Source organism: Drosophila bipectinata, chromosome XR (genome assembly GCF_030179905.1).
Source record: "Drosophila bipectinata strain 14024-0381.07 chromosome XR, DbipHiC1v2, whole genome shotgun sequence".
Classification (NCBI taxonomy): domain Eukaryota; kingdom Metazoa; phylum Arthropoda; class Insecta; order Diptera; family Drosophilidae; genus Drosophila; species Drosophila bipectinata.
In genome coordinates, this window is record NC_091735.1 from 20,621,997 (window position 1) to 20,694,085 (window position 72,089).

The 72,089-nt window shown below is 35.0% G+C and overlaps 3 protein-coding genes, 1 long non-coding RNA gene and 2 other non-coding genes across 6 annotated transcripts; 2 read left to right on the forward strand and 4 right to left on the reverse strand.

The window, feature by feature from the left end:
* Window positions 1-19,584: 19,584 nt before the first annotated feature.
* LOC108132470 (proteasome subunit beta type-6-like) lies at window positions 19,585-21,014 on the reverse strand. Its single transcript, XM_017251904.3, has 2 exons — window positions 20,348-21,014; window positions 19,585-19,875 (listed from the first exon to the last, which is right to left on the reverse strand). The coding sequence occupies exons 1-2, from the start codon at window positions 20,868-20,870 to the stop codon at window positions 19,703-19,705; spliced, it is 696 nt and encodes a 231-aa protein (XP_017107393.1). The 5' UTR covers window positions 20,871-21,014; the 3' UTR covers window positions 19,585-19,702.
* A 750-nt stretch (window positions 21,015-21,764) lies between these two features.
* LOC138925662 (uncharacterized) lies at window positions 21,765-26,985 on the reverse strand. Its single transcript, XR_011441847.1, has 5 exons — window positions 26,840-26,985; window positions 25,936-26,779; window positions 22,684-22,913; window positions 22,177-22,624; window positions 21,765-22,125 (listed from the first exon to the last, which is right to left on the reverse strand). It is a non-coding gene; the product is annotated as an uncharacterized lncRNA (long non-coding RNA).
* Window positions 26,986-30,679: 3,694 nt separating this feature from the next.
* Window positions 30,680-32,972, forward strand: LOC108132495 (angiopoietin-related protein 3-like). The gene is made up of 4 exons (XM_070276563.1): window positions 30,680-31,448; window positions 31,506-32,097; window positions 32,149-32,632; window positions 32,732-32,972. Exons 1-4 carry the CDS (start codon window positions 31,380-31,382, stop codon window positions 32,778-32,780), a joined length of 1,194 nt encoding a protein of 397 aa, XP_070132664.1. The 5' UTR covers window positions 30,680-31,379; the 3' UTR covers window positions 32,781-32,972.
* A 7,116-nt stretch (window positions 32,973-40,088) lies between these two features.
* Window positions 40,089-40,170, forward strand: TRNAS-AGA (transfer RNA serine (anticodon AGA)). The gene has a single exon. It is a non-coding gene; the product is annotated as a tRNA-Ser (tRNA).
* Window positions 40,171-53,151: 12,981 nt separating this feature from the next.
* Window positions 53,152-53,233, reverse strand: TRNAS-AGA (transfer RNA serine (anticodon AGA)). Its single transcript has one exon. It is a non-coding gene; the product is annotated as a tRNA-Ser (tRNA).
* Window positions 53,234-53,740: 507 nt separating this feature from the next.
* On the reverse strand, window positions 53,741-54,983 carry LOC122321891 (fibrinogen alpha chain-like). Its single transcript, XM_043212938.1, has 3 exons — window positions 54,892-54,983; window positions 53,897-54,834; window positions 53,741-53,801 (listed from the first exon to the last, which is right to left on the reverse strand). The coding sequence occupies exons 1-3, from the start codon at window positions 54,955-54,957 to the stop codon at window positions 53,741-53,743; spliced, it is 1,065 nt and encodes a 354-aa protein (XP_043068873.1). The 5' UTR covers window positions 54,958-54,983.
* Between the last annotated feature and the right edge of the window lie 17,106 nt (window positions 54,984-72,089).

Sequence of the window (72,089 nt, forward strand, 5' to 3'; positions counted from 1 at the left end):
CAATGGGGTTGCACCTTGCACCACCCACTCAGCAAGCAACCACCCATCCAATAGCCACCCACCCGTTGCACTCCAATCAGAATTCAGTGCGAATCCTTACTGGGCCTATCCAGTATCGAAGTGCCTCAGTATCTCTTGAATTTCACCAACTTAACTTTTCCCCCGATTTCCACAATTAAAGCCCTCACAGCCGCCACCCACCTGCACACCCACTAGGCCACTTGATTACCAGACGGTAGCCCCAGACATCAGACATGCAGAATTCAAAATACAAAAACAGATATCCCAGCCTCCAGAACCCACAAAAAGCGCCACACGTAGGCACACGTTCATTGCCGGAATTTAATTTTGATAAAGGTACAAAATATTGACGATACATCAGAGGCGCCGCCAGTATGGTTTGGGTGGAAGGTCCTGGGCTACCTCGACTAGCCAGCGGCAACTGTCTGAGCCTGAGTGGCAAAAATCAGGGGGTTTTTTTTTTTTTGGTAAAGGATCAACGACATTCTGAATACACTTGCGTTTTAAATTCAAAGAAAATTATAGAAAATGTGTGACAGTTGGATTCTATTAGGAATCAACTTAGAGTCTTTGAATAAACCTATAGCTAATATATATAGATATTCAATTAAAGCCTTCTGATACTGTATTTTTGGAGCAACTATATCTCTATTTTCTTCCAAAACTAAAACCATACCTACGGCTCTTAGAGATAAACCAAAAGCTACCATATTTTGATGTTAGACCCTCTACAGTAACTTTTCTGTTTCACCTTCGCTCCCGCCTACAAAAATGTCCCATTTTTTTTCTTGTCCGCCAAAGAGGAACAAAGAGACTTTTTTACGTTAACAAAATTTTCCAAAGTTTTCTCTCTTCTTTCTTTTTTTTTTTTTTTTTTTTTTTATCCTGTGTTATCCTCTATATTTTTGAGGAGGAGCCGCATATAACATTAAAAAAAAGAAGAAAAACGCAAATACGGGAATACATAAAACGTGGCTGAAAATCCGCGAAGGAGGAGGTGGAGGAGGAGAAAAGTCCGCATTCACGCCAATATTACAGGACCTCCCCGCATCACAAAAAAATAAAAATCGGATCGTTCCCTATGTGAGTAATCGGCTGTCCATGTACATATATCCGTAAATGTCAGACGACATCACGCTCCACTGGACACACAGTGACTGCCACTGCCACTGCCCCTGCCAGTGCCAGTGGCAGTGGCGACTGATGGAGGCGCCACCAGGACTCTCAAACTCCTCGAGGCTGACCAGGCAGGCCCAGGCATCAGAGTGCCAGGAGGACGCCAGAACCTCTGCCCACCTGCCAGCTGCCACCTGCCCGCAAAATATTGGCGCAAACATTGAGAGGCGGTGGGGCAGGTAGCTACTAAGCCAATTCTACACTGAGCGCAATGAAGGGATTTATTTTAATTAAAACTCTGAAAACTAATTACATTTTCCAACACTTGTTGATTTAGTATTTTCCTAGTATTTAACCGAACAAGTTTAGACTTCTTCAAGACTCGTGGGATTTTTGAAAAGTGCCTCCTCCTCTACAGCTTGAATTATTTGAAACAATAAAAAAATTGCAACTTAAAAAAAAATTGCAATACAATTTCAAACGCTGATGACAAAAAATCAGAACAGCTTCAGCGGCTGTAAAGGGAACAGGAACAGGACATGGTCCAGGGCCTGGACCCGGCAGCGGAGCTCTCCTGGCCCAGACAGGTGTTTGTCAGATGTCCTGGACTGGGCAGAGCGCGTCTGTCGCTCTTATCAGGCTCCGCCAAAAAAAAAATAAAAACCAAAAATAAAAGCACAACAAAAAAATAAAAATATATATAAGAATGGCTGAAGAAAAAGTGGCCCATGGGTTGACATGGTGGCATGTGTGTTGTAATAACAAAAGCAATAACCAAACAAAGGCTTTTGGCCAAGTCAACGACCCAGAATGTTTAAAGAGAGGCTGTTCCATAAAGGAAATCCTGACAGCAAGATAGCTTAAACTACTATACTTTGCCTTCTTTTAGGTCCTCCTTGGAATCGTTTTTATCTTGACCGGACATGTGTGTTCTTGTCTTGAAAAATTTCATGAAAATCAAGTATCTTTTAGGAAATAATTGTCGATTCGAAGGATAACTAAGATTATGTTATAATCTGTGTTATAAAATAAGTAGAAATTTGTAGAATTTAATCACTTTAATCACGATTCTAATCACATTTATAATATAAGTTGAAATGGCCTACGTTTAGGTCCTTCTTGAAATCGTTTATTACTTGACCGGGAATGTGTATTCTTGTCTTGAAAAATTGTATAAAAATTAAGCATCTTTTAGTCAATTGTTGCCCTTTTGAAGGATAAATAAGAATAAATTTTAATAATCTTTTTTAAATTATAGGTTGACATATTTTTCGTGAAGGCCTCACTAGGACTCGCTTATATCTTGACCGTACTGGCCCGTTCTTGTTTTAATTTTAATCGCAATCTGCTCACTGATTTTAATGAAAAACTAGCATTTTTTAACAATAATTGTCCATATATATAATAACTATATCTATATTATAATAAAATTTAAAACTGCGTACTATATTGTTTATATGCGTTTATATATTGACCAGATATGCCTGTTCTTGTCTTTAAAAAGTTTATAAAAATAGAGCAATATTTTGTCTTTAAGTATCCATCTTTAGTATAATTAAAATCTTGATGTATTATAATCTTGATATATAAGTTAAGTATATTATAAGCAATTGTTGAAATATACATACGAATATTTTAAACTTTTAGGTCTTGCTGGGACTCGTTTATTCGTTTACTCACTTATTTTTATAAAAAACCAAGCATTTTTAAGCCAATAAAATTCTTTTTATATATTAGAGCCACTTCGAAGGATAACTATACACAATTCCCATAAAGCCTTGATATCCTATCAATGAAAATAGTTGCCGGGCGAAAATGTGTTGCAACCGCAGGACTGGGGCGCCTTGTCTTTACCATTTTTCCTTTATTTTTTGGTAGCTTGGCTGGTTCTTGGCTGCCCGACTGCCGACTGCCTGGCCAATTCTAATGGGCCATCATTTGTCTTGGCCAACGCCAGCAGCTGTGCAATCTGTGTTTAGACGGTTGACAAACGATAAAGAGCCGGCCCGAACGCAGAGGGCCGAGGCGAGCGTCTTGGGTCCACAAAAAGTTTTCGGGCAATGCCATGAAATGGCTCAATCAATTAGGCGCCTGTCATAATACCCCATGGCCCTTCTTCTTCTACTTGCTAAACTCTAGCTCTAAGCTGCTCTGCATGTTGCAGCCACATCAATAAGTGCAGGGGGGGGTGAGTGGATGCGGTAGTCCAAGATGCGTGCCCCCTTGCAAGAGCCGGCAACTGCAGAACTGTAAGTTGCAACTCGTATCTTGTGTGATGAAATTTATGCTTAATTAAAAGCGACACAAGGCGTCACAAGGCACAACGCACAACGCATTTGGCCAAGATAAAGCTTCAGGGAATCGCCTGGCCAACAGAGGGTTAACCATGAGATGGAGGGCAGCATGGAGGCAACAGGAATGAGAATCGCGTTGGCTCACAATTAATGCGATTTTGAAACGCACAGATCGCTGTGAAGAGCGATCCACTGAGAGAAAGCATTCAAGAGTCTCCCTTCTAGGTTTTGTATTTAATTCCCCTTATTTTTCGCAGTGCCTCATGCCACAGAATGGCTTGAAACGTGGATTGGCTGACTGGTCCCACTAATTCAATTAAAGACGCTGCACCACTCGACATCCGAATCGGGGGCCCAGGCACCACACAACGCACGCATGTTGAGTGGCACGATGGATGAACGTCCAAGTCCGAGGACACCGCAACAGTCAGCCGCAGAAGTGAGGCACCACCGGGCACTGTGAGACACTCCAAATCAGCAGCACTTGGCTGCTCAGCCAAATGAGAGGCGTCTCTACCCCAGGGCGGGGGTGTCTTAATTCTAAAAGGGGTTGGGTTTTTTTAAGAAAGAATATTCTTAAAGATTTTTAATATTAATTTTTTATTCATTTTTAAAATATAGATTGAGAAAGGCTTAGAAAAATAAACTGAGCATTTCTGAAGAGGATAGAAGCCTTGTTAACAAAAAAATACATTTATTATTTGATGATCAGAAAACTTAATAAGAAATTATATGCAAAATCATGTTTTATTGAACAAAAATTATACAATATTTTTGAATTATTATTATTATTGTTATTATTATTATTAATAATTTGTTATAATATCTAACAACTACAAAGCTCACTTTAAACTTAATATCCCTATTCTTAAAAATTTATTTTAAAAACCCATCCAAAAACTAAATCCCCTTTGGCCCACACCACTGCCCCAGTTGACTGAGAGAAAGGCCTCACGTTGCAGGATTTGTTTCTGTTTTTACCGGCCATTCTACCACTTTTTCAGTTTTGCACTCATTAGTCTCCCACAACGTGAATTAAGATAATCTGCCAGTTGGATTTGGTTGGGGTTTTTGGGATACTGCGATACTGGGATAGTGGATACTGTGCACTGGAGTTCTACAGTTCTGGGTTCCTCGGTTACTGGGGTCCTCCTTATTCCATATATATACACATATACGGTCCAATGCCAATGCCAGTGCCAACGCCAATGGCAATGGAAATGAAACCTTAAAGCCAAAAGCAACGGGCGCTTGTTGTGCAAATGAATTGTTGCTGATTTCGTTTGAACGATTAGCGCCAGTTTCCCAGTTGGCCGTTTCGATCTGTCTTGGCCAGATTTGGCCGGGGAATGCAAATGGAAATGGCCGGGCATGCTTAGCAATTAGACTAATTGCATGGCCCCATCCAAGCCATCCATGTCCGCCTCCTCCTCTATTCCACAAAGCTCCAAAGAATTGAGAAAGAAAGCTAGAATTCCACACACACTTTAACACCGAAAAAAATAGCTTTATACATTTGATATTTTTTATTTGAAAATAGAGAACTAGACTTATTTCCTGGCCACTAACTTCTGAAAATAAAAGAAAAAGCCGCCTAAGCTTTCGCCTTCGAACGAACCTCTCATGGTCTCCATTTTCAGCTCAGAACAACTCACTTTAAAAATAAAATTTTTCATTAATTTTTTATCTCACAAACTGATTTATGAAATCCATTAAATATTTTCAACAACAATACACCTAATATGCCTTTTATAAAGAAACAGAATTAAAACGTCGCACAGAGAAAGATTTTTCAAATTTAGCGGGCCTTAATTGAAAAAAATTTATATGTTATACTAAAGATATCAACATGAAATTCGGAATCAATATATTGGACTCTATATATTAAGGAAGAAGGGAATGTGCAAAATTCCCTGAGGCTATGAGGCTATAGCTCTCTATTTTCTTCTCCACGAAGAGAAGGACTTAACGAGTACAGGGTATACAACTTGGTAATACATCGTAATACAACATTAAAAAAAAAACTGAATTAAAAAAAGGAAAAAATTGAATGGATTGATGGGTTGGATAAAAAACTAGCTGATAAGACATTTGAATTTTTTACAATTTTTTTTACTGAATCACCGAAGTAAACAAGTATCTTTTTGGCATACTTCTGCTAATAATAAATATTTAAGTATAAATAATATATATTGTATATATTCACGTCCCAATTATACAAGTCAGTAAATTAATTTTAGGCGCTAATCGAGTGTTTCCGGACCTTTGACATCACATCCGAATGCATTCGGGCATTGGGAATATTTTTACTTATTATTACTTTATTATTATTATTATTATTATTATTTAGATGTGCCCCAATTCCGAAGAAAGCACTCGTATTCTTATCAAAAACCGGCAAGCTCAATTTCAATCTCGAGGATGATTTAAAAAGCCAGAGCCATGAGTCTCGGAGCATCAGTTTAAATTCTTCAAGTGAATCTTCCACAAAAAAGTCAAGCAAAAAATTAGAAAATGATCCTACCAGTGTCCTCATCTCTGCTACATGTTTCATTTCCGCCTCCCTCGGATCGGAAGAAGTAATAGCTGTTGAAGTGAATGAAGTGTTTTTGTTTCTCAAAATTAATTTAAATTCTACTTCCACAGTCTTATTATCTTACAGAGGAGCAGGAGGACGAGTGTGTCTCTGTTTGTTACCCAATTGTTAAACCATTGTAGAGATAATTTGAAAAATGCCAGAGAAAGGAAGCCCAGCTGCAAAAAGATTACTCTGAGTTGGAGAAAAGGGATCAGGAGAAATATGCCCAAACACTACGCTGCCAGATGGATCACTCGGCAGTGCTGCGTCAACTTAATGAAGTTAGTGAAGTTAGTGTTAATATGAAAGGTTGCAATCAAAGCATCTAGAGGTTAATCATCTTGAAGCTCAAATTCATCAAGAAAATGAGAAAGTTGAGCTTTTTAGTTCTTAAAAAATCAAGTAGACTTAAAATGTTGACAAATAAATGAAGCGAAGACATTGGAAGAATTAGAGAAATAATTCAAACTTGAGAAAAGTTAACAAAGCAACTGATTAATATTAATAATCAAACGAAGTCGGTAACCGAAGTCGGCGATTAATCATAAAAATTATGATTAAAAAAAGTTTAATCTAACGTATGAGGAATATGCAACTGGATTCGGAAATGCCGAACTGGATTCTAGGAATGAGTTCTTTGTAGGACTCGATACATTGCCACATCTGACAAATGACAAGCCTGATGAGATGGTTTTAAAGCGTGGAAATATACTTTGTGACAACTTTGTTGTTGGTAATCGAAATGAATGATATATGTTGAAGGATATTGAAGGATACTCTAATGAAGAGTTTATTAGTAACCTCTAGTAACCTCTAATTAATATTTTAATTAAATGAACAAAAGAATAAAGATATTTTAAGAAAATAAAAAAGTAAAGAAACCTGAATCTTTATCGGGGGCATTGCGCATACGCACTGTGTGTGCACCCAGCAGCCTGAATCCTGAACCCTTAACCCTGCACCCTGCCTCCATCCACTTGCACCCTTGCAACATGCGCCTATTGCAATATATGCCTGCAGATTGGTCAGTTAAAACACTGGTACATCCGCTGCCCCCCACATGATTTCCACAGAGCATGGCTCTGTGCATGCGTCGTCCGAGCCGGAGTTAGAAGTCGCCAGAAAGGGGCGTTTAGAACAGGTTGCTGGACGGAGCAGCGAAATTGGTGTATTGGAGGGCTCAGGCCCTGCCACCCAGTTATAATAAAGGCTGTGGAAGCTATAAAGTCCACTGTAAAGGTTACTCACAAAAATAAATAAAACATTAAAACAGAATAAATAATTAAAAATTAATTATATAATTAGGAGGTCGAATATTGGTTAGGAGGTCAACTATTTTGGGTGAAAATAATCCATAAGATTAGGGGTTTCTGCTCGGCTGAAGTCGATATTAATTTAATTCAAATAAGTTTATAGGGCCTTTAAAGCTTCTAGAAATGAGTATTGAATAGGAAAAGTATTCTTTGTACTTATTTCATAATTTCTTGCCAAAAAAGATGTTAAAGTTAACATTTTTAAAGAAAATAAGTAGAAAAAATACTAAATACTAATTCCTAAAAATATTTTTAAGCCTAAAAATAAGAAGAAAGGGTATTCTGTGGAAATCCTGGCCACTACTGGCAGCATCTGCCACTGATTGCTGTCCACATTCCTACACCCAGGTCCCAAAAGTGTTTTCTTTTTTTTTTTTTTGGGCTTGTTGAGAATCGAAAGGGGGGTTACCAAGTGGGTGGCTGGCCAGATGGGTGGACTGGCTGGGTGGGTGGTTTATAGTCAGTCATCAACAGCACTCGTTCAGCTGCAATGGGTTGCATGGCATGTGTATCTCTCTCCCGCCCTCTAGCTCTTTCTACGCGCTCTTGTGTGTGTGTGTGTGAAAGCTTTGGTCCTTTCCATTTAGTTTGCCTCGTCCTTAGCTTTTTTCCCGTTGTTTTGTTTCGTGTTGCTGTTCTTGTTGTTGTTGTCTGGCTGGCAGAGGACCTGCCAGGATGCCAGAACGCGAGGATGCCTTTTGGCCGCTGCGTCTGTTTCTGTTTCTTTTTCAGTTTCTGTTTCTGCTTCTGCCTTTTGGCCTGATGATTAATCGAATTAGTTTCTTTCTTTTTGTTTCGTGTGTCTCCACCTCCGCCTTCCATCCTTGCAACACACGCTCTTTTCATTTACATTTTCTTTTGCACTTTCCCAGCTACTCTAGGGCTCTAAAAGCACTGAGAGAAGTTAGAGGGTCTTTTATTATCTATTATTTATCTATTATCTATTATCTATTATCTATTATCTATTATCTATTATCTATTATCTATTATCTATTATCTATTATCTATTATCTATTATCTATTATCTATTATCTATTATCTATTATCTATTATCTATTATCTATTATCTATTATCTATTATCCATTATCTACTATCGATCATCTATTCTCTATTATCTATTATCTATTATCTATTATCTATTATCTATTATCTATTATCTATTATCTATTATCTATTATCTATTATCTATTATCTATTATCTATTATCTATTATCTATTATCTATTATCTATTATCTATTATCTATTATCTATTATCTATTATCTATTATCTATTATCTATTATCTATTATCTATTATCTATTATTTATCTATTATCTATTATCTATTATTTATCTATTATCTATTATCTATTATCTATTATCTATTATCTATTATCTATTATCTATTATCTATTATCTATTATCTATTATCTATTATCTATTATCTATTATCTATTATCTATTATCTATTATCTATTATCTATTATCTATTATCTATTATCTATTATCTATTATCTATTATCTATTATCTATTATCTATTATCTATTATCTATTATCTATTATCTATTATCTATTATCTATTATCTATTATCTATTATCTATTATCTATTATCTATTATCTATTATCTATTATCTATTATCTATTATCTATTATCTATTATCTATTATCTATTATCTATTATCTATTATCTATTATCTATTATCTATTATCTATTATCTATTATCTATTATCTATTATCTATTATCTATTATCTATTATCTATTATCTATTATCTATTATCTATTATCTATTATCTATTATCTATTATCTATTATCTATTATCTATTATCTATTATCTATTATCTATTATCTATTATCTATTATCTATTATCTATTATCTATTATCTATTATCTATTATCTATTATCTATTATCTATTATCTATTATCTATTATCTATTATCTATTATCTATTATCTATTATCTATTATACATACATCGTAGCAAATTATTCACCGATTTCTTATTGCCAAAAGAAATGATTAATCGAATAATTCTTTTTTCTTTTCCCAATTTTTTCTCCCAGTGCACTGTTGCATACATTTGTGCTGAGGGCCTTGCCTGGGAGTTAGCTGACCAACTGCGTCCGGTTCGAAATTTTTTGGCAATGCTGGTTGGGTGAAACACACCAAAAAAAAACAGGAAACAAAAAAAAACAAATTCACATTTTCATCCTGACGAAATGAAAGCCTCTGCCAGAAAAAAAACGGGGGGAATGGGGGCGGCACTCGATAGCCGGTGATGGGGAGCTGGGGGGTTCTTGCTGCGATGCTTTGGGGCAATAACTGCAAATTGCATGGGCGGCACTCAATTTCTTTTCCTCTATCTTTTTGTGAGCCCCCGCCCTTGCCGGCCCTGCCAGCCGTTGTCTGTGCTTTGGTGTTTCATTTGATTTGCGTTCACTGTGTGGGTGTTACACTCTCTATATGTATGTATATGTGTGTGTGTGTGTAACGCAATAAGAGCATCAAAGTGCACACACAGAAAGCATCCACTTGCAACTCGGTAGGTTTTCATTTTCATGCCATTTCCAGCGACTTTTTTCTTCAAATTTTATACTCTTTCAAAAGGTCTTGAAGGTTTTCATGGAAATAATGTTACTATCCGAGAATTAAGGCAATAGACGCCTTATATACTCCTGATTAGGGTCTACATATTGCCAAGTCGGATGTCCAGCCTATTATTTCATACTTATGTCTTATAACTCACTTAAACCACCAGAAAAACCAGTTTACAAGAAGGAAAAATTTGGTTAAAACCTATAAATACCATGGATGGTATGGTAAGGTGTAGTATACAAAATATTAGAAATATAATTGTATGGAACAGATAGAATAGTATAGTATAGTATAGATGGCATAACATAGTATAGAATAGTAAAGATGTTGAAGAAAGTGCAGTATACTAAATATCGATATGTAGCTTATAAGAAGGAAAGTTAATACCAGTATAAATAGTATAATACATTATAGTATAGAATAGCATAGTATAGTATAGTACAGTAGATTATAGTACAGTAAAGTATAGTATAGAATAGTACTATCATATAGTATTATCGTATAGTATGGTATACTATCGTAGTCTTGTGCATATAGTATAATTGAGCATAATGTAGAGTATTAATAGATAGTATACCCAGCCTATAAATATATCTACTTCAATTATAAATCTCGGAAAGAGTATACAACCATCATCTACCCTCTAATTTTAATATTCCTTTCTTGTTTCTTTTTTCTCCAATTTTTCGCCTCTTTGCAATTTTTATTATTTTTTTTCCTCTGCCCAGTTCTTGCCTTGTCCTTTTATTTTACACTTTTTTGCTGTTTTTTGCCCTTTTGCGCTCTGATGTTTTTGTTCATTTCCCTCTGGCCTGCCATTTTCAGCAGCGAATGACTGTTGCATAAACGTCGTCTTTGTGTTGTCCTTGTTGCATGTCCTGCGCCTGTATGGGTGTTTATTTCGCAGTTGGTGCAGCCTCTCATCGATTGCCATTGGCGTCCCGGTTGCACGTGTGGTATGAGTGATTTTTCCTCAACAACCAGTATGGCTTAAAAAGCAAACGAACTAGAAAAGTAAAAAAAAACGCCCAGCACTCATAATGGAACTAATTGCTTATGGAGGGAGGGTATTTGGAACTCCAACCTATACAATACCAATGTCAATACCATTAGCCCTTGAATTCTTCAAGTCAAAGGCAGAGTAAATCCAACATGAAAGTGTTATAAGATCTATGATAAATTGGGACTTTTTGGGTTCAGTACCTAGTATGATTATATTATACTACTATTATAATTTTTTTAATAAATAGAACAACAAGTTTTCAGCTGTCTATCATCGTTTCTAAAACAAATAGAACCCTAAGATATTTAAGATCTGCATAAAAATACTAGTCTTGACTTTAAGTTCAGTATTTGTTGGCTAGCGCTTATCTTCAACGTCTCATAATTAGTCATTTACGGCTCTTGAATTAGGTCTTTTTATTATTTGTAAATCAGCGGTATCTCTCTGAAAAAAATCGGAAAAATAAGAGGAAAGACATCGAAACATCCTAAAAAATAAGGAAACATGCGAATAGAAATTCAGAGATGGCAGTAACCGGGTCATAACCACAGAAAATCGCAGGCCTATAGAGACGCTTCCAACTCTCACGACTCTTCGGCCAAAACATTAAAAAAAACGGTATGTCAAAGTAAGCCAATCAGGAGTTTCAGGTCATTAAGCAAGCTGACCATTTAAAGAGGCAGAATCAAAAGAAAAAACCACCGCAGACAGATCCGCCTAAGTTTTGCAAGCATGTAGGTAGATTAATTTTTTCATGATTTACGCAAAGATAAACACCATTTGGATCGATGACATGACTGTGTAATGTGAGAGATGTCATGGGGGGAAACTCCATTTCCATCCCTACAAAATGTGTTTGGAAGTCAAAAGATTCAAAGCAAAAAAGTAAAGTTCTGTATAGCCTTTCAGTTAAAACAGGATATATGTATATCGCAAACATCAAATATAGTTGGCTGATCCTTATGAGAATTCTTATGATTTTTAAGCTTCTATCTTAAAAAATACCAAAGCTAGTATTTTTACAAAATTCCAAAGAACATTTTCGATCGTTCAGTTATATAGCAGCTAGAAGATGTAGTCGGCCGATCGTTATAAAATACGATTGGTCGGATCAACTGACCCAAATTAGAATCAGTACGAAGTTCAAACTTTCTTTTCAAACTTTAAAATATTTTTGAAAATTTTTAACAGTAAATCTTAAAATATTTTTTTTTAAAAAAAACGTTATTAAATATCATCCTCTGCGGAAAAACTTGACAAAAAACCAAGGCCCTGCCATTTGATTTTTGAAAACAGTCAGAACATCAAAGCCACGGCGAAGATTCCTGTAGCGTCTTAGAACCCCAACGAAAAGGATACCCCGTCGCTGCAGCCCCCTGCCACGCCCTCGGAGAAGTGACACGAATGGGAGCCAAGGATGGAAAGTGTGGAAACGTGCTAAGCACATTTCATGCAGCTAAGTAAGGATATTAATATGCGTCCTTGCACTGCACACGCACCAAAGGACACACGGGGGGGCGTGCGAAGGGGCGGCGGGATAAGGACAATAACTGCAAAGGGTCCTGGCCACTTTGCGTTGCGTTTCGTGCGGCAAGCAAATGAAATTGCAATGAAAATGAAAATCTAACGACGACGACGACGAAAAAGTGGGGTAAAAAATGAAACGATATCCTTGAAACATAAAGCCAGAAGGGGAAGTCTCAAGGAATGCAGGCCGCTGACACCAACACCAACAACAACAACAACAGCAGCAGCAAGGACCCCCCCTCTCAGAAAGAAGGGGAACTTTTTATTTACATTTTTTTTTTTTTTGGGAAAGTTGGAGGAATCCCCCGGAACATCATTCATTTTGCCCCTCGTGTCGGGGATTAAGGTTATTTCAAGGATGCCGCTACAGCTCTGGCAGCTCCGTTGCAACTTCCCCCTCCGCCTCTCTTGAAGGGAAGGAGAGGAGGGGGGGCGTGGCCTCGGTCCAGAAGACCTACAAATGCAGCTGAAGAAAAATTCTCCTTTTGCGCGTAAACATCATCAGAATTCATCAATCTCTGCCAAAAACTTGGGGGGAAAAGTTTCCAAAAAAAACCGAGAAACGAGAAAATTATAGAAACGGAAACCCAGCTGGTCGGATAACGAAATATTCCCAACTTATCGAAGGGCTTTTTTTTTACCTTTTTAATATATTTTTGAAAAAATATTTGGAAAATGTCCTAAATCCCATAAAATATCCTATATCCTACATTCCATAGAAGTAGGATAGATAGTATAGATGCTAAAGATAGTATAGATAGTATAGATAGTATAGATAGTATAGATAGTATAGATAGTATAGATAGTATAGATAGTATAGATAGTATAGATAGTATAGATAGTATAGATAGTATAGATAGTATAGATAGTATAGATAGTATAGATAGTATAGATAGTATAGATAGTATAGATAGTATAGATAGTATAGATAGTATAGATAGTATAGATAGTATAGATAGTATAGATAGTATAGATAGTATAGATAGTATAGATAGTATAGATAGTATAGATAGTATAGATAGTATAGATAGTATAGATAGTATAGATAGTATAGATAGTATAGATAGTATAGATAGTATAGATATTATAGATAGTATAGATAGTATAGATAGTATAGATAGTATAGATAGTATAGATAGTATAGATAGTATAGATAGTATAGATAGTATAGATAGTATAGATAGTATAGATAGTATAGATAGTATAGATAGTATAGATAGTATAGATAGTATAGATAGTATAGATATTATAGATAGTATAGATAGTATAGATAGTATAGATAGTATAGATAGTATAGATAGTATAGATAGTATAGATAGTATAGATAGTATAGATAGTATAGATAGTATAGATAGTATAGATAGTATAGATAGTATAGATAGTATAGATAGTATAGATAGTATAGATAGTATAGATAGTATAGATAGTATAGATAGTATAGATAGTATAGATAGTATAGATAGTATAGATAGTATAGATAGTATAGATAGTATAGATAGTATAGATAGTATAGATAGTATAGATAGTATAGATAGTATAGATAGTATAGATAGTATAGATAGTATAGATAGTATAGATAGTATAGATAGTATAGATAGTATAGATAGTATAGATAGTATAGATAGTATAGATAGTATAGATAGTATAGATAGTATAGATAGTATAGATAGTATAGATAGTATAGATAGTATAGATAGTATAGATAGTATAGATAGTATAGATAGTATAGATAGTATAGATAGTATAGATAGTATAGATAGTATAGATAGTATAGATAGTATAGATAGTATAGATAGTATAGTACAAGTCTTATATCCTTCATCCCCAGAGATACCTTCTCGAAATGTGCCTCTTCTAGTGGGAGGAGAGGATGTAAGAGGAGCTAGATACTCAAGGGGGAGGAGCAAGGCCCTTCAGATGGGGCCGGGTGGGCTGACGAAATAATATATAGAGTATATATAAAAGAATATATAGAAGCAGGACTGCATTTTGGCATTTAAGTGCAACGACGCGTGCAGCACGCAGGACCTTCGTACAGGATGTCTTGGCGGGACAGGGAAGGGGCACGGACTGGGCTGGGAAGCCTGCCTCCGTCCGTCGTGCTGTCCTGATGAGCCTGATGAAGGACATGCCGACCCACGCGCCTTGCTATTTTTTGCAGCCCACTCAGCCTCCGTTACTGGCGCTGTTCCACTGAGAAAAATAGCTATTCGGATCTCAACCAAGCACTTGCTGTAGACACCATACATTGAAGGACATTTTTTGGGTAGATTAGTTTTTGTTGGCTTTCTTGTGGCAGTGCACTTCCTTTTCTCGTTCTCGGCGTTGTCGTTTCTCAGCGATAACCTCAATTTTTGGCACCCTGGCCAACAAAACATCCTGGGCCCCTTCCTCTCCCCACTGGAGGGATTTTATGCCAGCTCCTTGCACTTTTTCCTTGGCATTTCCCTTCCTGCTCCTCTTCTTTTATTTTCGCTGATAAAACTCTTTCATTTTGTTGTTCGTCCTGCATCCAGCATCCTCCGTCCTATGTCCTTTGCCTTAACGCTTTTAACAGTAATGACGAAAAAGTGTCAGCGTCCTCGACTCTCGGAGGATAATAACAAGTATGGACAGGCCTCCTCCTCCTGCCGTTCCTTATCTGGTTTTCTTGGCTTGTTTTTCCAGTCTTTGTTCTGGCTCGGTGCAGCAGTTCCTTCGACGAGTTGATGTTCTTAATTGATGAAGAAATTTCGGCTGAGATACGAAACAAAAAAAAATGGAAACTAGAAAACTATCGAGAGACGGACAAAAAACATCAAGGAAATAAAAAGGGAATACCAGGACAAAGTGAACAAGAAAGCTAGCAAGGACCAAATATGCACCAAAGATTGCGAAAAAAGGAGGCACAGGACCTGAAATGAGAATGCCATGGAGCCTGAGTAGTTGCCCCAAAAAATGGCACCAAAAAAATGGCACGAGCGTGTTTCCATCTTAAAATGAACGAACGGATGTCTCATAAGTCATAGGTCTAAGAATGTATAAAGATTAGATTGATTTTTTTGGTTTTTATCGTCAAGTACCGGGTATCTTGTAGTTGCACTTGTATATGAAGCATTAAGAGCCTGTTAGGGTTCTTATCTTTGTATTTGTAAATATTTATACGGATATTTATATTTTAAAATAAGTCAGATAATAACAGTGTTCTACTAGTATTGTCAACCATACTAGAATGCATTTGATTTTACTTTTTGATTAAAACATTATATCAATAATTTTAATTATTTTCTGCTCCAGTACCGGGTATCTTGTAGTTATACTCCTAAAAGTTTAAACATCACTAAGAATATTTGTATCATATTTAAAAAATAATTAATATTTAAGTTTAACTAAATACTTTACTTCATTCTAATACTAAAATTAATACTAAGGAATACAAGATTAAATGTTTAGTTAACATTAATATTAAATTTTAGACTAATTTTCATTCTCGGTTTTTTACTCAAATGGAAATTAACACCAAATGTGGTAAGTGTTTTGGAATTCTACTATTAATATTTACTAAAACTAATACTGCATTTCTTACTTATTAATACAATATTAATAATTAAAATAAAATAGCTAACAAATTTTTATACTAATAATAAATAAATAGTAATATCTTAATTTATGCTAACTACACTTCTAGACTACACTAACTACACTCTAGAATCAATACTAAAATTGAAAAATTAATACTTGAACTATAACTTAAGAAACAATTTTTGTTTTTAAGAATATTTAAATTCTTTACATTAATAGAAAATTGTTATACAAGGCTACAAATTCTTCCAGAAAGTTTTTGTTTTCCTTCTCATGTAGATACTTCTTATCTTCAAATATTCTCATTTCTAACAATGAAATTTATATGTTTTAGTATTTATATTATTTTGTAAAGTGCCGAGCACCGATTAATAATAAAATGAATATTTTTTCTAAGCCCCAACACCTTGCTCAAGTTTCCCAATCAATCACTTTGTTACCTGGAACTCTGTACCTCAGTACCTGTGCCAGTCATTTTCGCACTTTGCACGCTTTTTATTTATTTATTTCCATTTGTTTCTTACTTTTATTTTCCTTTCCTTTTTTTCATTCGCTCAGTTTCAATTTCACACAAATTCTGCCTAATCTATGTAAATGCGATTAAACGCTTCCCGAAAGTCCAGGAACCAGTCCTCGTCCTCGACTTAATGGGCAAAGCGTTAATGAACACGAAGTGGAACGCGACGACGACGATGACGACTCAGTGAGCAGAGCAGCCAGCAAGGTGGCCCAGGGAGGAAGTCCTCCACACACTCCTTCCCCCTACCTCGAAGCTCTCCATAGGCCTTATATGTATATTACACTGGGAAAAATCTATGGTTGCACAGGACTACGAAATAATGCAAAGGGAAGAAGGTCTATTAATGTATATTTTCAATAGGTCCCAAAAAATTTAAATCAATCAATTTCAATCAATTTCAATTTCAATCCCAAAAAAAAACACTAGATATATTTTTAAATAATTGTGTTTACTATTTTACGAGTAAGGGCTGTTTTTTTTTTTTGTAAAATAATTATTTTTAAAAATAAGATGATTCTATTTTGGAAAAATGTTTGAATTTTAACTTTGAATCAATGGATTGAGCAATTAATTGATATCAAGGTTATTTATCTGTAAATGAATTAAAGAATTTAGGCGGGATTACGAATAATTTATATACTTAATGCATCTTTTAAGTAATTTTTCGATAATTATACTATAATGTGTAAAATTTGGATGAAAAAAGATGAAAAATTATGGAAATTTGAATTACTCTGAACCGTCTAAAAATAAGGATGGACTATTTGCATTAATATGTAAAAAAAAATCTAAAAGTCAAGGCAAGTTCGTGAATATTCTTCATTTTTGGAAAAAATGTACCGTAGAAAGGTCTATTTCTGTGGTAAAAAAAAACTGTATGGTATATTTTTAAAGAAATCGTTACAGGACTTAGTTTTGAAGCTCAAATTGAAGTTAAGGAGATTCGAAATCAACACTATATAAGGCTTAAAATTTCAAAAAGCTAAATTGACAAAAAGTAAAAAAGAACTTTTAAGCCCTATTTCCCCTTTAAAATCGAAATTTGTGCAAAAAATTATTAAAAGTAATACAAAATGTTTAGAAAGCAGATGAATAAAGAAGTCGTTTCACTTTTGGGTGAACCACATGGCTTTTTTGGGTGATTTCCAAAACACCAACAATCTGGGAAGTGTTTTTGCTAAAATCAGTAATGAAATTTAACTTTTACGTTAAAAGTTTGATTGATCCGTTAGGAGTGTTGAATTTTTAATAAAACTGCTTTCAAAATATAAAAAAAAGCCCGTGGACTCAATTGGTCAAAAGTAGATTTTAATAATACACTAGTTAAATCACTTGCCTTTTATGCAGTAGGACAACTGCTTTCAAAATATAAAAAAAAGCCCGTGGACTCAATTGGTCAAAAGTAGATTTTAATAATACACTAGTTAAATCACTTGCCTTTTATGCAGTAGGACAAATAACTTCAGAGTTCTCCAATTCGGAGTAAAGTTAAAAATAAAAATATTAAAAAAATATATAATTTTTTAAAAATAAATAGAAATCTAAATCGCGAACATTCTTTGTACAATATAAAATATATAAATTCAATATTTATATATATATTTGTATATAAATACAAAATACAATTAAATCAAATCAAATTAAATTATAAAATAAATTTGATTAAAATCTGAGGTGAAAAATTAAAATAAAAATGTACAAGAACTATCCCTGTAGTTGACTCTTTTTCAAAAAAGGTTCAGTGTATGTGGCAGGACTTGCGTGGCAGCGTTGCAGATGCAGAGCGGACAATGCGCATGCGCAACGCATGTGCCTTGTTTGATTTGAAGATTTCACGGAAACTGTGTCCAAAACCAGGCTCTCTTCTCAACAGACCTGACTGGCACAAAAATAAAAAAAAGAAAAAAACAGCATCTTGCAGTTTGCATTTGGAAGCTTTCAACTTTTCAGCTCTGAAGTCGGATCTGGTGCATTCAATTTATGAACTGGCACACAACTTAATTACACATTCATCCAATTAAAGTGTGCAAAATGCAATTCATCATCATCGCCAAAATGGGGGAGGGGTCTTGCACCGCAGAGGGGGATGCGGCGGCAGTCACTCCGTTATGGAGCTGGCCAAGTTCTAACAGCAATTAAATGCATTGCAGGTGCAGCAGCTGTAGGTCCCAGAGAAAACATCCAGAACAACTTGTTCGTTTCACATGCAAGCGGCGCGTTAAACGCTCATCTACATACAGAAATTCATAAAAAAAAAATTATACATATAAATACATATATATGTATGTATGTCAATGGATATGTAAGTATGTAGATATTTTCGTATTTAGCTTGCTATTAAAAGACCATTTCTTTGCCGTGGCTTTCTCTGGAACGTAGCAACTCAATCAGTCGAAAAAAAAAATAAATAAAAGAAGAAAAACTGAAAAGAGGGACCGTGTTGCATGCTGACAGCAGCTGCCTGTTGCAAATTAATTGGTAATTATTTTTAGCCCTTTTGCTTTTTGGCAAAAACAGTGAAATTAAATCCTATAATTTATGGTTTTCATTAGGCCTTAATAGTTGGCCAGCTTAAGCATTTTTATCCACTTGTTTCTGTTGTGCATCATAACTCTACATGTTTTTTTTTATTGTTCAACATACATTCCTTTTTTTTTTAATATTCACCTAAGTTTCTTTCAAGCTTATTTTTATTTTTAGCCAAAAGGTGAAAAGGTTAAAAAACTCAAATAATTTTGTAATCATTTTTGGAATATTTTTTAACTCTGGAGACTAGACTTAGCCCATATACACTAACAGCACTACAATATTCCCCCAAAATTGCATAGTCCCTTTTAGCTAGAAGGTCCACACACCTCCATTGTTCCTAAAAAACTTATGCGCGTTTTTTTTTGCAAAACTGACCCTGATCCGATTTAAGACAGCCCTTTGAGTTACAATACTATAAAAAAAAATCTCATTAAAACTATCCTAAAAAAAAAAAAAAAAAAACAAACAAAAAGTCCACTGAATTAGGGACAACATGTCTTTTCCATACAAACCTCTACCTCACAAACATTTTCACACTTTTAGCATTTTTAGTTTATATTTCTTAAGATTCACTTGCACACAAAAATAAATTTATCCTATCACATAAAATTTTGTTCAATGCGAAAAAAATGCAAAAATTAAAAATTGAAAAAAGACCATTTCTCAATCGTCGTCATCGTCAGAGGTTTCGAGATCGGTGAGCTTTTTGTGTCTAGTTATGGGCTCTCCGTTGTCCGTGTTGAAGAATAAACGTCTTTCGACTCCATCCTTTGTAATAATTGCAATACGGGTCACTCCGCCGGAACTGCCATCGTGGTGAATGGCCAGCCGAATGCCTAAAAGTTAAAAATATTAAAACAAAAGGTAAAATATAAAAATGTAAAGCTTGAAGTGGAAAAGGGAATACATGAATTGGCTTAACATTTGGACCTAAAACTTTAGGCATATTTTTCAAAAACTCTGTCAAGACAAATATCTTTTAAAAATATATATATTGCTTACAAAAATATATAAATATATGTATATTGCGAAAAGAATATTCAAGAAGATCTTGTTGCCGAAAATAATTATGACTGAATAATTTTTTCAATTCTGGCATTAAATTTCTTTTTCATTCTCTACAATAATTAAAAGAATTACGCTTATTGGTCGTTTAATTAAATTTAGTTTTAAAAAATGAAACATTAAATGTTTACGGTTTCAAAATAATAGAAATCAGAACAACAAACACTTGCAAGACCACCATCCCTTTTTGACAAGATATGTATATTTTTGAAAATCAATTTCTTAAAACCCCTCTAGACTTACACTTTCGGATAAACTGAACGCACTGCTCCCTTGAAAAACCAGGACGCCACTGATCGTGTACATAGCCAAAAATATAGGACGAGCCAGAACCGCCGACGGCACAGGGATCCCGAACAAGCATCCCGCCCAGGGGAATACTGTACACCTGGCCGCCCTTTTCATCATCGTATCCCGCCACTATAATGCTGGCTAGGAGGGCGTCCCGAAAGTTATAGCAGAGGTACCGGAACTCACAGGCGGCCTCCCATACGGTGGGCGGTTTGCCGCAGTGGTTCTCACCATAGTAGAGGTTATTGGTCACCAAATCGGCCACCGCCTGGGTATCCGCTGCCGATCCGCTGCGACAGCAGTATATCTTGTCCGCCACCTTGGTCAGCTTATCCGTGATTTTGTTGGCCACGAAGATGCCGGCACTGGTGCGGGAATCGGCTCCGAGCACCACTCCATCAGCGTACTCCATGGCCATAATGGTGGTGCCAGTGCTCACGGGTACATCATGGTATTCCCTGCAAAAGTACGACATATTCCCCACAACTCTTGTGGCTTTTATACGAAGGTCCAATGGGTCCAATGGGGTTTGCGAAAAGTTTTTAGATATTTTGTTTAAAATTTTTACGTTTGAGTCCTAGTCTCGTTCTGGGTTTTGTGATTCTAAGTTGGAAGTCACAAATGTCTGATGGATTTCCAAAGGCTACTAGTTCTTTCTGATTTAGAATAATATGTAACTAGGTACGGTTGGGATTGGTCGTCTACATCCTACAGATTATTTTAAGGATCGGGCTATATCCAATATGATTTCACTGTAAGCTCCACATACCTATCCATAAAATACACTATTGTTAATTTTAGAAAGTGCATTTTTGGGGCTGAAACTGAAATTCCTGAAATTAAAATTTTTCTTTATGTCAACATTTTTAAAGTTTAGAAACTTTAATCATTAAAAAACATATATTTTAATTTTTATTATTTTTAATCTTTATTTATAATCTTTATAAAAGTATTGGAATTACAGATCCTATCCTAATAATAAAATAACTACATTTAAATTCATGTTAATTAATATTATATCTATATTATATCATTATCCAAAGGCCATGTCGAATCGCTGCTCGTTTCCTTCAGTTTTTTTTTCGTATCAGCATGTTTATAGAATAGAACGATTTGTAGGAACCAATTCTACCAAATGACAAAAGATTTTACAAAATTATTATTTCGTAGCAGTTATTTTAAAAATATACTTTTAGGGGTTTAGTGATTGGTAAAATTAAATAAGAATACTCACGGAAACTCAGAGTGGAACCACCAGCCAATGCCAAGTTCCCTTGCCAAATTGAGATTAAGAAACCCATCCTCATCTCGATCAAAGGTTGTAAATTTGGTGCCCCTCTTAGGGATGAATGATAACTCTCCAGTACACTCGCCAAGATCTTTCAACATATATCCTTCCTGTCGATTACCAATAACAAAGTTGTCACATTTTATTTTTCCACGCTTTACAAACATCTCATAAGGTTTTTCATTCGTCAGATGGTGCAATGTATCGAGTCCTATAAAGAACTCATCTCTAGAATCCGCTCCGACATTTCCGAATCCCGTTGCATATTCCTCATACGTGCGATTGAAATTAATAAATGTACGTTTTTTATAAACCATCATCCAACCAGATCCAATATTCTTATCCGATACACAAACCACTTTCATCGGATGTGATCCGGGTATTTGGATTTCTTGGAGGACCATCATTTCCTTTTGGCTTCGTGGACAAGTATCTGGAAGAACTAAGAAATTCCATATTTTATTTTGAAAACTACAGGGCTCTGCCAGCATACCTTGGGTTACGGACTTCGTTTGATTATTAAAATTAGTCAGTTGTTTTGTTAACTTTTCTCAAGTTTCAATTATTTCACCAAATTTTTTAAGGTCTTTGCTAAATTTATTTGTTAACATTTCAAGTTCACTTGATTTTTTTAGATCACTAATTTGATTTTTTAAAAGATTAATTTCCTCATTTTTTTGATTTATTAAAGCTTCAAGATGGTCAACTTCCAGATGCTTTGATTGCAACCTTTCATATTTAACCCTAACATCATTTAAATCTATCTGGCAGCGTAGTATTTGGGCAGATTTCTTCCGATCCATTTTCTCCAACTCAGAGTAATCTTTTTGCAGCTGGGCTTCCTTGCTCTGACATTTTTCAAAGTATCTCAACAACGGCTTAACGATTGGGTAACAAACAGAGGCACACTCGTCCTCCTGCTCCTCTGTAAGATAACAAGACTGTGGAAGTGGAATTTTAAATTAATTTTCGAAACAAAAGCACTCCAAACGACTATTACTTCTTCCGATCCGAAGGAGGTAGAAATAAAAAATGTAGCAGAAATGAGGACCACTGGTAGGATCATTTTCTAATTTTTTGTTTGACTTTTTTGTGGAAGTTTCACTTGAAGAATTTAAACTGATGCTCCGCGACTCACGGCTCCGGCTTTTTAAATAATCCTCGAGCTTGAGATTGAGCTTTCCGATTTTTGATAAGAATGCGAGTGCTTTCTTCGGAATTGGGACACATCTAGAAAAAATATAAAAAGTAATAAAAAGTCAAAATATTCCCAATGCCCGAATGCATACGGATGTGATGTCAAAGGTCCGAAGACATTCGATTAGAGCAACTAGAGTTGGTTTATATTCTTTTTGGTTTTATCTCCGTAGAATGACTTGTTATAATTGGTCTAGTTATTCGTGAATATATTTAATATATATTACTTTAATTTTATACTTTTTATATTTATTCAAATGATGAATAAGTTGGCTTATCTTTAGCAATAAAATTTGGAAAAGTGATTATTAAGCTATTAATTAAATAAATTATGTAATATTATAAATACTTAAATATTTATTATTAGCTGAAGTAAGCCAAAAGAAACTTGCTATTACCTCAAAATTTTCAACACATCATTCTCCCTTTATATTTTAGTAATATTATTATAAATATACATAGCTCTTATTGATACTATTAGTATTAATTATTTTAATTATTTAATTCAATGAAATTTTCCTAATATAATAAAGTATTTAAATGACGTAGAAGTCGCCTTATCTTTAACAAAAAAATTTCAAGTTCAGGCCCAGAAGAGTCTCTTATCAGTTAGTTATTTTGTTTTGTTGATTTGTTGTTTTTTATACCCTCGCAGAGAGCATTATTATTTTGATTAAAAGTATGAATCGAAGTGAAGAAGACATCTCCCACTCCAGTATATGTCGTATGAATATCGCCTATTTCCTAAAGTTCTATATATGTACATAATTAACTAATTTCCGATCAATGTCATAACATTGGTGTTTTGAGAGCTGGTGGTGTTTAAGAAAGGTGGGATTTTCCATCGATTTTATTTTTGAGGGATCCAACCTATCGAATTTCATTAGCTGGCATATATCTGAACGATCGGATATAGTATTTGGTAAAAATACCAAATTAGGAATTTTGCATTTTCAACTTTTGTATTCTAATAAATTGGTTTAATAATAAAATTCACACAAAGATCGGCCAACTATATCAGATATATGTGATTTATATCCGATCATAACTGCAAGAGTATATCAGTTTCTGCTTCGCTCAAAGTTAGCTTTCCTTTCTTATATTCAAAGTAATAATTTACATCTTGTAATATTTTGCTAATATTTATGTAAAAAAATGCAATAAAAAGTTAAATTGCTATTTTTTTAGAACATTAAATGTTTATTTTTGTGCCACTTTAAAGCTTTCTGTTTCTTTACAGTTTATAGTCTCTTATGATTTTTAAAAGCTCTACAATTTTTGTATTTTATTCCAATCTAAATATATGTATGTGTGGATGTTTTTTGAAAATATGAACTCAATAAGATAAATATTTTCGGAGCTGTATATTAATTTATATGAGAATGTCAAAGTCGATGATTCCGATTTCTTAAAAATGGATTAGCTGGATAATGGATATTTTGTGCACATTCTTAATGGATATATATTCCGGATAATGAACGAATGAATTTATTTTTAATAAATTAGTTTTATTTTTTTTCAACGTTTGTTTTTTGTTTGTTGTTTTTTTTAAAGACAATTCTGTCGAAAATAGGAATTTATCTGTTTTTTTTTTTTTAAATCAATACAATTTTTTTAGTTTTGGATATTCTTAACAGACGAAAAATTGGATCTTTTCTTGAATCATTTTTAAAACGTCTACAGAAGAGAAATAATTTAATAAAAATGAAATGCCTTCTTAAAAGTAGCTTCTACTTAAGAAAATTATAATTGCCAATCAACAGCTGAAGTTCTCTTCTCAAACAAAATTCAAAAACCTCCGTGTTTTTAATGTTAAGCCTCTTAAGCTATCTACTAATTTATTAAATATCATCACTCTGCCCCTTGTGTAGATTTGCCTTGGCCAGGGCTTATCATTCGTGCATTTTCGCCTGAGGTGTAAGCCATTATAAAACCATTCAGTGGCCGTTTATCATGATCAGCCCCCGCCAAACGGATACCAATAATCCGACTAGGTATACTAGGTACCTTCCCTCCCCTCCGTATAATTGCCAAGGCAAACAGAGTACTTTGGAGCACTGTGATTACGGCACTGAGCCGGCCAAGCCGCCTATGATTGAACAATCAAACACGCCTACCCGAAAACGCCCACGGCCCCGGGGTTCCGGGCCTCCTTGTAAATACCAACAATGTCCCTCCGTTAGACGCACTCTTCATCTACCATCTCCCAGTGCTAATTACAGACTAAAAAAAAACAACGAAAACTATAATCACAGGTTGGCCGACAATGAGTGCGTCAAAAGGCCGACGCTTCCGCCTTTTCCAGTTGGCTTTAAGCGCATGCCTTGCCGGATTTAATTGCCGCTTTTCGAGGTGCGTGGGTCTCGCGGCAATAGTTTTGAGCGGTCGTGACTGCTCACGCGAAATGTCATCTCTATGTTTGAAAAACAACTTTTTCCAAAGACTTTAATTTTAAATATTTCAAGAAAATACTTTATATTGGTATTCAGAAATAAAAATAAAATGCATAATATTCAAAAATATTATTATATGAAATAAAAAAAGTGTTTATTATTAAATAAAAAAAAATCAATATATACAATTTTTTATAATTTAAACAAAAATGCCTGAATCAATAAAATCTTTCACAGACAGAGCTCGATAACTTACTATTAAGTTTAACATTTATGATTAGCTAAATGTAAACAGAAAACATAAATATATATACATTTTATGGAACAAAATTTATTATTTAATTTAAAAAAAAATACCAAATATATATACACATTTTTATAATTTAAAAAAAATGCCTGAAATAATAAAATCTTTTTTTTAAATTAACAAAATCAAGCAATATATATATTTCTGTTTTAGAGAGCACTAAGAAATCGTCTTTGGAAAAAATGAATTTCTTTCAGTGCCTTCTTGGGGAAATATCAAGTGCAACTACTATTTAAATGCATTTGCAGCTCAACTCCACTGAGCTGAACTAAACTGCACTGAATGCCTGTCTTAGGGTTTCCGCTTGGATTGAGTTATTAATTATGTTCCGCACCTTCCCACAACGCCATCATACCTACATATACCAAACGCCCTATGGATTCCAATTTTGTTTAATTTTTTCTTTTCGTTTCTGTAAGTTTTTATTCCGTGTCCAAGTTGCGAGTTGAAATGAATGTGAATGAGCAAAACATTAAGTTGGCCGTCATTATTGCTGGCTCGAAGCGAATTACGTTCTTTAAGTGAGAAAAATTGCAATTTAATCGCGATTATGATGATGATGATGATGATAAGACTGCTGGGATGAGCACTGGGATGGCTGGCAATCGAGTTGCAAAGAAGATTCGTCTTCGTCTTTGCCTGGGATCTCATCTTGGGGGAACTGAGAACTGATTTGTTGGCTGACAATGGAGTACTACTTGATGCTTGATGATGTAATGAGTGATGTTACAAATGGGAACGATGGGAAAAAGTTGTCCGACTATGTGGTACCTGTTATTTAAGATGATTTCGATACCAATCGAAAAATAGGGAAGTATTAAACGACCTAACTATTTGATGACATGTAACTTGGCAAGTATTTTGTAAGAAACCCGGTACTTATATTGCTTATCCTTTAATTTCCTTGGTTTATAATAAACTGTATACTTAAGGACAAGGTCTCTCAAAAGAATTCAACAAAATTCATTGAACTATCCAGTTTTATTTTAATAAGTTTATGATACCCCGTACTTCTAATAAATAGCATATAAAGATTAAGATATGTTGGGATCTTTTTACTTAAGAATTTTAACAGCTTTACTATTATATGTATCTTATTATAATAAAGAATATTGATAATTGGGTCTTAATAATACCCTGTTCTTCCAACTCTCTGAGTAGTAATTGTGCATAATCCTCAAAACCAAAGTCGATTCATTCTTCAAATATTCTTAGTTTATAAATATTTTGTAAAAAAAAAAACGTCAGAGTCCTGTTACCTGCAAAGTGCGTCAATCCAAGGCAAAAGTTCTAAATCACTCCAGGATTGTTCAATTGTGGCATAACTGATTGCATCACCTTTGGTGTCCTGTTGCGAGAACTACCTTCTCGGTTTTCCTTTTCCCATCGATAGATTTTCCCGATTGGTCACGTCAATAGCGGACCCAGGCCTTATATCACTTGCTTTCGCCCCCTCCGATTGGGTTTCTCAAACATGTAACTTGTTCGTTAGTCATGGTCCAGAAATGTTAAAAAAAAAAACAAAATATATACATATTTTATTAATATATTATAATATATTAATATATATTGGACAATAATTTTTTTGATACATTATAAAAAATATAGCGTGGCAATCAATTGAAAACAGCCCAGTTAGTGGGTCTAATTTAACTTTTTCTATTAAATTACACATTGGTCCCATGTATTTGTCACAGCAAAGCCAAAACCAGAAAAAAGAGGGCAGGGCGGGTGGTGCCAGGATGCGAATCCTTGAAAGATACTGACATTCTTTCCCCCAACGTCGCCACTCTTCTTATATATACATACATATCTATATACATATATATATTTTTTTTTTTGCCATTTTAACGCTGCGTCATTATGTGACATTTTGCGTGGGGGTCAGAGAAAAGTCCAGGGTCTGCGGTAACAAGGGGGCGCACAAACTAAGTTTGCCTTACTTAACTTAACCCCTAAGCTAGGGGGGGTGGGAGGAACTTTTAACCCATTTTGAAGCAAACAAACAGACAGACAAACAAACGACAGAGGGTTAAAAAATTAGGTCAACATGACTGCATGGAGATGAAAATGGGAAATTTCAGGGAAATGGGAGGGAGTCTGGTAGGGGGTTAGTGGGGAGATCATGATATCTTGCCCTTTTATTTATTTTAGCCAAGTCTATTTTATATATTTCTATTCCACTTCAGCTGGCTTGACCTTATAGAGATGAACTTTGCCAGTTCAACAGGCAAAAAATGTGTGACCAGATGTACGATGGCATTCTTTATTTATTAGGTCACACTGTGTTTTATTATAAAATTATATTTTATGGGGCGTGAATGATAAGATTAATATGATAATGATAATTATGATAATGATAAGATTAATAAGAAAGAGCATCTTAAAATAAAGAAAGAGCCTGCTAGTCAGAAAGCATCAAATAACAGGTAGTGTGACCATATCTTTGGAACTACTAGAGTTCTACTCACTTATTAGATCGTACCTTTTTTTATAAAAAAAGTTATATTATATACCACAAGAATTAATAAAGGAATCAAAAGTGCTTGTCTCTTATAATTTATTACTTCCTCAGAAGCAAGACAACATTGAATCGAAGGCCACTAAATTACAACTGCAACTTTGGCAACACTGTTGAACCACTTTCCCCTGCCATTAGCCCCCGAGGGGGCTGGGGATCACCCCAGCTTTTAGCCACCTTTGCCTTGGCAAACGAAGATGTTGGCCAGAACGCAGCCGAATGACGTTGGCCTGGCTCAGATTGCTCTGCCCAAGGGCGCTCAGTTGGTAGTTGGTCGCTGGTAGCTGGTAACTGGTAACTGGTAGCTTCCTCCCATGTCATTTGCACACTGACAAGTTATTAATTAAAGTAACCTGCCCTCTTGGCCAACTCTCTCTCCATCTGGCACTGCTTTTGACCACCGTTTTTTTTTTTCGCCAAAGTTTTATTGGTAAAAATCAATCTATTTTGGAGTGGGACTAGGGCGGAGCCCGAAGGGGCTTCTGGTTTCTACAATTAGATGATCATGGATTTTCTTTAGCCAATATTTTTAAAAACCCCGTATAAGCATTAACGAACCAAACCAAACTGTTTGGTTTGGAATTTGCCCAAAAAACACCCGCATTTTATGTACTTTTTTTTGCTGTTTATTTTCAAATAAAGTAAAATTTCACTCACCTGCCAGGAGTTAAATAAAATCTCTTTTACCTCATTCATATATTTTTATGCACTGTAAAAAATAGAAGATCATAAATCTTTACATATTAGAAAATTAATAATACTTTAAATAAATATTATTACCTATTTTCATAATGTGTTCTTCTTTTTACATTAAAATTCCTTAAAACCTAGGGTTTTTATAATTAAATCAAACATAATTGTAAAACAAATATTTTATTAATATTTGTAGAGAATATTATTTTGTAATATTATTGAAAGTATACTTAAGGTTATATATTTTTTTTTTAGACATATATTTTAATATATTTCATGGGCTTAAATATATTTTGTTGGGATTTACGTCTAGAACTCCAAGAATTAATCAAAAAAATCTAAAAAAATTATAAAAAAAATTAATTTTTAGTTCCAACGCAATGAAAAATTCATCAAAAAATCCCTTACAAATATTAAGAATATAAAAATCCCAGAAAACTATAAAAACTCTCAGCTCAAGCTTAGATATCTATTTCTTAAAAACTTGAAGACGAATAAATAATATAAATATTGTACAGTTATTTCCCGTAATACCCCAAATATAAAACTGATAATTACTCTATTTATTTTTCTCAATGATTTAATAGTATTTCTGAGCTCGTCCCGGCGCATCCTGGCGTGTCCTGGCCAAAAGTTCAAATACGACAACTGTGCGGTCTGAGGGCGCTCGCAAAACAAACGAAACTTAATTAACAAAAGGAAAAAGCCGGACGAAGAGGTGGCCGGACAGAGACACGAAGGGTTGGAGAAGCAAAAGGTGGAACCCGGACCCGGACCCCGTGCCCGGTTCAGTAAGGGGCTTTCGGATTCATATACAGATTCGGAATCCGATTCGGTTACGGTTTTCGGTTTTTCAGTTTTCGGTTGCCGGAGTTTTTACTCCGCCCACACCTTTGGCAGTCTGGGCCGGGTCCGGTATATTGGTAACCGTATCGATGCGTATCCATTGGCTGTGTTCTTGCGACTACGGCCCACGAAACACATATGCAAAAAGGTGGACATGCCCGGAGTTGGTTTGTGAGTACGGTTGGTGGGTCTGGTCTGGTGTCCATACTCCGGAGTCCGGCTCTTTTTGTCCCACGTCCGTCTGTGAATTTTTGGGCCCATAATCGATGGCGCCCACACTCGAATCTGAATTGGAGAATTTATTGCATTTTGTGTTTGTTTAGAGCGATTGCCACGTCGCGACGAATTTGAACCGAAAGGCATTCGATACACACTACGTGCCAAGAGGATGCCCAGACTCAGGTACAGTTGTGCTCGGAACAGGTGAGGTTTTTCAGGGCTCAAGGGGAACATTATAAAGCCATGGACTATGGGGACGTGTGAGTAATTACATATAAAACTAGAACAAGGACGAAGGATTTTTTATTTCAATTATTACTATTTTTCGAATTCAAAACTCGGCCAAATTCTAGGCATCTTTTCAATTATTTAAATATTAAATAATAATAAATAATAATATAAATATACAAATATATAAAGTTGGATGAATGAGAATAAAAGAAAAGGTATTACTGGCTCCACCACTACCTCAGAAATATTAACTAATATTTCAGCTAACGATTCATACTATAACTAATATAACTATAACTAACTAATATATAAGTAATATTCATACTAATGAATATATATTTATATGTTTATTACATTTTAGTCTGAGTTATTTATGTGTATATATTTTTTTTTAGTTTCATATTTTTATAAATACTCTATACATATTTAATTAATAAGCAAATACATATATTTTTAATTGTTGCAGATAAGGCAAATGACGACTATGACGTCATTTAATTTCATTTAAAATGCTCTTTTAATTTGGGGAATATATGTATATATATTATTCCGGATGGGATGTCAAAGATCAGAAAATATTTTATTAGAAACCAAAACCTGGTAATATTAGTTTAGTCATATATATATTTATATATATTTATATATATTTATATATGTATATATAGTTCTTGTTGCTAACCAAATATTTTCTGACCCTTGACATCCCATTCGAAATTTTTCAATCGTCTTTTAAGGGGGTGTTCTAGTTTAGGGGCTTAAACATATTTCAAGCAGTTTTAAGAATTCATTAAAATATACGATTTTTATATTTCCACATTGTTTGTTTTTCCACATTATTTTTTCCAATTTGTTAATTTTTTGGATAAAGAAATTGTAAATTTATAATGTTTGTGCTTTGTGCGATTGGGAAATATTTTAGGAATATTTTTGCCAAAATTAGTGTCGAGAAATGCGTGTTTCTAGCCGTCCGCTACAACTAAAAAACAATTCGAAAAAAAATGAAAATTTTTTAAAATTTTTTTAAAGAGATATTGTTGAACATCTAACCTATTAAATAAAACAATTAATTTTTAATTTTTTCAAATGTTTACTCTAGAAGAACCCCTAATAGTTCTGAACTTAATGTCCCCGTTTCGAGGAAAGTCTTATCTTATCAGAACCCACAAGCTCAAGCTCATCTCAAGCTCTGGGATGCTTTAAAAACCTGGAGCCAAGAGTCTGGCAGAATCAGTTCAAATTATTTAGTGGTTCTTTCAGAAGACTTCCTTCAGTAGCCACACAAATAGAAAATGAAGATCCTTTCCGTGGTGCTCATCTCTGTGACTTTTTTTATTACCGTCGCCCTGGGATCGGAGGAAGTAATACCCGCTTCGAGTGTTTTTATTTCAAAAATTAATTTAAATTCTATTTCACAGTCTTGTTATCTCACTGAAGAGCAGGAGGACGACTGCGCGGCGGTCTGTCATCCGATCGTGAAGCCCCTCCTGAGGTACTTTGAGAAGATTCAGGCCAAAGAATTCCAATTCCAAAAGGACTACTCAGAGTTGAAGAAAAAGAACACGGACTTGGAGAAAAAGGGTCAGGAACATAATGGCCAGATATCTCAGTTCCAGAAAAACTACTCCGATTTGCAGAAAAAGTATTCAGATTTGCAGGAAAGCCATTCGGAATTGCAGAGAAGAGAACTGGAACTTATATCACAGCTGCAAAAGGATAAATCGGCCTTGCAAAAGGATATATCGGACTTGCAAAAGGATATATCGGACTTGCAAAATAGGGTGATTGAAGTCGAAAATCTACAAGCTCAAATAGATTCAAAAAATGTGGAGATCAAATTACTAAAAGATCAAATTAGTGAATTAAATAAAACAAATGAACTTGCTACAAAAATACTTCGCGACGACATTGCCAAATTGGGCGAAATAGTAAAGAATATAAATTCGGTTAATAGAACAGCCAGTCCATCACCAACCAGGACAGTCCAGCAACTACCTCCACCCTCCAAAGGTAAGTTGGCAGAACCCAAGAATGTGAAAAATAAAACATCGAATACCTTAGCTATTCCAGATCGGTGTCCGCAAAGCCAAAATGAAACTAGGATCGTCCAAGAAATCCAAATTCCTGGTTCCGATCCGTTTAAAGTAGTCTGTTTCTCAGATAAGGAGATTGGTTCTGGTTGGATGATTGTTTATAACCATCTGGATAAACCAAATTATTTTAATCGCACGTATGAGGAATTTGAAAGAGGATTCGGAGATGTCGGGACGCAGGGGGACGATAAATACTTTATTGGACTCGAACGATTGCACCTCCTGACATCTAGAAACTCTTATGAGTTAATAATGAATCTTTACAAATGCGACAACTTTGTCGTTGGGAATCGAAACGAAGGCTACATGGTGAAAGCTAACAAAGGGTGTACAGGACTCATATTGCCGAACCTTAGGCAAGTCAAGTTTTCCACCTGGGATCGAGATGAGGATGGATATCCCTATTATAATTTGGCAAAGAGACTGGGCTTTGGATTCTGGTTCAATCATGGGTATGTACTCTAGTTTAACCTTACTTTTATCCCCAAATGGAAACATTTTAAATAACTAATAACAAAATGACTTATTTTAATTATATTTTTATTTGATAGAAATGGGTTCTTCATTTCGTTTTCTATAATGATCCGAAGAAAGGATTAAAAAAGAAAAGAGCGATTCTAAGACGACTTTTACGATTAGACTGCACGATTCGACATTATAAAATATTGTTGTGTATATGCGTTTAATAGAACTAAATAAATTAAAAAGTTTTTTAAATTAAAAAGGAAATAAAATATATATAAAACATAAAAATTAATAAAGAATACATAAAAAACAGTAGGAGATAAAGAAAATATATTATTTATAAAGATAGGGAGGGAGATGTGTTCCACATTTTTAAAAATTTAAAAATCTAAAAAAATCTTTAAAATCATATTCAAATGAGAGAATAAAATAAAATAAATAATAAATAAAATATATTGTAGTTTTAATAGCTATTTTTGTAGCTTGGTTGTCTTATTTTTCAGGAACATTTTTGGCGGTCTTTTCAGGACGAAAGTGCACAAAAGATACAGATACAGATACAGATACAGAAACATATACATACATGGACGTATAATGCGAAATTCTGGTCACTGGCCGAGCGCGATTCCAATTCGAAATTGACACCGCCGGCAGTGCCTTCTGGCGCTGAGCAAACAAGCCTCGACCCACTAATTAGATGATGACATGCGGCAGCGCCGACCACTTAAAACACGCAACAAAAAATAAAACAAAAAACATACTAATAATATGGGCAGTATAATGCATTGGAGCCGCAGTTGCGTTGCATTGTCAGCAGTGCAGCAGCGTGACCATCTTATGAGATGTATAAAACTATCTTATGAGTAATAAGACGCACTGATGTCTGGGCTAGAATGAGATTCCGAAGTCTTTCTTATATTTTTAGCTTAAAACGGTAATACGGGTCGTATGAGTAATTTTGTTAGAATAATATTACTCATACGCACTGTTGTGCGAGTTCTGCTCTAAGGAAAGTTTCTTAATAGTTGTTTAAAGATAAATGAAATAATAAAGCCAAAAGTAAAAAGTAAAAGCTAAAAGTAAAAAAGCAAAAACTAATTTAAAGCTTCTTTTTAATTTTTAGGGCCAATATTATATCACTCATTCGTAGTATTAGTTTTATATTAAAATGAATTTTAATTCATTTTTTGTATTAATATAAATGTTGTAAAAATGAATAACTATATTTATCTTTTATTTATTTTTGTTTTTATTGTATTATATAATATATAATTGAATACAATTTAAGCTGGACTACAGGGCGTATGAATAATTTAATTAAAACTGTATAACATTTGTTGTCTTTTTTTATTTTTTGGTAAATTTAAAATAACAAATGTATATATTTAATTAATTAATTTAAATAAAACTAGAAAAACTGAAACTCCGGTCGTATAAGTAATTTTAACCTAATTCTACATATCAATCATACGCACTGTAGTCTCGATTTATTGTTTAATTTGTTTACAATTTATGGTTTATCACTTAGTAGTTGGTAATACTTATTTATTCTTTAATTTGACCTCTATATTATTAAAAAAATTGATTTACTAAAAAAAAATTAAAAATGAAATAAAAAAAAAATAAGAATACAGATCTTGCACTATTTTCTAGCCTTGCATGTAGTTTTAATTTTTGTTTATATATCATCGCTTGGGGGAAAAAAAACGTTGATAATTCCCCAAATCCCTCACAAAAAAATAAAAGGCGAACCTTTCAAAAACAGCGAGTAATTAACCCAAAAAATAAATGTAAACTAAGGGGAAAAATTGCATATTAACTTGACAGGGGTCATTACACCCCTTCACACCCAAACACACTCGCACGGACACTCACACACCCCCACTCACACAGCCTCTTATAGACACATGTGTGTGTGTGTGTGTGATTAGTTTTCGTAACTAATACGAAAAACTTTGGCAACGCCGACTACAACGCTGGCAGCGCCGTCAACGCTCGCGCTGGCCGTTAACAAGCTTAAAGCCTCATTTATGCCGTTATGTTATGTCCACCCGCATGCAGTCTTTCTCGCTCACCCTCGGCCGCTTCCTGTCTCTTGCGCCGTCTCTTCGGCTATGGCCGTCCCTTTCGTCCTGCAACTCCCTCGCTCTTTCGAGTGTGCTTCATCAATAGTTTTTACTATTTTTTCATTTGCTTTTTGCGCTTGCTCACGTGGGTAAGGTAAGTGGGGGTAGGGATGGCAGTGGCAGTTTGTGGGAGAGGTGGTGGGATGACGAAAACAAAAATAGCTGTTTCGAACTCTACCACTCTTGCTTTTTTCCCACTTTATTATTTTTATTTTATTTTTATCAATTTTTTTTTTTTTTTTTTGTGGAAGAACCCCTCGCATCAATAATCCCCAAAAATTTTTACAGGAAAGGTCGACAGCGACGCCGGCGCCGGCGCCAACGACGACAGCGGCTTTTTACGCGCCATGTTCGAAAACTACGAAAATAAAAAGAAAGGAGCAAGAGAGGAGAGGAGAGTTGCAAGTGGAGAGAGGGAGCTTGCATGCATGTCGAGTCGTGTCCAGTTTTGCGCACCAATCCCAACCGATGCCTCTCTGCCGCCGTCGTGGCCGCCACGGCTACCCTCCGCCGCCACTCCCCGCCACTTACCACCACCGCCTACACTGCGTAGGCGTGGCCAGTGGGCTCAAATGCTGCGGCTGCGAATGCGTAAGGGGGCGGGGGTGGGTGGTCTTGTAAGGGAGCCACTGCGAAGGGGGGTGGGGTAGGGCGGCTTCATCCGTTGCAACGTCGAACGTTGTCGAAGTTTCGGGGCCACGTGCGCCGGCTCAATGCCTCTGCTGGCGTCGACGTCGCACACTCAACTATTTTACAGGCAGCCCCCTTGCAATCGCCTCCCCGCCCACCCCTTTTAGGCTCTTTTCGGCCACCCACACAAACAAACAGCTGGTCAGCAAAGTCCTCCACTCTCTTTTTGCCCAATTGCACTCATTACACTCCCGCTCTCATTTCATTTCTCTTCAACTGTGATTTTTGCTCGTTTTGGCACTGCACTCGCATTCTCTCACTCTCGTTCTCTGTTTTGGCCAAAACACTACACACACTTCTCTTCTCGCTGAATTGCAATTTCTCTGCTTCTCAGATAATGCTCTCTTGAGACTGCAACGCCGACAGCGCTGCCAACTGCGACGCTTGAGTGTAACTTCCGTGTCTCGAAATTGTATTGCTCTCTTTTTGGGGTCTTGGCGAGTCTCTTTCTTGAATAAAACGAGGCTCTCTTGAGTTGCACTTCGTTGCTGCTGCAACACAAAATGTTGCACGTGTTGAGTTGCAAGAAAAATAAAAAAAAAAATCTTTTCTTTATTTACGCGTGATTTTGGCAAAATGTGTCATTATTTTGGTCAGAAGGGATCAGTGCATCTTTGAGCTTTTATGGTATATAGTTTTACAAGATCAATGTGTTCAAGAACCTTTGTCTTTTGAACTACATATATATATTTTTCGGCAATTTTATTGAAAATTTCCAAACAATTAAGAGTTTATTTTACATCTATATATTTAAAATAATCTTTTTTCCGGAGGTACATTTGGCAATACCCGAAATTAGCTTCTCTGAGATCTTTGTCTTTGAGATATTAGAAAAGAGGATAAAAAATAAGACTACACACCTGACATCGAACCACCAACCAAAGCCCCAAAGCCCCCCCCTGCGCCATGTTACGATAGTTAATTCCATCCTCATCTCGACCAAAGGTGGAACACTTGATGCCATGTCTAAAGCCATTCAGCAGTTGGAGAAGTTTCTCACCTGTACACCCCCAGTATCTTTCAGCATATATCCTTCGTCCCGACTGCCCATACTAAAGCTGGCGCATTGTTCCATACTGTAGGAGGTGTATACAAAAATGTCGTGCGGCTTGCCATTCGTCAAAAGGTATAATTTTTCGAGACCGAGGAAGAAATCATACTCAGGATCGACGTATCCGAATCCTGTTACGTATTCTTCATAATTGACAGCAAAAATTTTATTTTCGTGATTAGTTTTTTAATATACTAACATCCAATCTGTTCCAATCCAATCACATTGAAAGGATCTGAACCTGGAACGAGGATTACCTGGGGCATCTCGATTCTATTTTGGGTTTTGGGACCAAGATCTGAAGATTTTGGAATTCATTGGCTTCTGGGTACTTACCCATGGGTCTTGTTTTCGGCTTCTGATTAGCAATAGTAGTTTCTCCAGCTTTTACTTGCACATTCCTGTGTTTTCTTGATTATTTGACATTTCTCCATTTTTTGATAATTTCTTCAAATTTGGCAATATTTTCGCGAAATTGATTTGCTAACCTTCCAGGCTCATTTTGTTCTTTCAAGTCACTCATTTTATCGGTTAATAGATCGATTTTCACATTTTTTTGTCCAATGATCTGTGACTGATATCTTTCATATTTACTTTGCAATTCCGAATAGTTTTCCTGCAAGAGATGAGGAAAAATGGCACGTTCATTTTCTTTCCTTTTTTTGTGGAATACTTACTTGAAGAATTGAAACTGATGCTCTGAGACTCAAGACTCCGGCTTTTTATATTATCCTAGAGCTTGAACTTGGCATTGATCTTGAAATTCAGCTTAGCCTTAAACTTAGCCTTGAGCTTGGCCTTGAGCTCAAGCCTTCTGATAAGAAGATCTCCTTTTTTTTCGAAATTGGGACTTTAGATGCAAATCTATTAAAAAATCACAAAACATCTGATTGGCAACTAGAACTTGTTTATAGTCTTTTAATGTATTGTACAAATACTAAATTAAATAATATAATTTATATATATGCATAAATAAAATTCATTGCTGAGCTGTTGAAGAAACGGCATAGAATACATGGGTATGGCTTTGGAAAGAACGAATAATGAATAAATATAAATAAATAAATAAAATATATATAAATAAGAGACTTTTTTTTTTATATTGATTATTTATTCTTATGATGACTGCAAAGACTCAATATGGTAAACGACTGTAATGATACAATGAATACAAATGGTACATTATACATTTATTAATACCTATTTAATGAATACATTCTAAATACATATTAATAAATACTCTTACTATTAATTTTTTTTTTTAGAAATTTAATGATATTTTTGAGGTTTTCTAAAGGTGGGCTTTAAGATAGTCTATGTCTGGGCGATGAATGTATATATATTGTTTGCCCAGTAAGTTCGGTTATTCTCTGAGTAGTCTATACTTTATTATTTGAATAGTTTAAAGCGAAGTTATAGCTTAAGAAATCTAAAAGTCAAAATCTTGTTCTTTTTGTTAAATTTTTACTTAAAATAATCCTATTTTTTTCAGTGCCCCTCCCCCTGCTTCATCTAGGCCCCCATGCCATGCAAATTAAAGACACGTAACTGCGAAATGCAACTGGCAACTGGCAACTTGCAACTTCAATCGAAATCAATTTGGCTCCTCATCGATAATGCAACAAAACAAAATGGCGCCCAATGCGGAAAACAATAAGACACACACACACACTCAGTATTCGTTCAAAAAAAAAAAAAAGAAAAAAGAAATCTTATCTTTAATTCATTTTTAATGGCAAAATAACAGAAGGAAATTTCTTATTTGCTTTCGAGTGGTTTTTCGTTTCGTTCTGCCGCCGCCTCCACGGGCACACCCCCCGCCACTTGCAACATTTCTCCTCCCCCCTAACCCTCTTCCCAGTCCCCACCAGTCTCCAAACAGGAATGCCATTCCACCTGCCATGTTAAATGTCGAATTATTTTGATGGCGGGAGCAGCAAACAAAAAATAAATAGACAATTAATTTGCCTTAATAGACATGAAGAGTCGAAGGCAAATAAACAGTTTTTGGGCCCCCAGTCCCCTCTCCCCACTCCCCCTCGAATGGGAAATGGAAAATCGCCTGCCATTTTCCACAGAAACCAAGGGTTGGGGGAGCGAGGGGCGAGAGAGTCCTGGCACAACTAAAGTAAAATAAATAAATTATGTATAAATTGAGTTTTGATTGGCAGGATTGCACTGCTAGCACTGATATAAACATGAAAACAAAACCATTTCGATTTGTATTTCCTATCCAACTAATTGAACGTTTAGGGTTTTTAGATTGAAGACTTAATTTAAAAATATTTAAGGTTCAACTTTTATACATTTTTATCATCAGAATCTAATCATTTGCTAATTTATTTCATTTTTGGAGTAAAGAAATTTTTCATATTCGTAGGCAGTATTTTACTAGGCAGATGGAAGCTTTAAATTTTCTTTTTAACCTATACACCTATGAAAACTATCAAGAAAAACAAGTAGTATAATTTTTTTTCTGTGTAAGAAACACTTTGTTTACTTCGCTAATCTTTACCAATTCTAAATCTGAAAAAATGCCCATTTAATAATAATCTTATCTGTTGGGCCACTCGTTCCATAAAATGTTAAAAAAATATACTACTGCATACATATGAAGGTCTTATTTCAATTCACAATTTAGATATAGTTGTAGATTAATTTAACTAATTATACTATATTTTAACAGTTTTTTTCTGTTTTTATGTTAATTTTAACATTTTAGCTTAAATAAAATGTATATTTTCAAAACATAAAATCAAAAACTGTGAGTCTTTTTTCATAATATTTTGCTTAATAATAAACTTTAATTAGTATTTAATACATTCAAACCTAAATACTAATATATATAAATTTATAATCTATATAATCTATATAAAAATAATTCTGGGTATATTTTAAATGTTAATTATATAGTTCAAAAGTACTAAAAAAGTTCTATTACTAAAAATACTTAATTAAATATATATTTAAAAACTTTTCAAGACAAAGACTTTAAGACTTATAAAAATCACAACGATATTTCCATAAACTTGTCCAAAATTTCTTTTTAAAATAAAAGAGACTAATACTATTTAACTAAACAAACATATAATAATAATCTAAATATAAATTTATATTTTTGTCTCTGTATACAAAATCTTACCTATCACTATCAACTAAAATTAAATATAACTAATCTCTATAAAATCCAATAATAATCTTATCTTTTATCACAGTTTTTGAAAAAAATTTTAATTATAGATAATCAATAAAGGTATATTATTTATATTTGTGTATGTACTGTTAAAAGTATCTTTCTTTTCCATTAAAATAATAATTTATATTTATTTATGTTATTTAAACAATTAATAAAAAAAAGATTAAAAGAAATAAGAAATACAAAACAAAACTAAAATATAATCTAAATCCAGAACAAAATTTCAATTTCATAATAATCTTATCTACTGCGACACTCGGCGAATAAACTGTTCTGCCCCTGGACACCAAAACAGATATTTCTATAAATATCTCAAGTACTAACTGGGCCATAGAGGCATACAACAATTTGGACATAATCGAATCTGGCCTAAACATATAGCAGTCGTGGCCGAGTGGTTAAGGCGTCTGACTAGAAATCAGATTCCCTCTGGGAGCGTAGGTTCGAATCCTACCGGCTGCGGATCGGAGTTTATTTTTATATTTTGGTTTTGTGTGTGCTTCCATCCTTTTGGCCATCCATCTCGTTTTGGCCTTGTTTTCGTTTTGGCTTGGGTATCTGGCCTTTGTTCAAACAACTAATTAAATGGAATTACAGAGTCGTAATGCATTTTTCGTGTATTTGACCAAACAGCTGGACAAGCTGGAGTGTACACTGAAAACCACTCGAGGGGGATGCCAAGGGGTCATGCAAAAGAGCATACCTGATGGGGATGGCTAAAAGGGGGCGAGAATGCGAGGGGGTGTCTAGGGGTTGTTTGCGAAAAATCAAGAAAATAGGGACTGACACAGGGGGAGGTAGAGTAAAAAATAAAACTAAACCCTCGTCTCCGAAGGCAGCAACTTAACGCTTCAATAAATTTTCGCAGCCATGTCGCAGCAGCCATCAATAAAAGGCCCTTGTGCACGCAGCATCTCCCCCTTATTTTAGGGGATGGTCCAGGGTGGTCTAGGGTGGTCTAGGGAGGTCTTGGAGGTGGTGTTGCACGGAAATGCGTTAAGTTTGCGCTGCAGCACGTGACGCTGCTAAGCCAAAGCTGCCACACAGCAGCACGCAAGGAACCCTGAAAACGAACCAAAGATTCCAGAGGGGCCGACTGCGGGGGTGGTTCTGGGTGGTGGTGATGGTGCGAGATGATGGGTTTTTGGGCCACCCTAAAGAAAATCCCTAACCATCGGCGACCCACTGAGCCACCGAGCGATAAGAAGGACAAAAATTAATGGAATTTCTGCCTGTTTTTCTGGCTGTGTTTACCCTGCCAATGGAAGTCTTAAAAAATTTCTAAAAATATTCTCCAGTTAGAATATAAAATATATAACATGAAAAAAATATTGGAAATGTTTATTAACCAATATATATTTTCTATTTTTCTATTGGAAAACTGAATTTCGTTTAAAAAATGGTTTTTATAAATTTTCATTTATTTGGTTAAAAAAATCGAACTTATTTAAAAACTTAACTTACACAAAAATAATTAAATATTTAAGTATGTTATTTTAGAAAAATACATTTTATATACATGTAAATTTCTCATATGTTTAAAAAGATTTACATTTTCTTCAAACCCTATTATAATACAGGAAAATCTGGAAGCTAATGTTCTGTTGCTTTAAGCCTTTTTGTCAGTAAAAGGTATTTTTTGTTAATATAATTTATAATAAATAATAAAAATATTATTTATATATTTTTTATACGTTTCTTATATGTTTAAATATATTAAATGATCTTCAAAAGAAGAAAGAATGAACAAACTTCAAAAGTATAACAGAACTATTATTCTAAAGTTAAAGATTTTTATATGGTCGTTTTTTCGAGGTAAAAATTGACTAAGAAATATAATACTTAATTCATTTCCATTAATTGTTAAGATTTGTAGAGAGTTTTCCTTTGGAAATAATATTTTAAAATAAATGAAACAAAACCTCGAAAAATACTAGAGCATTTCCAGAGACTACTTGGCAGTGGCAATAATTTCTACGCTTTCTTGGCCTTTTGCTTGGGATCCTTGGGCCTGTGGCTCCACTTCACCCGCCCCTTTCCCCCCCTGAGATGCAACTATAGGGGAGGGGGGACGAAAGAAAGGGGGGCAGATGACTGCTTCCTTGGGCTGCTTTTCAGTTCAGTTTGTTTTTACGACGGGCTTGGCTCAAACAAAAAAAAAAAACAGGATAAAAAGCACCAAAAAAAACGCAGTCAGGTGGGTGGGCCGGGGGAGGTGAAGAGATGGAGGTTGCATGTCCAAAGGGGTGGTGAGGGGGCGGGTGCCACCAACATCGTTTTTGGCTCCTGACTCCATCAGCGTCAGGATCCTCGAACGCTTGTTGGATGTACGTGTCCTGGCAGCTGCTGGTTGCAGTTCCCCAGCTCCCCACCCCCTCCCCCAATTTTTCCTACCAAAAATTTCCACAGTCTTTGCCAGTTTCGATTTTCCCACCCGGCGTTATAAAATTTTTGCTGTACTTTTCCTTTTTTTTTTATTCTTTTTTTTTTTTTTTTTTTTTTGGCCCTCGTTTACGTCGGCAATTTTGCAGTTGATTGCAATTTTTCGGGGGCTGCGCCATTTTCTCCTTTGCCTCTTTTTATATTTCTCTCTTTTATCTTTTTCTCTATTTTTATTCTGTGTTGTTTTTCACCTTCCTAGCCCCATTTCTGCGCTTTTCCAAAAACCACTGCCGCCACCCACCCGCCTACGTGACATTGCGTATACGTCCAGTACGCCTACAGCTCCTTGAGATCCTGCAGTTACGGCCTGGCCCACAAAAAATCCACCTCCTCCTGCCCAATAAAAAAAACAGTCTTAGCCAGCACACAATAAGAAAAGTTTTGGCACCAAGAACTTGGTGTTTGTATTTTAAATAAGGGAATCAGTTTAAATAACAAGTTTCTGGTGTTTTTAAAGAGATTGCCAATGGTTTTGAAAAATATTTATACACAAGTTTTGAAACCAAATATATTTATTAAGTCGTTCTTCAGATTGTTAATTCAAGATTATTGTAACTAACAGCAAATAAATCTTTTAATTAAATTTCAATGATTTTCACAATATTTTGAAATAGTTTCTAGCCAAGAAAATTCTTTTTAGAGAAAAATAGTAGGCTTGCTTAAATTTTATAGCTTAATCGTTAAAACTTAAAGAAAATAATACCTAAATAGAAATAGACGTATAGAAATAATACCTACCTTACATTATTAATATCTTTGAAAGTGTTTAAGGTATAAGGTATTTTGTTTAAGGTATAAAAAATGTTATTAAAAATGCAAAAGTGGTTTAAATTTTAAATTCAAATCCTTAAAAATAAAAGAAAAAATAGTGAAAATTTTACATTTAAAAATATAAATAATACTATGAAAACTTGTTTAGGCTTTATTTTTAACTAGAAGAAGTCTAGTTTGACAAGAAACTTAACAAAAATGTGTTTTTAAACGATATTTAGGTGTATACGTATATTAGGGGTTCAATAATTTATTTTCAGCTAATATTCATATATATTAAACATATATTAATAAGTATATATTAAGTAATATTTACCTTAACTTACATATATTAGTTATTCCACTTAATTAAAACTTAAAAAGATGCATACAATTTTCTAGCCTTCTGATCAAAAATTCCCTCCAAACACCTTCTCCACAAATCGAAATCCTATCTATCCTCTTGTTTTTTTCGTATCATCGACTTTATTAAGAATTATTTGAAAACGAAAAAAACAAAAAAGTAAATATTAAAAACTTTAAATTAATAAGTTCCGACTTAAAAACCTATTAAATAATGCCAGAAATAAACCCAAAAAAACTCTACTAAGCTACCATCTTTTCTTACCGTGTCCGGCTGCATGGGGCGTTAAAGTAGGCGGTGCGAGGCCGGGATGGGTGGGCGTTAAGAGGCGTGGCGATGGGGCTGGCTGCTTCCGTTTTTGGGTGACGGGCAGGCTAACATTATTTTCAATTAGGACGCCGCGGCAAACATAGTTTATCATCAAGTTGACGCGACGCTGTCAGTGCTTATAAATAATCGACTTGGAGCGGCCATTTTGGCCAAGTCCTGCCCAGGACCTCCCTCGCACACACACACACATACACAACATAAATTTTGGATGCAATCTAAAACTAAAAAAAAATGGAAAAAGGAGAACCAGAACGAGGAAAAAGACAAACTCAGACTAAGGCACATAAAAATAAAAATAACACAGACCAGGCTAAAAAAAAAAAGTAGACTTAAAAAATGTGTAGGGAAAAAAATGCACTGTGTGTAAGTGTGTGTGTGTGGGTGAGTGCCACGCCCCCTGTCGCACGCCCACTGCGTGTTGCCTGGCTTTTTGGCAAACTAAAAGTTTTCGCCATGTCACGTCATTCGTTGGGCTTGGCTTTTTCTTTTTCTTTTGGCTATGGCTTTTGGCTTTTGGCCGCCTGCCACGCCCACTCCGCCCACTAGGCTACTGGCCCACCACCCGCATAGCCCATTCACTGCCCTTCGATTTTGCACTCGAAAAAAATGGGGCTTAAATATTTAATATGGTTTTAGGCCATAATCGAAGGTGGTTAACAAAAGGATTTCTGGAAAAAGTTTGTGGTTTTTTTCAGATGATATATATTTTTTAATAAAGGAAGGAATATATGATTTATGGAGAGGCGAATAATGAATACTTCATTTTTTGTTTAACTTTTTATTAAGGAAGTATTAATAATTTTAAAAATCTCATTACAATTGAAAGCGGAACAATTAGCGGAATAAAGTACATAATTTGTTTCCTTTTATTTGAATTCCTATTCAAAAAAATTGTCTATTATACCAGTTATATTATATATTATATGTATATCTATTTTTTTCAGTGCCAGCACTGCTCATTTTTTTTTTTGGTGCAACACATTTACGCCCCGAGGCAGAAAGGGAGGGGGCCGGTGGCGGAGAAAGAGAGCGGGACATTTGTCACGTGATGGATTGCAATGGGAGTGACATTTTTATTTCACTGATGGACGACAGTGCACGAAATGAAGCGCAGAATGGGTGGCTAAAATGGGGAGGTGAGGTGCTGCGATGGGGTGGTGGACACAGAAGGGTGTGGGGGACAGGGGCAGGGGTCAAAAGGGAGTTGGCCAAATCAAGCTTAAAACGAGAAGCACGCAACTAGAAGCTGGAAAAGGTCAGGAATAAATAAACTTTCAAGAAGCTTTATTCTAGATTTCAAATTGGATATAGACTTTTCATGTTTTATTTATAATATTATTTAGACAAACTAAACCTAATGTTATATCAGGTTATACACCTGATGTTCTAACTCCCAATTAACTTTTAGTATTAACTAAAAGGTAGCTAAATACAAATAAATAAGACAAAATATTATTTTAATACTAAATACAATTTCATTAATGAGGCCAGTATAATAAAAATGTTAAGAAATGTTACAAAATTATATATATATGTATGTATGATAAAATAATAAAATTTATAAATATATACAAAAACTGAAACTACATAGATTCTTAAAATATAATAAATAAAAAGAAAAGAGAAAGACTAATATTGTGGTCTTTCTTAGTATGTTTAGTAAAATTTATATGTTTAAAAAAATTACTCAAGAAATTTTAGATCATTTATTAATATTAAATTATTTTTTTAATAAACATAATAAAATTATTATTTCAAACTTATTCATTTTAAATATAAACAAAGGCTTAAGTCGGGCTTAAGTGTTTTTAAAGTCTTTTTGATTCAAGATATAAAATAATTTAAGCTGTAAGATCAATTATGCTCTCCCTATAAGTAATACCTACTTTAATCTTTTTTAATACCTCCCTTATCCTTCTTAATTAAAGCCCCAAAAACCTTCCCCTAGGCAAGCTCTTTAAAAAAGCCATTCAAAGAGTTAATTACAAACTAGAAATGATTTAGTTCTGGGATGGGGATGCATATATATAGAGATATATGTTTCGGAGACGAATCCGGTTGAAGGTGGGGCAATTGTAGCAATTGCACTGCAATTGTCATTGGGAAAGCGATGGAGTGGAAAAGCGGAGGAAAAACTGAGGAAAATTGTGGCAACTGCCAACCGCCCCTTCCATCCACTCTAATTTTCATTTTGAAACCTTTTTTGTTTCAACGATTGGGGGGCTGGAACAAATTGTTGGAAAATATTTAAATTGCAGACTGAAAACACAAGAACGAAGGACCGAATGGGACAGGCTTTTGTGCCTTTTCTGGCAAGGCTCAGTTGAAGGCATCTGGCAGAAAGGACAACTAACGATTAAAAAAAAAATGATAATGATAAGTATACGACCGGTGGAACGGGCAGGAAAAGTAATTCCACTTTAGGATTTCTCATTAGTTTGAGTTTTTCGGTTGGCTTTTTTTTCTCTTAAAATTTCGAATCAAAGAAAATCTAAAAGAAGTTATTTTTAAATATATCAAAATATTACTACCATTTGGTTCAAAAAACAAAAAGAATACATTTTAATAAATACATGTTGTATATCTTTATTGCACTTTTTCGTCATATACAAAGTAGTTACATTTCAACACCAATTCTTTAATGAATTTTCCTTCTTAAGATAAAAAAATGTATTAAACAAATCTTATTTATTTTCTGGGATATTTCAAGGTGTTTTATGGAATAATTTAGTTTATAGAAGTGTGTAAAAGATTTTGATTGCAGTTTTGATTTGTAATTATAAAAGGATCAAATAAAGTTAAGAGAATAGAGAGTTAAGAGAACAGATACATTTTCTTTACAAATACAAAATGTATTCAATTCTTGACTTTATCAATTTTTTTTAAATCCAACTAGATGTGTATCTATTGCTTAAAAATGTATCTGTTAGATGCATCCATATCTTTAACCCTATCGGTATCTGCGAGTGCATTCTTGAAGCTCAGCTACTTGGCGAGAAAGCGAAAGTGTTCCATAGAATAAGCAGCTGAAGCTGGAAACCGCAGACAAGTGAAATAAACATACATATACATATAAACATATTTAGATATATATTTTTATATAGAAAGCTTCTCCGCTGAAGGCACAAGCCACACACCACCACACACGCAATCGTACGGGCACTCACAGATACAAATGTATCTTTGGCTGCATCAGCTTGTTACCTACATTTTATTTTATTTGATTTCATTATGTTAAAAAGTTGTGAATCATGCGGCCACAAGGGGGAGGGGTGCTGGGGAGTTTCTCCAGTGGGCGGTGGGTGTGGCAGTGTCCTTGTTCTTCCTTCTTGTTGTTGTTATTGTTGCTTCGCAGTAGCAGCAGAAAATCAGCAGACAGCGCGCAGACAAACCCAAGGACGTTTCCGTGGGGGGATGGGAGGCAGAGTGGGTGGTGGTTGGGTGGCTGGATGGCTGGATGCCTGGATGGCTGCATGGCGGGTACCTAACAAATGAGACACACACACACATATATAAGGAGAGAGTCACAGGATGCTTCTGCAGTCGACAGCATTTTATTATCCTTATTTAAGTTTGAAACTTATTGCAAAGTGGGAAACTGGAGAACTCCAACTACCACTACCATGACCCACCTTCCCCATCTCTTTCGCCCAGGCAACACCTCTCTCTTTCGCACTCACGCTCACAGTGGCACTAAAAATATGGAAAACTTTGCAGACAACGCCAGACGAGAAGCAACAACAAAAGCACCAACCCTGGGCTAGGGGGTAGGGGGGGCATTGGATGGGCGGGAATGGGGTGGCTTGGAGAAAGGCTTAAGTGCCAGCAGGAGAATGGCCAAGGACGTTGCTCAAGTTGCTCGCGAAAACAGCTGCGACTTTGCCGGTGGGACAGTGTTTTAAAAATAGCAAGCAACCTCTTTAAAATATTTTCAATACAAATATTTAAATATAAAAAAATTTTGATTAATATATTTAAAGAAAAAATACATAACTTCATCCAGAAAATATAAATCTAAGCGGACAAATTAGCGGACAGACGGACAGGGTTTTATAAAAAGGCGGATAAGGGGAAAAAATAAATGAAATATTTATGATAATTAAATAAATATAATTCTAAGGTAATTATCCTAAATTTTTTCAACTTAAGAATCAAGAAATTAAAAACAGACAAGAAAAACAACTAACGGACATACGGACACGCGGACACGACTTTGAAAAACTCGGAAGATTATCTGGGAAGATCAGAAGATCAAGGAATTCATTTCTTTAAAGAATATAAAAATATTATTTTAAGAAGTATAAAATACAAAATAAAATAATTTTCCATTTAAAAAGTTTATATTATATATATATTTTTATAATAATAAATCTTAAAACTTTCATTAATTGTTTTCTTCTTTAATAAAAATGTAGTATGTAATTTGTCTTAAATTATTTTGATATATATTTCCAATAAATAAAATATGCAACATGTTGCCCACATTTTGAGCACAACTTAACATAACTCCGCCCACTGTTCCGTTGTCTGGCATTCAAATAAAAAAGAGTTATATACACACTCCAGACTCAGACTCCAGACGGAGACTGAGCGCGCTCGTAGCACAAGCTTTATGCTATATACCCCCGATATAGTATATAAAAATATATACATTTATATAGACATTGTATGGCATATATGTATATAGGACTATATATTTGTTTGGGGCACATCTCGGTGGCTGGCAGAGAGATGGAAGAAGAACTGGTGGAATGCATTGTGGCCGCCGCATTTGGGGCAAATAGTTTTTGCTCTAGTTTGAGACTTTAAGACAAAGTTTTCCGCACACACCTTCCCCTCACCGCCCAAGTCCCCCTTTGGGTCCTAGGGGGTTGGGGCTGGGGTTTTTCCCAACTTTAACCGAAGGTCGTTGTGCTGGTTAAAAGTTTTTCGGGGCAAGTTCACTTACTCACAGCGATACATAAAGTTTATATAAATAAAAGTACTTTTATTCATTTTCAAGGTTGCTTGCAGTGGAAGCCCTCGATCCGTTAGGGTTCTTCCAATCATTTTGTAATGCCTGTCAATCGGAAATATATAGAGAAAGACTCGACCGCAGCTGAGTCTCCGGTTCCGGTCCGAGTCATAACTTTGCGACAATTTAACAAGCCCACAAAGCCGTAAAGGCCAGAAACCAAAACTAAAACCAAAATCGAATGAGACAAGGTAAATGTTAAGATTACACTAAGAAAAATATAGATGAGCCTAGTGCTTAGGTACTATTGAATAACAAAAATTTTAATTTATGTAAAATACATATATATAAAAAAAATTGATAAGAATGGCTGGTGAAAACTTGTTTTAAAATATTAAGTATTGTTTTAATTAATCTAAGAGCTTTTTATTGAAAAAAATATTTTCTAGAAGTTAGAATTTTTACCCATCAGCATAGCAATTCAAAAAGAAACACTTAAGAAACATAAAAATATTGAGAAAATATATCCTTGAGTTACAACAACAGACAAGTCTTTTAGAAAATTATTAAAAAAAAAACATAGTACGTTTGCTTGGTATTGTATAATATATTTTTTCTGTGTTACAAATAGCAATGCTGGAGGCTTGCTGAAAATTGTGACATTTTGCGGCAGGTTAGTACAGCTCAGCTGGGGAATCCTCCATCACCTCCCAGCCATATCTTCCAGGTAGCAGGAACTAATGGCAAAACCGATGTCGCTGCTGCACAAACCGCACAGCAAATGCCGCTGCAACAGCAGTTCCAGTTGCTGAAGTTGCAGCAGCAACACCGCACTAGAAATGGCAGAAGCTATATGGGTATAAAAACAGTGAATATATGCTAAAGAAAACAAACTTTTTTCAAACCCAAAAAATATGAATACAAATCGAACTAAAGGTAACGAAGTATATGAGATAGTTGGAATAATTTAGCAGCAATAATTGCTTGAAACTACTTAAAGAACTAGCCGAAACTAGAAATTTAAAAATAATTTATAGCAAAAAAAATCCTATCGAATAATCACTGTAAAATGACCAAAAGCAGCAACAGTTGACTGAAATGCCTTGACATTGCGTGTGGATGTTGTTGTGAAGAATGTTACTGTTGTTGTTGTTGTTGTTGTTTTTTCTGCTGCTATTATTGTAGTTGTTGTTGTTGTTATTGCTGTGGATAATTGGCGTGCGGTGGCACCACAAACAGTGAAAAAGAGACAGAACGATGGCCCAGAGAGAGCGGAGGAGAGCTGGAGGGAAGATGCTACAAACGCGTTAGCAATGCAATTTATGTGCGTTTAGACGCATATTTTGCCAATTAAATATTGCGATAAAGCATGCAGCCTATACACAAAATACACGCACACAGCAGTGCACTCGTAGAAAAATTGGGCAGCTATTTTGAAACAAATAATAAGGCTAAGCTTTTAGTATTCATAAGTAATTGTATATAAATACATAAATACATAAATACATAAATAAATAAGTATTTAAGAATTTAGATATGTACATTTATAATAGAAACTTTGGGAAAAAATCGTAAATTAATTTTTTCTTTAATATGAGTTTGAAAATCTTTTTAGGAATTTTCATATATTTATTTTATTGAAAACTTTCAAGAAAATTTCTTAAGTTAATACTACTAATTAATAGCAAGAAAAAGTTTTTCGATTATTTCTCAAGTTTTTAAATTTTTTTTCAATTTTTTAATAATTTTTTTATATTTTAGATTAAAAATATAAATTTTTTAAATTTAGATTTCCACCTGCACTATTTAATTATTATTAAAGTAAGTGTTAAAAAAAACGTTTTTTAAATATTAAAAGCCTAAACCTTATTAGGCTTGTTAGGCTAAAAGCTTTATTTGTTCAGAAATTTTTCTCAGTGCATACATGCTCATCTGTGGAGCAGGCCAGCTGATAAATGCCGCTGATAGCGTCGCTGACGTTGGCAATTTGGTTGAAAATTTATTTGGAGCCCGCAGACGTCGCCTCGTTTGTTGTTCCAAGTTTGTGGTTCTCTCAGTTGTTGTTGCTGTTGTTGTTGTCGTTTTTGCTGTTGTTGCAGTTGCAATAACAACATCTGCCACTGCCACTGCCTCGCTGGATGTTGCGCAACGCACTTGGTGCGTTTGCAAATTGACATCTTTCAATTAAATCGAACCTCTCGAACAGAATCGCAAGGAAATCGCAAAATGGCAAGGAATTGAAAGTCTTCTGGCTACGCACATTGTTGTTGTTAGTTGTTGTTTTGGCCACATTGCCACAAAAGTTGTTATTTTTGTCGTTGTCATCGTATCCATTGTCCGAAATTGCCAGCTTTTTTGTCCGAATTGTCAAATGTTCAAAATTATGCAATTGAAAAATGTCGTGTGTTCGAATACACTAAATATTATTTAAAGTGCTTTTGGGAATTATTCAACAATTTGCTGAGGTATTTAGTTTTGCAAATAATACTTAACTTACTTAGTTATTTAAAATATTAGTTCGTAAAGGGAAATAAAAGAGACAAATAGCTGTGAGATTTCTTTGATAGTTTTAAAATGAATTATTAAAAATTTTGCATCAAAATTCTTACAAATTCTTACTTTTCTTTGTTTAACATAAATAAACAAAAATTATCTTTATAAAAAAATTAATTGGTTTGATTTATATTCTATTTCTCAAAAAACATAAAGAAAAAAATATCCAAGAAAAAATCTCTATTTTTATATGAATTTTGATTAAAAGTATAATAAAAATTATAATAAAAAATTTAACATTCAAATTAGCTTAAAATTTATTACGAAAAATTTTAATTTTAAATATTTTGTATAACTAGTTTTAATTTTTTAACAAACTTTAAAGAGTATCAACAGCAAAACTTAAAATATTTTTCAGACTTTTTCTGCAGATCACCTGCAACATGTTGCTGCAACATTCAATGGCCATTTCAACCAAAAAAACAAAAAAAATTCAAAAAGAATGACAATCTTTTGGCTAAAAACTCAACTCATTGGCTATGATATTCAAATAGTTTGGCAGTTGCATTCAAATACGAATTCAGACCCGAATTCGAAGTTGAAATGTTGCACATTTTGATGTTTGATGTTTGATATGCGCTTTTGGGCAAAAACACGTCAACCTGACCAAATACATAAAGTACTAGCCACTTCTACGTTTTTGGCCAAGCATCAGGAAAATGTTGAGTTCATAAATGGCCAAAACAATTTCATGGCAAATACATATGCAAAAATGAAAAAAAAAGTCCAAGCTACTACTGAGACAACTCTCAAATGGGTTATGTTGCCTTTCAATTGATTAACTTTCAATTGCATAATGAAACGATTTTTTTTAATTCAAACACTAGCATGGACATTCTCTTTTAAATTTATAAATTATGATATCAAAACAAAAAATCTATATCTTAAAAATGAACTATTCATTTAAATATCTAATAATAACATCTATTAATATCTATGCCTCTATTCCCAACCTCCAGACTTTTTTCCACAAATTAATATTCTTTTCTTATATTTTTCCAAGCTCATTTCCAAGCCGTCTTGTATCATTTGGTTATTAAGCGGTTTTTTTGTAATTTGAATGTAATCGCAGTCGGTTTAAAGACTCTCCGACTCCGACTCCAAATCCAATTAAATGCATGAAAACGTGAAAAAAATAGGGAAAGGGGAAGAAATTATTATGAAAATTAGCCCAGGCTGGGGCAACAATGACGATTTGCGTATAATCCGGAAAGGAAATATTATGCAAAAAAAAATTAGTTTCCCCACAAGAGGCACAACTTCTATTTATCATAATTGAGGTTTCCAATTAAAAGGCTCGGGGGCAGGAGTTTGAAAAGTTTCCGAAAGGGAGGGCCTCCGCCAGACGGCCCAGCCCGGCTCTTAGTTTCCTAATCCATATCGAAAGTGTATACGGGAGGGACCTCTTAATGGATTCCCCAAGAGCAATGTTTTGTACTTATTTTTTTTTTAAGGCAAAGTAAATAATTCCATTTTTTTTGTTTTTTAGCCCTCTTGGGACAAAGCGAAATTAAATTAAAAATGCATTTTGGGCGATCCAGGCAAGCTGAAATGAATTAAGCCATCATTCAGCAGTCGTCACGCAGTGGCTAAAAGAAATGGCCGAAAACGTGTTGAAAGCCATGTGTGGCAAGGGCCGTACCCCCCAACCCCGCCCCACTTGCCACTTAAAATCCCCCCTCTGGCCACTCAAAAGAACACACACCTTGGCGTGTCAGTTTCACGTGCAGTGGCAAAAGGTAATTCATCTTGTTCCCATACAAAATATATACAAGTCGGTATATATACACACAAATATATTTCTTCCCTTCTATATACAAAAATATATGTTACATATGTGTATGGAGAGGGCCCCCTTTACTTCCGAAGATTTCAGACTTTTTGGTTAATTAAATGGCCGGGCGAGGCATTTAAAAAAAAAATTATAAGCTTTCAAAGAGACAGGCCAAAAAATCTAAAGGTTGCAGAATTAACTGAAAAAATATTCATGTTTTAATAAAAATTTTATGTTGATTAACAATTTATTTAATGAAAAAGATAGCTCTGCTAACGCAGCCGGTAGGATTCGAACCTACGCTCCCAGAGGGAATCTGATTTCTAGTCAGACGCCTTAACCACTCGGCCACGACTGCCTCGATGTTGGCCATAAAACGGACAGAAAACTTTTGGTAACAACAGTCCTATTGACAGAAACTATAAATAGATTTGTTAAATTGGTACTGCCTTTTATCTTTGGCCTGGCATTCAAAGGCCTCATGAGATTATATTAAAATATTCGTTGAGAGATAAATAATTTAAATCATTTAGTTACTTATATACTTATCTGAAAAGTTATTTTATACAGAATAGTCTTTTTTTTTATAAAAAAAATTAATAAAAAATTTATATATGAACAAAAATTTATATAGAATGTATATGTATATAAACCAGTCCAGGATCGGTGAAGTGTTTCAGCAATAATGTACCAGAGGATCTTCTTCTATTCCTCAACTCTGTTTAGTCCGAAACTAATTTCATTTTATTCAAATTTAAAATAGTATAATAAGCAAAAGAGTAATATAAATCATAAAAATAAAATATTTTTAAGTAAATTTTACATTTAAATTGTTTCTAAAGTTCATTCAGAAATCCAGCTTTTTTTAATCATCGCTTCGGATTGCGATTTGTATTAACTCACTCCTAGTGGGAACGGAATTAGGGCTGGCAAATGAAAATAGAATTTCAAAAATGATTATTATACAAAAGTTATTTCAGAAGGTATAAAACAGAAGGTTAAACAAAAATATAATACACACCTCTCATTGAACCACCAGCCATAGCCATTTTCCTTTGCCAAATTGTGATCAGGAACTCCATCCTCATCTCGATCAAAAGTGGTAAATTTTGTGCCCAGTCGGAGGCCCAGATGTCGGTCTCCAATACACTTGCCAATATTTTTCACCATATATCCTTCACTTCTATTGCCCACAACAAAGTTGTCGCATACTGCCCTTCCTCTATTAAAGAACAAAGTCAACTTGGAAAGTCTCATTTCATTCGTCAGATGGTGCAATCGGTCGAGTCCAATAAAGAATTCAAAAACGCTTGTGTCGGGATTTTCAAATCCACTTACATATTCCTCATAGTTTCGGTTAAATTTATTTGAATCACCTTTTTTGGAATAAACCATAGTCCATCGATATCCCTCTTCCCACCATGCATTTGGGTAACAAATCACTCTAAAAGGATTTGAGTCTGGGATTCGGATTTCATGGATGCCAGCTAATGAACAAATATCTAAAGGCACAGGGAATTGCGGTGTTTTATTTTCCAAATTATTTTGTTCTGCGATCATACCTTTCGTTTGTGTTTTCAAATTCTGCTGATTATTTTTAATCGCATCTTCAGTTTGTGTCACTTTCAGCATCTTTTCAATTTCTTCGCGAAGTCGATTTGTTAAATTTGATAGCTCACTTTTTCCTTTTAGGTCACTTATATTGTTTATTAAAAGATCGATTTGCACATCTTTTTGATCAATGATTTTTGACTGCAATCTCTCATATTTGCTTTGCAACTCCGAATGATTTTCCTGCAAATCCGAATACTTCTTCTGCAAGGCCGAAAAATCCTTTTGAAACTCTGATATCAGGGCTTCCTTGCCCTGGCATTTTTCAAAGTATCTCAATAAAGGCTTGACAATTGGGTAACAAATAGAGGCACACTCGTCCTCCTGCTCCTCCGTAAGATAACAAGACTGTGGAATTGGAAATTAAATTAATTTTCGAACAAAAACACTCCAAACGGCTATTACTTCTTCCGATCCAACGGTGGCGGATATAAAAAAAATTGCAGAGATGAGTACCACAGGAACAACCATTTTCTATTTTATTATTTGACTTTTTTGTGGACTTGAAGAATTTAAACTGAGGCGCCGAAACTCACGGCTCCGGCATTTTAAAGCATCTCCGAGCTTGAGCTTGGCATTGAGCTGGAGCTTCAGGGTTTTTGGGGAATCCGTACTTTAAGTGCACATATATTAAAAAGTTAATAAGAACCCAATGACCGAATGCATACGGATGTGATGCCAAAGGTCTGAAAACATTTGATTAGCAACTGGAACTTGATTATTTTCTTCTTATGTATATAAATTTTATATAAACCACAACAGATAAGACTTTTAAAATATTAAAATGAAGTAAAAGTCCTCTTATCTTTTAAAATTAAATGTAAAGCTTAAAACACGTGTTAACATTTCAATAAATTATTATACATACATAGATGTTTTTAAATAAATATTAAATAAATATATAAGCTGTAAGCTGGAAGAGTGTGTAACTAAAAGACTTGTTTTTTTGGTAAATTATTATATATGTAGACAAAAAAAAGTCCAAATATTTAAAATTTCATAATGATCAGTTTTTTTTTATTCCGTTTTTTACTTTTTGTTTTATTTATTTTAGTCAGCCAATATTTATATAAACAAGAAAGAAAAGCTAACTCTGGGCCGAAGCGTGTATACCCTAACAGTTATAAGCTGCTTCTATTATAAGATGTGGGAAATTTTTTGTTCTATATGCCAATAAAAAAAACATCTCTGTAATGCAGGGGCTTAAGGTGGCACCATCGCAGTATTTAAAAAAAAATGTAATTTTATTATTTTTCAATATACATACATAAGTACATAAATGAATTTTTAATTTATTAATTTATTTATCCCTGAAAAAATCGGGGAAAAGCGCTTTAAAAACATGAGTTACTGTTGTTGTTTCCGGAGTATTTTCTTCCAGTTATAGAACATTGATTTAATCGGCATTAGTCTTCCTTATTTGTTTAGAATTTTAATTAAAAAGATTACTTTATAATATACCTTACTTTGTCTGTAAATGGAAGAGAAAACCCACCGTCCTAGAGCCTGAAAATGAAAGCAGAAGCTCTTGAACTCCACACACCATTGATCTTGGAGCAGATTTAATGATTAATCTTCGTAATCTTGGGAGAAGAGCAGTCTCAGCTTCTTGTTTTTGTTTAGTTTGTTTCCATTATCCATTATCCTATCCAAGGCGATCCGATCCGATGCCGATGCCGATTGCAAGCTCGATTCCCACTTCCCATTGAATTGGCGAGGACCTGGCGATCGCAACGTAATCAATTACATGACCACGCACATTGGCTTTGATCATTTCGGTGGCCCATACCACTCCCCCCTTAACACTTTATGCCACCGACCTGTGGTGACAATGCGTTCGTTGTCTTAACCCTCTACAGCCCCCAGACCCCCACTATGTGCCCGGTTAACCCTCTGCCTGCCCCGATCAATGCAATCTCGATATCGAAACCGTTTTTAATGTGCACCTTTTGTTCTTGTGGCAATTGCAACTTCTCTCCCGGCCCCTGACATTGCTGCAACTTCAGTTACATACATACTGTCTCTCGTCCCTCCACCTGCCCCAACCCCCTTGTGGCAGGGGCGGCGGATTCAAGGGGGTATCCAACCGACTACTGGCTGCCGAAATGTCAAATGCCAGGCCATATTTCTTAAACGCCAAATACTTTTTGACATAATAGTCCAATTACCTTATCGCGCGATCTGAGATGCGGTCGCCGTTGCAGTTGCACGTTGTTCAGGCTGCTGCCACAGTTAGTGATGGCAAAAATATCGACAAAGCAACTATCGTATTTACATTTTATTTATTTTTTGTAGAATTTATAGAATTCTCAAAGTTTTTGTTTAATTTTAGGCATTAAATAATGTTATCACCTTTTTTAAATTATTTTAAAAATATTCGTTGTTAAAAAGACGATATATACCGCAGTTAGAGATTGAAAAAAAATAAAAACTAAGCAGCTACGTATTTAAATTAAAAAAATATTATTTTTTAAAAAGAAATTATATAAAGATATATATAACCTTTATCTTTTTATTATTTTTATTGATGCACATTTCTTATAATTTTGTTTCTATTTTTTCTGTTTCTGCTTCAATTGTATTGCATCTGGTTGATGCTCAGGTTGAGGCAGGAACTGAACTGAAGCTGCAGCCACTGCGCGATTATTTATGGCGATCAGCGTTCGTGGGCCCAGGCCCAGTAGCAGAAATTCCATTTAAATTGCGTACCAGCAACAACAACAATAACACCAACAGTAGCAACAAAAGCAACATTAACAAAAACAACACTGGCAACACCAGCAACAACTGCAATTGTTTCTTATGGAAGCAGCGTTGGCGGCGATTTCCTCTGAAGAGGCTAAAAAAAAACCATTTGGTTGGCTAAAAAAAACAACAACATACACAAAAAATAGAAGCCCAGAAATATAAATAAAAGCAAAAAGAAATATAAACAAGAGGATTTTATATCTCTTTCCTTTTGAGAGGCTCAATTCATTTAGAGGGTTTTTGGCCAAAAAATAAAAATAATTTAAAGATGTTTTAAGAGAAGATATTTTAATGTTTAACAAAATGAGAGAAAGTTTATTTTATATTCCCTTAACTATTTACAAAATTAAAATAAGACTTCATAAGATTACAAGATTTTGCATAGGTATTGTAATTATGACTTTCTAGAAAGGTAGGAAAATATTAGGTAGGATTAAACGTTTTATAAATGATCCTAATTTTTCATCCTTTTTATCATCCTAAATTTTTCTTGTCTAAATTGTTTAATCAATTCTATAACATTCCATAAAAATTGTCTATCTTCATCTAAATATATATTCAAACTGAATTTCAATTTCTAGCTTCTATTTAAATTTTTTAATATGGAATATTTTCAACATCACTGGCAAATGGGCGGAAGAGAACACCTTGGTAAGATCCCATGCTCAACATCTGTTCGGTGCAGGACAATCGATTTGGCGCAAAGTGTTGGACACACACATACTAGCACATGATAGATACTTAGATACTCGGGCTGAACAGATACGGATACAAAGATACTTGAGAGCTCTCATTCGGTCAGTTGTAAATGAGTCTCGAGGGCCGTTGTCTGGTCTGACCTCTCAGCCCGCGCCCGTAATATGTCTTGTTGCTTGTTTGACAGTTGTTGTTGTTGCTGCTGTAAGTGTACTGGAAAAAAATATTGTAAAATTTGTTTACCAAAAGCTTCTATAATATAGACATTCTATTATAATTTAAAATCGATTTAGTTAACTTGAATGTTATTATATAAAAAAAAAATTACAAGACTTTTGAGTATCGGGTATCACATAGTTAAGAGAGTTTGAAAGTAAATCTTAAGAAATTTTAATCTTCCAGTGTACATCAATTGCTATTGCTTCTGCTGTTGGCAGAAACAATCGTAGTTATATTTTTAAACGCAACTACGCGCTGCTCACAGCGATATTGATCTTATTTCAATATGCCACAGCCCCATCTCCCGACTTGCATCTCCCATCGCCCCGCCATCGTCTTTTAATTTGCTGCTGCGCTTTAGCTTTTGCGACTTGAATGTGGCACGTTGCAAGTTCGCCTGGCTACCAGGCTGCAAGGCTGCGAGGCTGCCACGCTGCCAGGTTGCCAGTTGGCCAGTCTGCCTGTTTGCCAGTCTGCCAGTTGCAATTTCCTTGTGGCAGTTGACGTTGTTGCCACTAGTTTGGGGGATCGCACCTAGAAGAAAATCCCTTCGAATCGTCGGCATTTGCTTCATTGATCTTTTGGCTTCTGATTCGGATTCGGATTCTCCTCTGTTTTATTTTTATTTTATTTTTTTTCAATTGTCAACTGAATTGGGCAGGGAAGGCGGTATCCTCCTCACTTTGATTTAGTAAATTGTAATTACAGTTGAGCTGCCAGTGGGTTTAACAAAAAAAAAAAAACGAAGCGAAACCCAATTTCAATTGGTGAGAGGTGTCTGGGAGATTTACCTTGAGGGGCTTGTCTTTTTTTTTAAGATTTTGATAAATGGATAAAAAAAAAATGGTGACTTTTTAGGTGTGCAATAAAAATAATAACTTTTAATTCAATTTAAATAAATGCATGTTTTTAATAAAAAAAGGTCAAGGAAGTAAAACCGAAGGAGGAGTGTTAGTAGGAAATATTATTTAAAATAAAAATAAAATTAAAATAAAATATATTAAAAAATTTGCGTAAAATATTTAGTTTAGATTAATCTATTAATATTATTATTTTAAATATTCTAACCGTACTATATATTATCTAATGACCATTTTTTAAAATGTCTTTGAGACTTTCTTTAGAATGCTATTAAACCAAGTTTTGTCTCATGAAGTACTAATGATATGTATTTTGTTTTATGACAAGATTCCTTGATTTTCTATTTAACGTTTTGCCATAATTTAATCAATATATAGATAAATAAAAAAATCGTATTAAAATTGTTTAGATTTTCCTGACACTTATTCCCTTAGTTTTATCAAATTTTAACAACTTATCCTAGAAGTTCTAGGCTAGAACTTCTTTTTCAAATACCTTTTAGAAAAAAATTTTTTTTTTCAATGATTTAATGACTAAACCACCACCCAATTTACATTTCTTGGTGTCACTTTTCTGTTCTACATATTTTTTTGGCAATTTCCTTTGGAATTCCCTTTTCAAATCATTGACTTAACTTTGAGTCCGTAGTGTTGGCAAAGTCCGGAGAGTGAGGTGTCTGGAGAAGTCCGGACAAACTAGCTACAACAATAACCATAACAATAACAAATTAGCATCGCATGCTCCCCGGCGATTAATTTATCCGTACACCGACTCTTTTAGCCTGTTTTTTTTCTTCATTTTTTTAGTCTTTTTTACGACCATTGTTTGTAGCTCATTAAGGAAATTTTGCGCGCTTCAACGACGACAAACGCCTTGCCGACAAAGGAGAAAAATACTTGAACTACAAAAGATACAAAAAAAAAAAACAAGGTAGGCATAATAATTTGAGGCCAAAATCGCACAGTTTATGCAAATCGCTTAAATTACGAATACGAATCGGTAGGAAAAAGGCATTTTGGCATGCGAGCATTCGCAATTTTTCAATTTGCAACAAGTGTCTGGGTGTGTGACGTCATTGTTTTTGTAATTGGATCGTTCTTCTATATTCCATAGATATCTATTTTTTTTATTTTTCATTTCAGACACATTTGTGATATGAATTTGGTGTTTCTGGTGTTTCTGGTTACAGTTCAGCTGACACATTGCTGCACATTTCGCTGGAAAATTGTTTTAGACTTTTAGTTCTCAGCAGTTTTTTTTTTTTTCAATTTTTTGTAATGGGAAGCGGAATCTTTGTTGGCCTTTTCTTGGCACAAAACGCTTTGAACTCGCCCATTTGGCTGGCAGTTTGGCGTGGGAAATGCGAAAGACACTCTAGGTACTGTGGTTTCAATTGATTTTCCAAAAAATTAATAAAACTTTTAAAAGACTTTATAGAATTTGAATTATGGACAGAGGTTTGAGGAATTGAAATAAGATGACTAATATTGAATACCTAATTACTTGAGAATTTTTTCTAATAATTTATAATATTTTGAGTCTTTAAATATATATTATTTTAAGGACATTAAAGCTATATTTTTTTTAAGCCCACGCTGAATTTTCCTTTTTACAGTGATTATATAAACATAAAAAAATATATTTATTTTATTTTTTTAATAGAAATGCATTTTTTCTATAAGCTTAAGCCCCCAAAAAAATTAAACCCATTGACAAAAAATATAAATTAAATGTTGAAACAAACAATTTTACTCAACAAATACTCCTAAAATTTTAAATATTTTAAAGAGATTCTAAAGCAATTTTGGCACTGTTTCCAGTAGATATTTATTTGCTCATAATATTGGTTTCTTAAAACCTTAGAATACAAAACCATGAATACAATAAAAAATACATTTTCATGCTGTTTCATTAACTTGAATATTCCCAATAACCCTTAAGCCTCTCCCACAGTGCTAATCATGCCGAATAAAATGAAATAAATTTTAGCCGAATTGCCGCTTTTGGCACTTTTCCCCTCCGCTCTGGGGGCAAATAAAGAAAAGAAAGAAAGAAAAATAAAAACACCCGCAATGCAACTGGCAACTGGCAACTGACTTCTTGGCTTCTGGTCCAGAAAACAGACAAAAAACCACCGAACTGAGGGTCTCCGGAGTCTCGATCATGTGGCAGCTGCGCATTTGCATCAAACGAAAAGTGCAAACTGCAGACTGCCAACTGCATGCAACACGCTGCACACTCCACTTGCCCCTTTTTTTTCTTGGGATTAATCTCCCCAGGATTAAGGCTAACAGCCGGCCCAGCTGCGTTTTATTTTCTGATCATACACTAACTTGGAGTATATTTAATGTTCAGATAAAGCTATTAAGATCGTAGAGTTTCAAGAACATTACTGGGGATTGAAGTTTCTGAAGAAAGTATGGGGAAAATAATCTTAAAAAATAATCAGTGATGAGATTATGTTATGAACTTTTTATACTAAGACTTATAGTTAATCGCAAAGGCTTAAAGTTCTCGTCACTATTTCTTAAGAAGTTGTTTTTTATTGCACCTAAAAGGCCAAGACCTATTTATTTCTAATTAGGTATATATTTTAAGAAAATCCATTTCCATCTCAAACACAATGAAGTTTTAGCATCAACATTATTTTCGTCACTGGTATTTCTATAGCTTGTTAACAAGCTCTTCTGCCTTATAAACTATAAAACGTTGGCATTTTAGCGTATAATTATTAAAAAACTATTTTCCAAAAAATCCATTTTAAAGAGCATTTTAAAAAGACCTTGTTTTAAGCAAAGTTTTTTGGTTTGTGCCCCATGCAACGTGAGCTGTGCCACACACTCCATAATTTGCCTGCTGTTCCGCTGGTTCTACTTGTTGTTGTTGCCCCATGTTGGTGTTGTGGTTGTTGCTGTTGTTGTTCCGTATCTTAGTGTCGGGTTGTTGTGACTGGAGTTCGCATTTCATTCGCGCTTATCTCGCACTCGGCTCGTTTTCATGTCTTTATTTATAATTTTATTGATAAAATTGACATTAATCGCGCGTTTAAGATGATTTTTATCGCCTCGCGTGCAAATTGCTTACAATTTTTTTTTGCTTTCTTTGCCTCGCCTTGTCTGGCCACAAAACTGGAGTACAATTTCTTGTAACTCCTTTTCCTGTCTTTAATTTTTTTTGCTGTTGGACTTTTTACGAGTCTGGTTAGTCTGTTTTATTGCCATCGGTGTTGAGGTGCGAGCGATTATTGGATTTGACAAGCGGTCAGGCCAAGAAATTGAAGAAGAGAAAACCTGTCACGGCTAATAAGATTGGGGTCTGAAAGTTGAGGCCAAAGGCGACGGAAGAGACAGTAGCTGAGTGGCTGAAAAAAAATTATAAAAATTTAAAAAAAGGGGGAGGATCTAAGAATGTTTAAAAATTATTGAAAATTCTTAAACAAGGTGTCAGTGTCTCAAAGAAAAAAATTCAAACATTTAAGAAGAGGTGTAGGTTTTAATTAAATAATTTGATTAACTTAAGAATATGTTCAATAAATCAGTATATGTTTCGTCTATTTTAAACACTAAATAATAAAAATTGGTATAATATTTGAGCTAAATTCCTTAAAAATGAAAAACAAATTCCTTTTCTGAAATATATATCTTCCTGCTATTCACCATAAACATTTCCTTAAAAAAAATCTTGAAATTTATGATTTTATTTGGCTTCCTTGTTGGACTACAAAAATGAATTCAATAACAGAAATAGCTCAGTGGAAAATCAATGCCGGGAATAAATTCCCCAAATACTGGGCCATTGCGCCCCCAATCTCTTCAGCCTCCGGCCCAGTCTTCCATTTTCTGGCTTGATATATGAAATGCGTTTTGTTGCCTCACTTTTGGGGCACAGAGCATTTTGCCACATTAATTTTCCTAATTTCGAAAGCCAACCCACACATCCTGACGTGGAGGGGGGTTGAGTGGGGGAGGTTCCTGGAAGAAGAGTCCTGGAACAGCTACAGCACTGACTGCATCCCCGCAGGACAGCGAAAAACTATTTATCAATGTTGAAACATTTCAAATACATTCTGCGTTTTTAGAGCAAAAATCTACCAGAAAAGAGGGGAGCCCAATGCGCCGCTGGGAGGAGGGGCAGTGCAGGCAGGGGTAAGATTATGATGGAGATCCCTTTTGCCCCACGCCCATGCCCATGCCCATGCCCATGCCACGTCCCTCCTGCATTCGCTGTCAAATGAAGCGGCAAAAAAGTAGCTGGAAAATGAAATATGCCAGCGACGTCTCCGGTCTGCCAGCCCTCTGCGTCCCCCTTTACCCTAAGCCCCTGGGCGCCCCATTGGCCAAGAACCCGGCTCCTGCCCTTCTGGCCCCTTTTGTGCCGACTGCTAAGACAACTGGCGGCGCATTAAATGACGCTCCAGCGACATCTTACGCAATGGCCGAGGATACCCAATGCCGCAGCAGGATAAGGCTAATAGAGGTGGCTCCCGGAGTCTCTAATAAGCCTTCAAAAATATAACAAATCAAAAGATTGTTATTTCAAAGTAAAAACTGCCAGTTTAAACTTTAATTTTTACAAAAATAAATATTCTAGGAATAGAGAACTTTTTGAAAATTCTTTGGAAGAAATTATTGTTCAATCATTCATATGAAGAGTTTGTTTGATACAAATGTTAAAATATTTATGAAATAATTTGTATACATCTTTTAAATTGTATACAAATTTTAGGTATTTTTAGGATTTTATGGACTTCTTTTTTTTATTTTAGAAAAAAATAAGAAAAATGTGTGTCCTCAAGACAACTTTTAAACCCTCATCCGTACCCAAAGTTTAAACCTATTTTGATAGAATTAAAAAATAAAATAAAGATACTCTTAAATATTTATAATTTTCATTAAAAAAATTAAAATTTGTTCACCCCTTATCCATAAAAACCAAAACTTTACGATATATTTCACGTGTCACGCTCTCAGTTTCCTTGACGTTGGTCCTTACGGCTTTCATCTCCTGCCCACATCCCCACAAATACATATACCACTATATCTGTATGTATCTGTATAGATATTTGTATATATATGTATACGTACTTGGAAGTGTGTAAGTTCTGCCCACACAACACACAGAAAATTGCATTTCGCCTGCTGCAAAATATTTCACTTTAGAGGACAAACAGGTCACAGGCTGACTTTTGCACACACGCACATGGCAACCCTGGCTTAGTGGCAGCCACAAGAAGAAGATGAGAAATGATTGGGTGTAGGAGGGAGGGTGAAATAGGGTTGCCATTTCCACCAATTCGTATGCAGCTGGCGTTCGACTGCCAAAGAGGGTCGGGGGCCAGTGTTTGGGGGAAAACTTTTTGGCGCGTCTCGGCCAACAAACGCATGCATTTATCCGCTCCAAAAAAATGAGTGGGGGAAAGTGCACTGAACAAAAATGATTAGATAAGATAATTTTAGTTCAAACTATTTTTGTAAGAGCCTTATTAAGGCTACTAAATAAACTATTCTTATTTATTCTTTTATAAAAACTTGTGTCTTTCTTTTATATAACTTATTTATTTATTTATTTTTCTTTTTATTTTTTTTGTATTTTAATATTTTTTTTTATTAAAAAAAACTCATGTTATACAAACTTAACTTTGAAAAAATAGTGAGACCATGCCTTTGTAGTACAACAAAAAATCTAAAGGTCTTCCTATTATTTCTCATAAACTTTTTTTTGAACAATTTTGATATTTGAACAAACGCTGATATGAGATAACTTTCCAATCTTAAGATAAAGATGATTTTAAAGAAATATATTTAAAAAATATCTAATTAGTTGAAAATTTTCAAAAGCCTTTTTGGCTTTTCCTGAGTTAAATATGTTATTTAGAAATTTTTTGATTCAATATTTTTTTTTTCAAAATTTTTCCAAAATAAACTTGAAACATATATTCAACTATATTTAAGCATTTTCTTCGTAAAATGAAAAACTTGTAAGCCCCATTGATTTGTCATATTGATTTCCCCTATTTCTTCAAGTATGCAAGTAAAACTCCCCGAAGCACGTAAATAAATCTTAAAATTGTAGAACCCGCAAAGGCCAAAAGGGGGTGGTGCATTTTGTTTTTTTTTTTTGTGTGTCCCCACTGTAGGGGTGCAACTTGGAGGGAGGGGCTGGATGGGTAAGGGAGGCTCCCTTTTGGATCTGTCGCCATTTTGCGATGTGTTTTGCCGCCATTGCCGCAGCAAATTACGCAAGGCGTCGTCGTCTCTTCAGCCTGCTCCTTGCCACCGCCGCCCATCCACTTGCCACCCCACTTGGTTATCCTGTTTCAGTTCAACTAACGTTTGTCCTTGGCATGTCCTTTGGCGCGCTTTTGTGCATTTAAACCGACAACATTGAGGGGCGGGCTGGGGAGTTTTGTGGGTAAAAAGCTGAGACGACGGCAAAATGCAGTCATTACTGAAAATTGGTTTTGGGGCTAACGCACTTGCACATTTCATGGCTATGATGAGCAACCAACCAACCCAACCACCCATTACTCCCCAGCCCCCCCCTGGCTTGTGCCCCCTTGACCCCCACCCGAACCGCTCCCCTCTAAGCTCGGCAAAAGCTGGAAAAATGCGTCGTTTCAAAAGTTTACTCCTCGCATATTTTTCTTCAAATTGCCAACGATTTTTACTTGTTTGCCTCGCCAGCATGGGTTTTTTTTTATATATATTGTCAAGTATATCTTAGAGAATGTAGAAAACTTGATAAATGCGAAGAACATGGAAAATAAAGTGACCAGGTTTGTCTTAGCAACAAAAATTGATCAAATACAGTCACGCTTAAAAAGCTTTTTATGCTTTTATCAAAAAAAATTATTGAACATAGTTTTTTTTAGCTTTAATGCTATTTAATATTTTATTATTAAACATGAAGTACTATTTTTGGTTGTTAAAAAAAAATTTCCTTTATTTGGTAAGTACTGTACTTTTTTTTTTGTAAAAGTCTCCATCACCTTGATGCTTGTTGCAGTTTCTACTTTTCAAAGGCAACGCGACACACGCATCGCATATTTTCAGCGATTTGTTACCAAACCGTCTCTTTAGGCCCCCCCTCCAGCACCCACGCCCATGTGTTTCTGGCTCTACTGAAGGTAATTTGGTAAAAAAAAAAAGACAGAAAAGTTTGTAGAAAAACTGCTGCCAAAATAGAAAAACAAACCACGAAAAAGAAGAGTTTTAAGATGGGAAATTTACAAGAAAAATAAGAGAAGAGTAGAACAGGAAAATAGAGCAAAAGGACGAGACTAATGTGGGGATTACAAGGATTTACTTGTGCAATTGCATTTTGCTCTGGGCACACTGCGAACGCCTCGAATGCCCCGCCATAAATACAAATTAATTGTTATTAATGTTGCCGCAAGCCGGGGGCGAGAAAATAATGAAAAACTAAAAGGGAATTCAAGGTGAACAGGGTTAGTTTTCATAATTTTCCTTAAACGAGCTTAGGGTCTTTATTTTGTGGTAGTTTTTCATAAGTATTTTTTGGTATTTAAATAATGTTACTTAACTTTAAATACTAAAGAAGCAAAAAGAGCTAAATATTAAATATTTCGTGAAAATTTTGTTAGACTTGTTTCAAAATATATGTATATACGGGGATATATTATATTAAGTGTATATGAGCAGTTGGGACTATATTCTTCCAGTTTCCATGCTGTTGATTCCTTGGGACTTAGTATATAAGTATGTAAGGAGGTGCGCCAGAATCGGTGGACTATAACCTATAGCAGCCCTAGAAATAAACTAGTCTTAGAAATTGGAATTTGAGACTTTTTTTAAGTAAATAATTACTTAACAATTACTTACTTTATATAACTTTATAGTTAAATAATTAAATAACAAAGCAACTGTCATATTGCATAGCTATCAGTTCTTATATTCCATTTTTAAGGGGGGTAAGGTTTTTTGTTCTTTTTTTTTGGCAATATAAAATTTAAATCATATTCTCTCTAGAGCTTGGCCTTGAGCGTGAGGGGTTTCTGATAAGAATATCAGTCTTCATGCAAGACCTGTCTACAGAGTTGGGTCTATAAGTCCGCATCTACGTATGAAAAATAAAAAAATTTCCCAGACAGATGTGATGTCACAGATCAGAATCTTATCAGTCTCTGTTCCGGTAGTACTTTTATTATTTCTGTTTATTATTAAATTTTAAACTTTAATAAACAACAAAGGAAAACTAACATCGGACAGGGTCGAACCTTATATACTCTTACAGTTATAAGAATCTATTTTTTGAGGTATCTAGAATTTAATGGATGTAGTTGGACAGCCCTTGTGGAAATCCTTACTTTTATAAAAAATCTCTGCTTATCAACTTAATATCTTTTTAAACAAACTTCAGGGTATATAAGCACCGGATAGGCCCGATAGTAAAATAAAATATATAACATATACAAGGCTTCCTAATTTTATTGAAATTTTTTATTTTTATTTTGTTAAATTTTCTCTTAAAAAATATAGATTTGGCGAGTAAATTTGTGCGAACTTTATTGCACTTTTTGTGAGAAAACAAAAACCTGACCGGGAAGCTGGACCCCTTAAAAAAAAAGAAGAACAGAAAAGAAGAAGAAAGGAAAGGAGGTAGAGGAGGGAGATAGGGGAGACTGAAGAAAAGCAGCAGTGCATTTTCCCAGCCCCCGAAAGATTTTTCCCGCAGCACGTCGTCTAAGAAGATAAGCCTGTGGGACTTGCAACTTGGAACCTCAGAGACTAAGAGCCCAGAAGAACTTCTGACTTTCGACTTTTTATTTAGAGCATTTTGGTGCAGCTACCCCCTCTTGCCACGCCCAAGACTAGACGGGAGGGGCGAAGGGGGGCACGACTGCCCAATGCGAAAGGTCAATTGATGGTGCTGGCCGATAGGCTGTTGCTGTAAGTTGTTAACTTAAAACGTGTAAACTGCAACCACAAGCAGGCCAACAACTAGCCACCACGGCGGCACTGAAAAAAATGGTATTTAAAAATTAACAAATATTAAACAAAGAATTTAATACTAAACATATAGTTTAAGCTTAACAAAAATCATTTAAGGATCTAGAATTAAACAAAATGTGTATTTAATACCTAAACAAATTATGGTTAAATGTTCATTTCTTTCAGTGTTGAGGCCAGCCACTTGAAGTGTTGAAATTTTCAAGCTGCATTTTCTCATCGAGTTCAACGCGCGCGCCTTCAATTAAGATCATCTCCAAATTGCAGCCAGTTGGATGTAATTAACTTTTTCGTATGGTCTCAGTTGCCCCAAACCAGGGCCTCAGCTAGTTTCAGCCAAAAGCCTATAGCATCGAGAGATTTTATTTGTACACAATTACAAAATCTGCAATAATAGCCATACAATTAGGCTACAATTATAATTATTAGAAGTGTATTTTAATTTAAGGAGGAGTAAGAGAATGATTTACCATCCTGTGTTGTAAGGCGTAAAGTAATAAAATATACTTTTTAGATTTTTCGTCATCGAATACCTTGAAAATGGAGTTTTCCCTATGGGGTTCACTTCGATTTTTGTCCATTTTTCCTAATGGGATCCATTAAAAATTGGGATTTCCCCTATAGGGCCCACGGCGATGGCTATATCTTCCTCAATTCTCATCCGATTCTCAATCAATCTCAATCCTGAGACAAAATATTTTTTCAATTTTTTGTCCATTTTTCCTGATGAATCCCAGAAAATGGGGATTTCCCCTATAGGGCCCACGACTATGGCTATATCTTCCTCAATTCTTATCCGATTCTCAAGCGGAGTATCTTAAACGATTTCTGGATCGATTCTCCACTGTTCTGCATCAAAATCCTGAGACAAAATATTATTTCGATTTTTTGTCAATTTTTCCTGATGGATCCCCGAAAATGGGGATTTCCCCTATAGGGCCCACGGCGATGGCTATATCTTCCTCAATTCTCATCCGATTCTCAAGCGGAGTATCTTAAACGATTTCTGGATCGATTCCCCACTATTCTGCATCAAAATCCTGAGACAAAATATTTTTTAGATTTTTTGTCCATTTTTCCTGATGGATCCCCGAAAATGGGGATTTCCCCTATTGGGCCCACGGCGATGGCTATATCTTCCTTAATTCTCATCCGATTCTCAAGCGGAGTATCTTAAACGATTTCTAGAGCGATTCCCCACTATTCTGCATCAAAATCCTGAGGCAAAATATTTTTTAGATTTTTTGTCCATTTTTCCTGATGGATCCCCGAAAATGGGGATTTCCCCTATAGGGCCCACGGCGATGGCTATATCTTCCTCAATTCTCATCCGATTCTCAAGCGGAGTATCTTAAACGATTTCGGGATCGATTCTCCACTGTTCTGCATCAAAATCCTGAGACAAAATATTTTTCGATTTTTGGTCCATTTTTCCTGATGGATCCCCTGAAAATGGGGATTTCCCCTATAGGGCCCACGGCGATGGCTATATCTTCCTCAATTCTCATCCGATTCTTAAGCGGAGTACCTTAAACGATTTCTGGATCGATTCCCCACTATTCTGCATCAAAATCCTGAGACAAAATATTTTTTAGATTTTTTGTCCATTTTTCCTGATGGATCCCCGAAAATGGGGATTTCCCCTATTGGGCCCACGGCGATGGCTATATCTTCCTCAATTCTCATCCGATTCTCAAGCGGAGTATCTTAAACGATTTCTGGATCGATTCTCCACTGTTCTGCATCAAAATCCTGAGACAAAATATTATTTCGATTTTTTGTCCATTTTTCCTGATGGATCCCCGAAAATGGGGATTTCCCCTATAAGGCCCACGGCGATGGCTATATCTCCCTCAATTCTCATCCGATTCTCAAGCGGAGTATCTTAAACGATTTCTGGATCGATTCCCCACTATTCTGCATCAAAATCCTGAGACAAAATATTTTTTAGATTTTTTGTCCATTTTTCCTGATGGATCCCCGAAAATGGGGATTTCCCCTATTGGGCCCACGGCGATGGCTATATCTTCCTTAATTCTCATCCGATTCTCAAGCGGAGTATCTTAAACGATTTCTAGATCGATTCCCCACTATTCTGCATCAAAATCCTGAGACAAAATATTTTTTAGATTTTTTGTCCATTTTTCCTGATGGATCCCCGAAAATGGGGATTTCCCCTATAGGGCCCACGGTGATGGCTATATCTTCCTCAATTCTCATCCGATTCTCAAGCGGAGTATCTTAAACGATTTCGGGATCGATTCTCCACTGTTCTGCATCAAAATCCTGAGACAAAATATTTTTCGATTTTTGGTCCATTTTTCCTGATGGATCCCCTGAAAATGGGGATTTCCCCTATAGGGCCCACGGCGATGGCTATATCTTCCTCAATTCTCATCCGATTCTTAAGCGGAGTACCTTAAACGATTTCTGGATCGATTCCCCACTATTCTGCATCAAAATCCTGAGACAAAATATTTTTTAGATTTTTTGTCCATTTTTCCTGATGGATCCCCGAAAATGGGGATTTCCCCTATTGGGCCCACGGCGATGGCTATATCTTCCTCAATTCTCATCCGATTCTCAAGCGGAGTATCTTAAACGATTTCTGGATCGATTCTCCACTGTTCTGCATCAAAATCCTGAGACAAAATATTTTTTAGATTTTTTTTCCATTTTTCCTGATGGATCCCCGAAAATGGGGATTTCCCCTATTGGGCCCACGGCGATGGCTATATCTTCCTCAATTCTCATCCGATTCTCAAGCGGAGTATCTTAAACGATTTCTGGATCGATTCCCCACTATTCTGCATCAAAATCCTGAGACAAAATATTTTTTAGATTTTTTGTCCATTTTTCCTGTTGGATCCCCTGAAAATGGGGATTTCCCCTATTGGGCCCACGGCGATGGCTATATCTTCCTCAATTCTCATCCGATTCTCAAGCGAAGTACCTTTAACGATTGCTTTATTGATTCCCCACCATTCTTGTTTCTAGCTTTTCTGTTTTAATAAATGTTCCAGCAAACGGTTGAAAAAAATAGAATTACTTAAAACATAGAATTTTTGACTCGATATATTGCACATTCTAACAAATGATAAGTCTTATGAGATGACTTTATGGTATGGCAGTTTAACTTTGTTGTTGGCAACCTAAGTGAAGGATAATGGTGAATTATGCTTGCACGTGCACTGGTTTCTCACTGATGACACCCAAAAGGATCTCCAAGTTTTCCACCTTTGATCGAGATGAGAATGGAGTTCCTGATCATAATTGGGCAAAATAATTTGGCTATGGCTGTCTGGAGTATTCCAGTTTCTTTTACACTTTGTTTCATATCTAACAGTTTATTTTAAAAATAACTTGTACGAAATAATAATTTTATTAAATGTTTTTTCATTTGATAGAAGTATATATTATAGGAGACACATGTACTATATACATGCGAACAGTTCAAATTAAACAAAATAAAATATATGTTTTTTGTTAATTAAAGTGTAATTAATGTACAAAAAATATGTATATCCTTAGTTTGTAATGCACATTTTGAGGCAGAGTCCTTCGCCCATATCCTTACTGTGTGGCATATTCATATCAGCTATTTACAGGATATTTTCGCACCTGCACCTGCATCGTGCACTTCTAACAAAAAACCTGAATGGATAGAATAAATATTAAACGGCCTTCCTGTGCAAAGGACTCGTTTCAATGTTTTTCTATTTTCTACATACATGGGTGGTATGTGTGTGTATCTGTGTATATCCTGCACATCCTGTCTACTCAAATTGCAACCACAACAACAACAAACAAACAAACAAACAAATGGTGGCGACTATGGCAAAGGGGGGGTAGAGGGAAAAGAGGTGTAGGGGTGTAGGGGCAAAGTGGCAAAAGGGGGGAGACGCCTTAAAAGTCAAAAGTAAAAACAAGTCAATTTACGTCAAGCACTTTTGCTATAAAGGATATTAGAGCAGAAATACAACAACGACATGCCAACATTTCCGACATGTAGGCGTCGACTGCCGGCGCCGTTAGAAGCACGTGGTGTCGCACCACCCAGCCACCCACTAGTCCAACGACCACCCAGCCACCCAACCACCCACTTGCAAC

Bases quoted from the DNA above. Each gene is read 5' to 3' on its own strand.
- LOC108132470 (XM_017251904.3), bottom strand. From the start codon at position 20,870: ATGTCGTACTTTTGCAGGGAATACCATGATGTACCCGTGAGCACTGGC. The intron at 19,876-20,347 runs GTAAGTCTAGAG...TTTAACTTTTAG, and splicing joins CGTTCAGTTTATCCGAAAGT to GCATTCGGCTGGCCATTCAC.
- LOC108132495 (XM_070276563.1), top strand. From the start codon at position 31,380: ATGAAGATCCTTTCCGTGGTGCTCATCTCTGTGACTTTTTTTATTACC. The intron at 31,449-31,505 runs GTAATACCCGCT...TCTATTTCACAG, and splicing joins TCGCCCTGGGATCGGAGGAA to TCTTGTTATCTCACTGAAGA. The intron at 32,098-32,148 runs GTAAGTTGGCAG...CGAATACCTTAG, and splicing joins ACTACCTCCACCCTCCAAAG to CTATTCCAGATCGGTGTCCG.
- LOC122321891 (XM_043212938.1), bottom strand. From the start codon at position 54,957: ATGGTTGTTCCTGTGGTACTCATCTCTGCAATTTTTTTTATATCCGCC. The intron at 54,835-54,891 runs GTAATAGCCGTT...CCAATTCCACAG, and splicing joins CCACCGTTGGATCGGAAGAA to TCTTGTTATCTTACGGAGGA. The intron at 53,802-53,896 runs GTGTGTATTATA...TTCATTTGCCAG, and splicing joins GGCTGGTGGTTCAATGAGAG to CCCTAATTCCGTTCCCACTA.